This window comes from Cydia fagiglandana, chromosome 3, assembly GCF_963556715.1.
Source record: "Cydia fagiglandana chromosome 3, ilCydFagi1.1, whole genome shotgun sequence".
NCBI lineage: Eukaryota > Metazoa > Arthropoda > Insecta > Lepidoptera > Tortricidae > Cydia > Cydia fagiglandana.
Window position 1 is genome coordinate 8,773,928 of NC_085934.1, and position 61,160 is coordinate 8,835,087.

At 37.3% G+C, this 61,160-nt stretch overlaps 1 protein-coding gene across 1 annotated transcript; it reads left to right on the forward strand.

The window, feature by feature from the left end:
* Positions 1–23,499: 23,499 nt before the first annotated feature.
* LOC134679984 (facilitated trehalose transporter Tret1-like) lies at positions 23,500–59,745 on the forward strand. Its single transcript, XM_063538951.1, has 4 exons — positions 23,500–23,811; positions 52,276–52,416; positions 55,224–55,480; positions 57,778–59,745. The coding sequence occupies exons 1-4, from the start codon at positions 23,766–23,768 to the stop codon at positions 58,744–58,746; spliced, it is 1,413 nt and encodes a 470-aa protein (XP_063395021.1). The 5' UTR covers positions 23,500–23,765; the 3' UTR covers positions 58,747–59,745.
* The last annotated feature ends 1,415 nt before the right edge of the window (positions 59,746–61,160 follow it).

Consider the following 61,160-nt stretch of genomic DNA (forward strand, 5'->3'; position numbering starts at 1 on the left):
CTTATGGCTGAGATGATGATGTTCAAGTGTTAATAGCTAATAAAGGTATGGAAGTTTTTGTTTTTGAAGTATTTACACAAAAATATCCTTCAAGACTTTGTCTTTGCACGATAGAAGTTAATTTAATTCCCACCATTCCTTTCAATATACATTCCGGGAGTGCTTAATCTTAATATCCTTTGCACGCATTCGCTTGGTATCTCCGGATTTACGAGTACGAGTCTTTCATCTCAAAACATCGCGTCGTCACGTGTTTCTTTTACTTCTTTTACTTTAACTACCTAATAAATATTCGATTTGTACAGTCATAAAAATACACGATGATCGCGAGGAATGCTTAATTTTAAGAATCGATTTCCTGTATGTACCATTTCAAGATAGGAATTGACTAGGTACCTGCCTATACAAATAGATGACATACGCACATTACGAGTATTGCCAATTTGCCATACCTATGTAAGATTGTAAGCTGCTTGGAGCGACATCCCAGGGTCAAATAGAATCTTGTCAGAATTTACTACGAAACTAGCCAAACCAATATTTCAAGTTTAAAACATGTAAGTAGGGCTTAAGGGGAAGAAAAGAAAGAATCTGCTTCAACTTTAAAACGATTCACATTTTGATAAGACTCTTAAAAGTCGCTATGTTTTTGTTCTCTTTCAACTTAAAACTCTGTCTAATCTGAATACATCAATCGTCTTGTATTTGTAAGAATAACATGATAGAAGTACTCGTACAGTACAATAATACTAAATAACAAAAGAATACTGACCGAGTGACCGCAATAAAATATTCATCATCGTCATCATCATCATCAGTCATTCGTTCCACTGTTGGTCAAAGTCTCTTCAATATTGTGAATGCAAGTACCTACTATATACATAAATATACAACGACTACACAAACACAACGGATTGGGGACTTCACACACAAATAAAATAGTATTAGATTTGTAATTTTAATATTATAAGTATAGTATATATTCACCCTACGCTATCGCGAAATAAACATGTTCGTAAAGTGAGCTCCTCAAATATAATTAATATTATGCGTTTAAAACAACTATTTAAGACCATTGTTGTGCTGAAAGTGTAGTTTTATATCGTCACTATTAGACTGTTATGGTGTGAACAATAGAAAGTGAACTTTTAACATGCAATCAACGATATAATGTCGTCTGTGTAACAAAACAAAACTGTGTAGAACAACGTCGTAAGCCCACGCAATTTCCTGGCGCTTACGCCCTTCCAGTGGACAACTATTATATGTGTTGGACGGTTACCGAGTGTCACTAGTGTCAGCCTGTTAAACGATATTCGGATATTTACATCGAATTACGAAGTAAAAGGAAACAACTACGGCTAGAAATTAAATGTCCCGATTTGTTTGATATCGTTGGTTAACTCGGCCCAATTAACTTTTCGTGTGCTAAAGACCGTATGCTGTCACGTGAAGGTGTATTGTTGCTTGCCTTATAACTGTGACATTGTGGTTTCGATTCAAATTGCTAAGATCTCGTTTAAATACAGCACAGTAGCAATATAAGTATTTGTTTTTACTACGCAGCCGTTACTGAACTATAAATATGCTTTCTGATGCACGCGAATCTTGGGGATGTTGTGACAATGAAGGCGTAGAAGATACACGGTCTGTCGACTGTGTCAAATGTCAGCTGGCTTATCACATAACCTGCGTGTGGACCGCGGGCTTTGAGCCGGAGTCTGCCACCATAAATGACTGGACGTGCCCGGCATGCATATCTAACGTACCCAAAGCCGCTAGACACGATTCGACTCCTGTTCGAAACGTCACCGTCGTCAGAGGGCGTCTCTTGTTCCCAGAGACGCCCTGAATTCCCCTCCCGCACCCGCCGCGGCCGTCACAGCTGATGATGTACGTACCATTGTCCAAGACCTATTACAGCAAGAACTGAAACGCGCGGTAACGGAAATTAGCAGCACGTTGCGAAATACTATCGCGGATCAATTGAAACCAATAAAAACGGACATCGAGGCACTGAAAAATTCAATGGACTTCATGAGTACCAGGTTCGATGAAATGGAAGTGGAATTAGGTGACACCAACAAAAAGATGATCGAAATTCAAAAGGAACGAGAATGTTTCCAAACTCGCATTGCCTGCCTGGAAACCGAGCTAAAAGATGTCCAATTGAGCTCGCGCACGTCTATGGTGGAAATAAGAAACGTGCCCAACAAAATAAATGAATCCACAACCGAACTCGCACAAGTGGTGACCAAGATTGGCTCAGCACTAGATTTTATTATCCAGCCTGCACAAATTCGGGACGTGTACCGTCTCCCTGCAAAACCTGGCAGCAACAAAACCATCATTGCGGACTTTAACTCGGTGCAAACCAAAGACAGCCTGCTTAGGGCAGTCCGCGCGTACAACAATGGTAAACCAGCTGATGACAAACTAAATGCTAAACTATTGGACACCAATTGTGAGCCTACGCCCATCTACGTCAGTGACTACCTCCCACCAAGCAAGCGAAGATTGTATCTGAAGGCCCGACATTTTAAAAAGACGCACGAGTACGAGTTCTGCTGGACCAGCAATGGCAACATCTTCCTACGCAAAAACAAAGAATCTAAATACATTCAAATTAACTCTGAACAATGTTTAAACGACTTGCATTCTGAGTAGTTCCGGTAAAGACACCACCACTTATCTTCACGCAAAAACTTTTAGTTTAATTACGTAATACTCTTCCAGGAAATCCTGCCGTTTACTTTTTTTTGTACAAAAAAAAAAATTGTTAATATCCCTTGTTTTACCTACCTACTTCCTACTTGTACCTAATACCCAAGTAGCACAGATTTGCTGTATAGCAGCCGCATAATGAAGTAAGAATACGCTTGAAGCTGGAATAAAAAAGCTGCATAAGAGCTGTATAAGCGTCTTTTCAGCTTTTATTACTCTTAAATGGGCACAAATTAGGCAGCCTTAAGTTCACATAGCTACTTAAGAGCGCTGTAGCAGCAATTTAACGGAATTATAAGTGGCAACAGGAGTTATAAGAGGTGTATATTGACTGGGTAAGAGACCACCAGTTACCCTTTATTCAGCTAATATGTCACATGTGCACCCTAATACCGGGAAAGATTGACGTTGGGCTGAATAAAAGATAATTAATAACATACTTTTACACCTCTGCCTTAAAAAGCAGCTATTATTTAGTATAGTCTCACTGACGATGAACGCAGAGGTGAACATATTTATATTGAAGTAAAAACGTTAAGCGCAACGACGCCATAAGTCATTTTGTTAAAGTGTTTAGTTGAATGTTAGTACATGATCTTTTATATATTTACGCGAGAAAGATGTTTGGGAATGCAAGTTTATTGACATTATATATATGCATTATCTAAGAAAATTTCAGTGCGCCACGAAAATAATCAGTATTTATTTAATTTAATGATATAAATAAGCTATGTGTAAAAACTATTTCAGTGGTTTGGGCAGAATTATGAGATAAAAAGTTAATAATACGTTATAGGAAGTACTAAACTAATGATTTAGGTTAAGAACTCATGCACAAAACCTTTTTGTTACCCTTAAAAGTTGGAAAAGTAATTTCAATTTTGTAGGTTATCTACAATAAAATGGCGATCAATGTTAAAAAGCAACGTGAACCATTAAAATTCTAATATGCAGCATAAGACTGTTATATATCTGATAAAGATACTTAAGTGAACCACTATAAAGTCCAAGTCGTTATTTCGATACACTAGTGAACCTCTAAACAGTTATAAGGCATCTTGTGAACGTTTAAACAGCCGCTATGCAGACAGTCTCAATGGTAGTATAATAGGCTGCTTAGCGGTAAACATGTTCAGCGCTAAGCCGTATTATGCGCCACATGTGTTCGATTATACTTCTATTGGTTTCATAATAGTTCACTCGTTCTCCCTTATAATAAGTCAGTGAAATAAAAGCTGCTTAGCGGTAAACATGTTCAGCTATAAGCTGTATTATGCGCCACATGTGTTCCATTTATACGTCTATTGGCTTCATATTAGTTCACTCGTGCTCCCTTAAAGGTCAGCGTAATAAAAGCTGCTTAGCGGTAAACATGTTCAGCGATAAGCTGTATTATGCGCCCCATGTGTTCCATTATACGTCTATTGGCTTCATAATAGTTCATTCGTGCTTCCTTAAAAAGTCAGAATAATAAAAGCTGCTTAGCAGTAAACATGTTCAGCTATAAGCTGTATTATGCGCCACGTATGTTCCATTATACGTCTATTGGCTTCATAATAGTTCACTCGTACTCCCTTAAAAGTCAGCGTAATAAAAGCTGCTTAGCGGTAAACATGTTATGCGACAAGCTGTATTATGTGCCACATGTGTTCCATTATACGTCTATTAGCTTCATAATAGTTCACTTGTGCTCCCTTAATAAGTCAACGTAATAAAAGTCCACAATTACCTCCTTATACAGCACATGGCGTAATTTTATCCACTAAACAGACCTTATAACGGTTAAAGCATTTGATAACCCTTAAAGCTGTATAAAGTCGTAGCAAATATACCTTTATATCACTCTTTGCGTATTAATGGTAGTTTTCAGAGCCGTAATGCAGCGTTTAATCAGCCCTAAGCTATATAAATATCACTGAGATCTATTATACAGCTGTAGGACCACGAGTGTGCTCTTATAAGAGTCTTAATACGCACAGAGCGTTAAATAGAACTAAAAGTGAGTAGTTATAGAGCTATCTGTGCTACTTGGGTAGGCTCTAAGTATTTATTCTTATTCACTTTATTTATTTTCCATCTTAGATTAGGTATTTTTATAATATATTCTTATTATTATTATTTTTTCTTTTGATTTTATCTGTTTTTTATTTTTTGTTTTCTAGCTCTAAATTGTAATTTGCTTGCTGGCACTGCTCTGTAGGTATATACTTTTAGTTACTTAATTGTTTTATTCACATTTCTTGCTAAACTTGTTGTTATATTGGCCACTAATAATACCTATCTAATAAAAATAAACACATCAACACTTCTCACATTTACTCAAAATACATCCTTACAATACATATTATAATATAATATAATATATATAAAAAAAAAACATTAATAATATTGTATTGTACTTATAATCACCTATAGGTACATTTATATACTAAATACAAAAATGACGGATATCGACACTACCGCAACCGAAATAGACGAGTTTAATATCTCGAGCTCCTATGTTTGCAAACCCGACTCCTGCCTCAACCACGTTAAGCTGATACGAAAGCCGCTTAATGTAATTCATATGAATATTCGAAGCATTCATAAAAATATTGATGAATTCAAAGTTTTGCTAAAATTGTTAAAAATAAACTATGACGTGATCATTTTCTCTGAATGTTGGCTAAGTAAGTACTCACTAATTCCACACATCAAAGGATACTCTTCTGTGCATACTATTAACAATTCAAACCAGAACGATGGTGTAGTCATATACACAAAAGAATATTTACAGTGTAAAATCTATGAACCCGTGTTTGTGGACGCGAATTGTCTTGTCTGCACAGTAAACAATAATACGGCCACAATAGCTTTATACCGATCTCCATCCATTAGATGCCTAGATAACTTTTATAATAGTCTAAACAATGTATTATCATCCCTTTCATCTTACAAAAAAATAACGGTAATTGGCGATCTTAACATAGACATAAAACTCACCAATACTGATAGCCGCTCATTCGAATACCTTAATTTTATGGCCTTACATGGACTACTACCTGCCCATTTATATCCTACTAGATATGAAAATTGCTTAGATCATGTATTCCTTAGATCTGATACACCAGCCACAACTATAGTTGTAGAATCTTTTATAACTGACCACACTCCCGTCATGCTCACTATAGAAACAGATGCGCTAAGTCCCAAAGCCAATGACACACGCACTCGAGTTGATCATAATGCAATTCGTCTGGAGATTGACGCAACTGACTTCTCATCTGTTTTAGCAGCAACTGATGCCAATACTGCGACTAACCTACTTCTTGCTATCCTTTGTGCGATTATTAAAAGACACACAAAAATTATCAAAATTCCTAAAAAGAATAGAAACATTAAGCCATGGATAACCCCCGGTCTGCTACGCTGCATCAGAAATAGAGACCATCTACATCAAAAAGCTAGAAAGTCACCAGACAACTTCACTCTTAAAGTCACCTACACCAGATATCGTAATTTTTGTAATAGACTACTTAGAAAACTAAAACTAGAGTATGAACGTAATGAGTTCAGTAAGTGTAAAAATAATCCAAAAGCAACCTGGAACCTCATAAAAACCATTACCCATACAAAACGCCCCTTCTCATCTTCTAATGACGTCATCCATTCTTCAGGCACACCTAGGGAAACAATAAACTCCATGAATAAGTTCTTCGCCAATATTGGCACAACATTGGCCACTAATATTAGATCTAGTGTGCCCCCTTCAACTTTTACGCTTCGACCTACAGTGTCACAATGCAACTCCCTAGTTATACTTGAGGTCAGCGAAAGGGACATCGAAAACATTATTAAAAAACTGCGTAGTGACTGCGCTATTGGTTGGGATGGTGTTTCGGCATTAATGTTGAAAAACTCGCTTTCGTCGCTTACCCCAGCGATTACCCATATCTGTAACACCTCGATTCGAACCGGGACCTTTCCTAATAATTTTAAAAGAGCCATCGTGCACCCTATATATAAAAGTGGCGATCACGCTGACTTTAATAATTATAGACCGATTTCCGTCCTAACTGCTCTGTCTAAGATCTTGGAGAGAATCATGAACACTGCCCTAGTTAACTTCTTGGAATGCTACAATCTCATAGCAGATAATCAGTTTGGCTTCCGGTCAGGAAGGTCAACTGAAGACGCTGTTGCCGAGCTTACAACCTTCTTAACTCATCACCTAGACCAAAAGCGCCGGTGCCTTGGCATTTTTCTCGATCTCTCCAAGGCCTTCGACACAGTCTCGGTTCCTATCCTTTTGCACAAATTAGAACACCTGGGCGTCCGAGGTACCTCCTTGGATATGTTTCACGATTATTTATCACGCCGGACGCAGTCATTAAAACTGAGCTCATACGTAAGTAACGAAGAACCAATTAGTTACGGTGTCCCCCAGGGCAGCATTCTGGGTCCCACGCTCTTTCAGATATATGTGAACGAACTGTGTAAGCTGTCACTTCCAAATTGCAAAATCCTCGCATATGCCGATGACACGGCCTTACTATTTTATGGCTCTGACTGGGCTGAAACAAAAATGCATGCCGAAAAAGGCCTAAAAACTGTAATCCAGTGGCTTAAGAATAACCTTCTCACCCTTAATTTAGATAAAACTAAAGTCATGCCTTTCGTCATTGCTAATTCATCGTTACCCTCTGAACCACTTACAATACAAAGCCACATATGTCAGTCTCCTTCAACTAACTGCCTATGTCCTTCTCTTGCACTGACCTCTAGTATTAAGTATCTTGGAGTTGTCCTTGATCAAAATCTGAATTGGCACACCCATATAAACTCTGTGACATCTCGAGTCAGGAAGCTTATGTACGTCTTTAAGCAACTCCGTCATTCAGCCGACTCCAAAATCCTATTAATGATGGTGTATAAATCGTTGTGCCAAACTCTCCTCACGTATTGTTTACCACTCTGGGGAGCTGCTGGTAAGACAACCATGATAACAATAGAACGTGCACAGAGAGCGGTGCTAAAAGTGGCAACTTCTAAGCCCTTTAGATTCCCTACTACTCAATTATACGCTGAGTGTAGTGTCCTCACAGTTAGACAACTATACGTTCTTCGCGCTATTCTTCGCCGACATCGTCACCTCCCTCTCTGTGCCAAAGTATTAAGCAAGCGAAGTAAGCAAACCTCTTGTCCGGTGGTTCCCCAGCGGACAGTATTTGCTAACCACCAATACATATCAATGAGTGCCCGTCTTTATAATAAAATTAATAAACAATTAAATATTTATCCTCTAAACTCCTATAGATGCAAAACAAAACTTAGTGCCTTTTTACAAACACTAACATATCAGGAAACTGAAAATCTCTTATCGTGCTTGAAATAACCCATAAATAAGAATTGCTCTCCACCTTAAAAATATCATGCTACTTATAATTAAAAACCGCATTACCTAAACTCTCTCTCTGAGAAACACTCTCTCTAACTTCACACCTCCCCATACACACTTCATACACACCTACACACACCATACACACACGAACCTGCGCATGCACTGACTTACTCACAATTACAGACATACACTTATCTTGTATTAGTTGGCTTATTTTCTCTCTTTTTTTTTTTTGTTCCTATGTTACTGTTTTTTTTTAACATTTGCTTAGTTAGCATATTGAGAGCTCACACATAGAAGAGGAGGAATCACTGACTCCCGAGTCACAGGCTTGGACCTAGTTCGGGAGGCAGAGGCTCAACCCCACTACCTAAATGTGTTACAAACCTGACACCTGTTTTATAATGTTAATACATTTAATAATGTAAAAAAGTAATGTTTAAGGTTTACAGCAATAAAGATTTTATTATTTAAAAAAAAAAAAAAAAGTATTTATTTGAAAAATGTGTATAATTCCCAATTAGGTAGGTATTTGCACTATAGCTTAACTGTTCATAAATTGTTTCAAAGTTAAAACCCCGAGTTTGATGTTTGAGCAATCGTTAAATATATCCTACCAAAGTTTACTTACTTACAAAGCTTAGTTTACCAACGTATATGGCATTTTCCTGTTTATATACTGAGTGGGGCCCTCACATAAACGCCTAATGAGCCACTTCTAGTTCCCTCATGTGTAAACCTTACTCTACTTTCACATTCCGGCGAACGCTGTTTACCTGTCTGCCGGTGTTGCCTCGTGAAGGGAGTTAATATCGGCAGAGTGATTTCATGAAGTTCGCGTATTTAGTGTTGATTAAGTTGTATTATGTGCCCAGTTATTTTGAAATCTGCACTAGTTAGATTATAATGTACTGTAAAATCCTACTTTGCTCTAGAATTTGCTCTGAAATTCGATAGTTATTGTATTCCCTCGGACTGCTAATTTCTTGGAATAAATATATATTTTTTTAATTACTTTTAACTGTTATATTGTCGTCTGACACAAGAACCAGCAGGAGGAGCAGGAGGTTTGGCGCAGGAAAATTATGGAAACAGAAATCTAACCAAATCTCTAAGGGATATGATCATTGATCAAGTCACGCAGGATGATAAAATTACGAATCAATTTTATCATTGGCCTAGAAAAAATCTGTCATTTGATCAAACCCCTGAGTCGATTAATGAAATGACGAAATCGTCGAAAAATATCAACTCGTGTCGTCAGTCAGTCGTTGCTTAGGGGTTTGATAAATCCCTGAACCATGGCAGACTTGAGGAAATAAGCTCGAAAAATCAACTCGTTTTACCTATCAATTCACTAGACACGTTTTGTGATATCACTACACCTTACATGTAAAACAAAGTCCCCCGACGCGAATGTCTGTTTGTGTCTATGTAACTATATTCGCGATAAACTTCAAAACTACTGAACAGATTTTCATGCCGTTTTCACCTATGATTCTTGAGGAAGGTTTAGGTGTGTAATTTATTAAGGTTTTATGTAACCAGTGTGAAGCCGGGGCGGGTCGCTAGTACCTATTATGATCAAGTCACTAATGTTACTATTGTCACACTATCGATTTGAATAAATATCTGGGGGCCAATTTTTGAATTTCGATCGCTCGATTTCGTCACTCGAAAATCGGTGGAAAATGGCGAAATGCTAATTTTTTAAACACGAGCGATCGAAATTTGGAATCTATTAGTATTGACCACTCGATTTCGATTCCATTAGTAGAATTTAAATGCCTGGTAGTGGAGATATTATTTAATGAAATACACGAAATCGAGTGGTCGAAATTCAAAAATCGGCCCCCTAAACTGGTTCAGTAAAATGACGAAATGAACAAGATTTAACTTTTAAGTCTAAAATAAGGTAATTGTACCTATAGTAATTTTAAATGAATAATTCAAAATTGTTATTGTATTGTCGTTTTTCTAGGACACAAGCACTTTTGTAACCAGAGGGTAAGGTAATTTGAGTTGTAATTTGTATGTATGTATGTCACTTTATTGCACATAAACAGGTTTACATAAAACGGACAGTAACAAAATAAAAAATAAGTTAAGTGTAAAATATGTAAGTAAACGTCTCTCTTGGTTTACTGAAATGACAAAATAGAATATCGATGTCTACATATGTGAATTGCACACCGAGTACATGGTTTGCATACATCATAAACAGGATACAATCGTCTAAGTTTCATCTGTATTGTTAGTATATTGTTCATTAATACTTTTACTGTGATTATAGCACAAAACGTGTTATTAACTGGGTACTTGGCGTTGATAGCGTATCCTATAAGCTTTTATGGGGAGAAATTTCGTTACGCTTTGCCATGATATCGTATTGTTGGCGTCGTAAATAAATAATGTCGGTATTGTAAAGGGTTTATGAGAGAGCTATAAGAACACACAAAGAGGATTACATGCTGGCTCCGTATTGGCCCAGAGAATCGACAATAGACGAATAAGGTTGTATAAGACTTTACAAGTATATTATTTTTCGAAAAAAGGTAACAACATCACAGTATTTTAGTTTTTCCTCACCGAAAAATAAGCAACAAATCTGAGAACAAAAAAATTGTGTCTGAAATCCCCAATCCTTGAGTTTGTGCTATTACTCGTAATACGGCCTGATTAGAACTTTAACTTACGTCAAACATTAGATCTAGATAGATACGATATGGACCTAAAATTTGATGTATCTTAAACTTCGAATCAGGTCGTTAGTCGTCGTACCTATAGGTAGTAGATGCTTGCATTCTGATCACCCTGTGATGACTATGATCACTCTATGATGACTATGATCACCCTATGATGATGATGATGATGATGATGACGATTTTTTAATTGCGGTCAATATTCTTTTGTTATTTAGTTTTATTTGTCCTGTAGGTATTTTTATCAAGTTATTGTTGTAAATTACAGTTAATGTCAAAGATATGTTTACACCTTTGCACCTTACTCCTTTGTAATAATAATAATGCAAAAAATTGACGTTGACTGGTACAAGATAATTTCAGATTACATAATTATACCTATAGTCGTGACTTTTACGAATCTTTATTAAAATGTTATTCGTTGTTCAAAGTTCAAAGGGGATAGGTAAATTAACTTCTTGTACCTACTAAAGTAAAGCCTGACAAGATTTTATTTGGCTCTGAGATAGAGTGGCTATAAGCAGCTTAGTGTCATTAAGGTACCAGTCATGTCAACCTCGTCCTTCTATTGAGGTAAATGTTTTATTGTATTCAAATACCACCGAATGGCTTTTAACTGAATGGTGAAGATAATTGCTCTAAATACTGATTCCACAATGAAAGAAACGATAAACGGGATTATCTCGCCACTGCACATTAACATAATAATCTGTTACTAAACGATAATGGCGGCTAGATGCAAATTCTTCACGAGGCTACGGAACAGGGATAAATTCTAATGTATCCCGGGCGGGTTGCGGCGCTTTTGCTATCATAGATCGAGCCAGGCGAGTCATCGCTTTAGATTGGGATAACGCGCGTAATACTTAGTGGCCTTGAAATACAACGAAAGTCGGAAATACCTTCCTTTCTTTTTGATAAAAGTTATTAGGTATCAACAAAATATCAGGGTCTAGCAAAGTCCATATTGCACTTTATGATATTCTATTATTATGTTAAAACCTTGTATTTAATACCATGATTGGCATTTAATAAATGATATGATATTCATATGATCAATGCTCCAAAGTCAATGGTTTCAAAAAATCAATCAACGAGGTACGATGTATGATGATGACTACCTACATACTTAAAAAGCAAACATATTATATATTTGGGTTTCCCGCAATAAATAACGTAAAGTACTTACTTAAATGTTACTACTACACACTTGGTATTGAGTGAAATCACCCTAAACCAACACACCAATACGCGGAAAATACGTGTAGGTATTAATATGTGACGTTCCACGGTAAAAGGTACCTTATGGCGGCTGGCACTTACGTCACATAGCGCCGCAATAATATTGGAGCGGCGTTAATAATAGCGTAAGCGCCAACCGCCATAAGGTACCTTTACCCGTGAGACGTCACATATAGCAAATAAATATCCATTCTTGGAAGAATTTTAACAAAGGAAGGTAGGAAGTAATTCAATACACAGTACACACATAGCTTCCTGTACCTACATACTGTACGGCCAAATAGTAAAATCGGAACCCTTCACTTATTCATGATCTGCCCGTTTGTATTTTACAGGTGTTAAACTCTGAAAAAAAAATATATTTCTATATTCCCACGGTTATTTAAATATATAATTTGTAAAATTTTAAATGTTATCATTTAATATCGAAATTAAGTTATAACGAATCGGCTGGGTTCACGACAAAAAAAATGTGTTATAAAGGTATACAAACTAAGTAGTTAGTATTGTAAGGTGGAGTGAGACTCTTCTTTTTCCTCGCGTTATCCCGGCATTTTGCCACGGCTCATGGGAGCCTGGGGTCCGCTTGACAACTAATCCCATGATTTGACGTATGCACTAGTTTTTACGAAAGCGACTGCCATCTGACCTTCCAACCCAGAGGAGAAACTAGGCCTTATTGGGATTAGTCCGGTTTCCTCACGATGTTTTCCTTCAAGGTGGGGTAAGACTTTCACCGGAAAATAACTATAAATATATCAGGACTATTTGGCGAAATGTACAAAACTCACAAATCTAGAAAAACAGGAGATATTGAAAGTTTTTTAGAGCCCCGTGGGCCTACACCTAAAAGATTAAAAAGAAACTCGTTTAAAGCCCAAACAATAGCAATAAAGTAAATTGAAAACACCATTGTTACGCAATAAATTAGTTTGTTGTAACTCGATGCCTCCAATTCCACGACAGGCTCCAAAATTACAGGCTGAGAGCAATTTGCATGGGAAGAAATTGTAGGAATAAATACGAAGGTTCCATTCGAGGTGGACAGGCTGGAGCTCAATGTTCGCTAGGGCTCCCGAGGGAGGCTCCTTGCGGACGTTCAGAAAATGAAACAATTTACTTTTACCTAACTACAGGTACACATTTCGAGAGATGTTAGAGTACAAATAATATGAAATACTTAAATAGATGAAGGTACGTAGATAGGTTAATAAGCTCTTCATCGTTATCATCATCATAACATAACTTCAGAGCTTTCCTCTTGTCAGTGGAGTCAATCCAATCATTTCTTTCTTTTGCCAGTCTTTTGATTTCCTCATACGTAGGAATGGATAAAGATATAAGTTTATCCTTTTTAGATTTCCGTAACCAGAGGCTATTTAAAGGAAATCTATTATTTCGCTTCTCAGCTGTTCGACGATACGTCTGTCTCTCAGTAGACCGTATTTCATAAACCATAGCAGGTAATTATGTATATGTTGGCTTCTTGTCACAATGTCATAAACATAACTACGCATAACAAAGCTACTAACCAACTGACTGAAATCATTGTAGCATCCGCCTCTTATCACTTCATCGGTAAATAAGTAGGTTATCAGTAACGGTGTCGTTTTACTATTCTTTTAATGCTTACTTATAATGCTCATTTGGATGTAGGTTAGTTATTACTATGTAACACATACTTCTAGCGATGCAATATTTGTCCGCAAGCTAAAAACCGTCCTACTAGAAATGGCTTGCTATACCATATACGAGTTCTTCGATGGCCACGGGTCATTTGCTCAAACGCGTACCTACCTACTAAATTAAATATATAGGAATATAATAAAATGTTATATTAATTGTAGTGTAAATAAGATGACTTGTAAATATTTACCAATAAATATCATACTAAGTATATCATATCATATAATACACCGTTCTTGGCACATAAGCGTTTCATGCTGACATTATTTCCCGGATGTTTACCTACTTATTGCGAAGCTATAAGCTACTAGCTGTTGCCCGCGACTTCGTCCGCGTGGACTCTTATCTTGAACATTATTTTACATCTTGAGTAGGTACGAGTACCTATAATTTTCATCGATGCAAACTTTATAATACAAACTTTTAATATCATGTTAATGCCCTTTTACCAAGTTTGAAGTTCCTAGATTGAAAGCTTGAAAAAAATGTTTGATATTCATACAAACTTTCAACCCCTTTTTCACCACCATAAGGGGTGAATTCTCAAAAAAGCTGAAATTAGTTTTCTTGTATTTTAATTCAATACCTTTTTGCAAAGATTCAAGTTCCTAGTTTAAAATAAAATTTGCACCCCAAGACGAACTTTCATCCCCTTGTTAACCCCCTTAGGGGGTGAATTTCCAAATACGTTGCAATTACTTTTTTTTGAAATCAGCTAATACGCCTTTCTAAGAAGTTTCAAAGCATTTGTGATGGATTCAAACTTTCAACCCCTTTTTATCCCTGTTAGGGGATGAATTTTACAAAACGCTGAAATTACTTTTCCTGTCTTCTAATAATATCCCCAAATACAAAGATTCAAGTCCCGCGTTCGAAAAAAAATTTGATATCCATACAAACTTTCAACCCCTTTTTCACCACCTTAGGGGATGAATTTTCAAAAACGCTGAAATTGGTTTTCTTGTCTTTTAATAATATCCTCCAATACAAAGATTCAAGTCCCGCGTTCGAAAAAATGTTTGATATCCATAATTCCATACAAACTTTCAACCCCTTTTTCACCACCTTGGGGGATGAATTTTCAAAAACGCTGAGATTAGTTTTCTTTTATTTTAATTTAATACCTTTTTGCAAAGTTTCAAGTTCCTAGCTTAAAATAAAATATGCACCCCAAGACGAACTTTCATCCCCTTTTTAACCCCCTTAGGGGGTGAATTTCCAAAAAGGTTGCATTACTTTTTTTTTAAATCAGCTAATACGCCTTTCTAAGAAGTATCAAAGCATTTGTGATGGATTCAAACTTTCAACCCCTTTTTATCCCTGTTAGGGGATGAATTTTACAAAACGCTGAAATCACTTTTCCTGTCTTCTAATAATATCTCCAAATACAAAGATTCAAGTCCCGCGTTCGAAAAAAATTTTGATATCCATACAAACTATCAACCCCTTTTTCACCACCTTAGGGGATGAATTTTCAAAAACGCTGAAATTATTTTCTTGTATTTTAATAATCTTTTTACGAAGTTTTAAATTCCTAGCTTCAAAGAAAACTTGAACCCCATACAAACTTTCATCCCCTTTTTAACCCCCTTAGGGGTTGAATTTCTCAAAATCGCTTCTTATCTCTTGTACACTTTATAAATGTAATCTAGTTTTTTTTTTTTATGAATGGGCTTACTCATGGCCACAGACTAGCCGAGGCGTAGACGTGGCCTACGATGGAGCGAGCTCGCCCAGAAGGTGCCTGTTCACTCTTGATTTGAAGGTTGCCGGGTTATAAGAACACGGAAATATAGACGCCGGCAAGGAATTTCATTCCTTGGCAGTGCGCATAAGGAAAGTAGAAGCAAAGCGCTTCGTGCGAATTGGTGGAATATCTACCAAGTAAGGATGGAAACCGGCCGTACGTCTAAAAGTCCGATGGTAGAATGGGGACGGTGGAATAAGCTCGTGTAGCTCTTGGGCACACTCCCCGAAGTGCAACCTGTAGAATACCGACAGGCTGGCGACTTACCGCCGATGGGCCAAAGACTGAAGCTTAGCCGTTAGCTTCTTGTCGCCAATCATCCTCCTGGCTCTGCGCTCCACTGAGTCCAAAGCGGCGAGTTGGTATTTAGCTGAGCCATCCCACAGGTGGCTGCAATACTCCATACACGACCGGACTTGAGCTTTGTAAAGTGTTAGAAGCTGTCCAGGTGTGAAGTATCGCTTCACCTTATTTAGGACGCCCAGCTTTCTGGCCGCAGTTTGTGCTTTAGACTCAATGAAGCTGCCGAAGCTGAGGACTGAACTCAGCTCCATGCCGAGAAGTTCCAGGCTGTCGGCAATAGGTACAGATGCACCCCGGAAAGAAGGAGTCAGGTCGAATGGACTCCGTTTTGCGGAAAATAGACACGTCTGCGTTTTGGAGGCATTGAACGTGACCAGATTGTCATCACCCCACTGGGAAACGAGACTAAGGGTCAAGTTCATTCGCTCAACCATGGCCTCTCTCTGTGAACGTATATCCTCCCTGCTGTCCCCTGCACTAGTCAAATATCTCTCAACAACCGTACTGTCATCTGCATAACCTACAATGCTGGGTTGCAGCATGTCGTTAATGTGGAGCAGGAAAAGGGTTGCGGAGAGAACAGACCCCTGAGGAACACCGGCGTCAATGGCCATGAGGTCTGAAGAGCAGCCATCAATAACTACTCTGATCGACCGTTCACTCAAGAAATCAGATAGCCAGCTACAAAAGTCAGCAGGGATGCCGTATGCAGGAAGCTTGCTAAGGAGACTTGCGTGCCAAACCCTGTCAAAGGCCTTCGAGATGTCCAGTGAAACAGCAAGCGCTTCACCGTTCCTCTCGATGGCCTCGCCGCAGCAGTGCGTGACATACGCTAAAAGATCCCCAGTAGACCGACCTCGGCGAAAGCCATATTGACGGTCACTGAGCAGATCATTTGCTTCGAGGTATGCCAGCAGCTTGCCGTTAAGTACCCTTTCCATGACTTTACAGAGCATGGAGGTAATGGCGATTGGTCGGTAATTGCAGGGATCAGCACGACTACCCTTCTTGGGTACTGGCTGCACGTTTGCAAGCTTCCAGGATTTCGGCACCGTTCTTGTTTGGAGAGAGAGGCGGTACAGGCGTGTCAGTACAGAAGACAACTCAGGCGCACACTGCTTTAGTACACGTGCAGGTATACCGTCTGGTCCACTGGCCTTATTCACGTCAAGATTCTGCAGAGCTCTTTTTGATGAATAGCAATTCTCTGCATAGAGGAACTGCATTGAGGTAGCGTAGGTGGAAGTTTTGAGCCTGCGTCTAGACGTGAATTGCTCGCAAACAGAGAAGCAAACAAGTTTGCTTTCTCTGTCGCGGAGTGGGCCAGTGTCCCATCAGGTTTCTGCAGAGGTGGCAATGTGGGTCGGCAGAAGTTGGATTCGACCGCTTTCGACAGGGACCAGAACCGCTTGCTACCAGGAGGGTAGGAGGCGAGTTTGGCCCCTATTCGACTGACGTGGTCGAATCGAGCCTTTCGAAGCACCCGTTTGCAGGACTTGGCAGCTGAGTTAAAGGCTTTTTTCCTCGCGCGAACCCTCTGTGCTCCAGCTTTGGTATCGCGGGCTAATACCCAAGCCTGGTATGCAGACTGCTATAGTGTACAAATTTCAACTTTCTATCTTTTGTAGTTTCGGCTCTGCGTTGATGAATCAGTCAGTCAGGACACTTGCATTTATATATATAGATAGATTATAAGTTCACTTAAATTACAACTACTTTCTAAATCTCTTTTGTAAAGCGCAGCATAAAAGATGACTCACGCTAGACCGGGCCGTGCTCGGGCCGAAGGGCTGATCGGTGAACACCTGGTGCTTTCCATAGATAACGAGGCACCGGAGGCTGCGGCCGGTCTTAAACCCCTAAAGTTTACTATGAGATGGTTAAGACGAAACAGGAGCTGAGTTTTAAATATTTTAGGTAAATATACCCGTCTCGCTAACGGAAGCGGCCCCTAAAACTAGTGCGATAAGGACAAGGCGAAAAATCCGGCGTAAAAATGTCAAAAATCGAGGTTTCGTACTCCTCTGTTTCCTCCTCCAAAACTTAACCAATCGTAACCAAATTTGGAAATCTAAATGATTATGAAATTATCTGTGTCGGACCGTTTTGCTTTTTTGGCTAATTGATATCAGTTTTGAATACCACGCCTCTCATTGCGGCATAATCAATTAGGCCATTTTGGCCATTTTTAAAGGGCTCTAGAGCCTTAAAAAACAAAAATATCAAAAAAGCAAAACGGTCCGACACAGATATTGACAATATTAATCTGTGTTGAAATAGTACATTGTGTATTAAGGGCGGGAAATAAGAAATTACGAACGAGTGTCAATTTTAAGCCCGACGCGAAGCGAGGGCTTAAAATGTTCACGAGTTCGGAATTTCTTTACCGCCCGTGGCACACACAATGTTTTTCATCACACTTGTAAGGAAAAAAAGGAGAATTAATAAAAACAAACTTCTGTATAAAACACTTTTCCGCCCTAGGGCGAAAATTTCAATTTCCCGCCCGCAAGCCCTACGTGTAAATAAGTGTTTTTCATCACACTTGCTCGGAAAAGATTTTTTCCGCCCTAGGGCGAAAATTTCAATTTCCCGCCCGCAAGCCCTACGTGTAAATACATCTTTTCCGAGCAAGTGTGATGAAAAAAATAATTGCTCTAGCTTCAAAAACCACGGATAAAAAGGAGGAGTACGTTTGTATGGAGGAATGACCACTCTTGTTGGCTCTTAATACCGACTTTTGTAGTTAGTTAAAAATTATTTTTAAAACTACGCTATAATCAGACGACGCTACGGAGCCACGCCGTTACGTCGTCGTCCAAATCTAATGTTTAGTTAATTTCATTTTTATGTGTATTGTTTTTCTTTGTTTTCTTTTACTTTGTAGTTTCACAGTGCCTTGGTTTTATACTGTAATGCTGTGTTACTTATTTGATCAATAAATAAATAATAGTATGCTTGTAACATCTACATAAGTAATAAATAAAACGATTACTTACTTATCCATGTAGGTATGTATTGTATGTACTAATACATATAAGTGCTCGCGGTGTATCTATTAAGTAATAGGTATATGGGACCTATAAAAAAATCTACAATCGTATGTACTCTTAGAGTACATAAGATTTTTACTAAATTTGGGGAAATAAAGAATATACAGGCCGAATTTATGTTGGACGTTAAAATCTTATTGAATCTCGCAAACCTCGTGTTAGATGTATGTCACCCAATAAAACAATGAATGGCCAATTTCGTCGACCCTAAAATTTATGAGTTCGAGGGACAAAATGACAGTTATTTCGTGGATTGGGCAATAAATTGCGAAGAGTTTCTTGCAATAGTACCTTAGTACTGAAATGCCATTGTGATTGAATGTATCTATGCCTATATATCTACTGTGCCTGCTGTGCCTGTGATAACTCACAGAAGATATTGTATATATCTTATAGACCAAGTGATAAATCGGGCATTTTTCATAGTGCCCGGGCATTATGAAAAATTACCAATATGAGATTGCAGATATGTATGTACGTAAATATACATATTCCATGTATTACATTTCTCGCAATTTCGTTTCTTTTTAAGTTATGAAAAAAAATCTGACCGATAGGTAGTTATTTTAGTTTACTCTTCTTTTTTCAGTATATTTTTGTGCTAGTGTTATTGGTATAGTATCTTATTATTATATATTTAAGAGCGCCTGCTACCCTCGCTTTACTGTTATTAGATTTCGTAAATCACGCCTACATGTAGGTTATATTTATGCGAAGTATGAGGTGTCTATATTTGTACCTCTTTGCGGCATCTTATCTCCTAAACAGATTAACAAATTAGTGTGCGATTTATTTTGTTGTCATGTTTCAAAACCCAGCAACAACATTTTTCATTGAACGCTTAGTGGGTATAAATTTATATGACTAAAATTTTAGAACAAAGGAAAGGTTTCATGTTCTACATAAGTACCTATTTATATTATGTAGGTACCTATATGGTACAAGCACGAGATGTTTACGTTCCGCTTATTTACTGGATGTCGGCTTCAGTAATCCTGCATTCATCCGTGAAGCACAAACAATTTGCTTAATTAATACACTTCACGTCATTTACCGAACACTTTTCTACAGTGTAATCAGCAACAAATTAAAGGAGTTAACATCAATCTCCAATGAAACAACGACGTATTGGAATGTTATCTAAAGTAGGTTAGGTACTTTGTATAACCAATGTCACACCGCGCATAGTGCAATGCTATATCATATTGATAATAAATAACGGGTAAATACGGATTCATAAGCGGTCGCTAAATGAAGGTTCTTGTAATGTATGATAATTAGTGAATATTATTATTTTAACTGGTTGTTTCCTCTAATTTGTACTTTTATGTAAGAGTCAATCAGGAAAACCACAGTATAATTTATGATTGTGTAAATCTACTTCAAATATAAAACACTTATTTAGGTTTGAAATCGTAATGTTAAAGCCCTGGATTAACGGTCGTCTCCACACCAGGCAAAGCCTGTATCGTGGTTACCAGTTACCTTAACTTTTTATATATACATATAGTAACAGCACCAGTCATGGGACATTTAAGAGGGAATTTGGAGTATTTGTGATATTTCCCTAATACACGTGAATGGTCTACCGCTTAGCGTATTGAAAGATGAAAGTCCTACCCGTCTTTCATGTTTCAGGCGTGTTGTATCAAAGATATTGCAATGAGTTTCCACATACTTAACAAATTAAAACTATGCTATTTTTCTCCAGTCATGGACACCAAAGCTCCAGTAATGGGCCCCCCAGTAATGGACACTGCTCTATCAGTATAAAATATTGAAATAGGTCATCAGATCTGGTCCATGTTATCATAATATTGCATTATCATCCGATTTGCATATTTAATTACGAATACAAAATTTCAACTCAATCGGAAAACGGGAAAGTGGCTCAAACTCGGCTACCAAGATTTGACCCACACTAAAAAACGATATTAATTTATCCGAAGTCCGAGCATACCTCCTGGTTGACATATTTCGTAACTACATTTTACTTCTGTATTGTTTAAACATGAAATGATGGCATGGCAAGCATCATTATGTAAATTGCCCATTATAGGAGGTATACAGTTTTACAGCTCCTATAATGGGATTGGGCCAAATACCACTATTTTTTTACATCTGTGGAGTCACAACATAGTATGTTGTATACCTTATCTCATGGTAAATGCAATTAACAAAACACATTCTAGTTTTCATCAAGTATTAATTAATTAAAATTTAATAAATTAACTCATCTCTCTTAGCGAAGTTGTTAAGAATTCGTAGTGGTATTTTTTTTCAGTGACACGACAACTTTTGGGTTGACGCCAATTTCTTAAAAAACAACCAAATTTAATAAAAATTCAAACTGAAACAGCTCTAGGACTCTTATTTATGATAATATACAGGCAGTGTTTATAAACTACTTTTAGACACTTATTTTACAGGATTTGTGGTTTTTTGTCCCATTACTGGTTCCACGCCCATCATAGGGTACACTACTATATTGTGGCTCAATTTATTTTACATTTTCACACACAAGAATACCAATTCGTACTCATTAAAAACATCATAAAACTGTTCACGTATAGTTGCCATATGATATATCGGAGCGGCTAAGGCGCTCACAAATATTTTAACACGCCTCTATTGTCAGGGTGTTAGATTCAAGATTGCCTGTTCAAATATTGTGAACACCTTGGCCGCTCTGATATATCTGATGGCGACTGTACCTAAACAAATGCATAAGAAATGAGCGTCGGAAAGTACCTAATCTAAGAACACATTTGCTTGCTGCGAAGGTCTCCCGGTATTTTCCATCCCCACAAACAAACACTTCTTTCAAGAAGCAGATGTTTGATAACGTCATAGTCATAACATGACCTTGATAACAATGAAAATGGATTATACAAACCCACTAAATGTTTTAATGGACATAACAACAAGTAGTTTAACCCAGACGAAGTTCTATAGATCACGGATGGTATACATGACATATGCATACAGGGTGTGGCCTGTAACAGGAGCAATAAACTAAACTGTAGGCTGTATATAATATTCCTCAGACAGACCAACATTTGTTCAGCAACTTTTTAAAATAACTTGTTTTGATTTTTTTAAGTTTATTATACCTAGTTACTTTACTCTTTAATGATCACTATCATCAGTGTAATTGACATTGCATGTCACACTTGTTGCTATATTGAAAATAATATTTCGTATTTTAAGTCGAAAAACGCTCGACATGTTACTACTACGAACTCCTCACGAAAGTTTGTTATTAAAATATTTAATTTGTTTGAAAGTGAGAAAATATAAAGACATCATAATTTTTAAAAGTTGCTGACTAAACGTTTTATCGGTTGACAAGTACAATCCTTGTTTATTTTTTATTTTTTTACTCGTATCTTATTTTTGTTAGTACATCCTTAAAAATAATGTTAGTACTTAAAAGCTAAATTTGACTTTACATTTAAAATTATTTCATTAATTACAGGACAACACACATGATCAGCAATCATCTTTAGGATGCTGTTTGGTCTGTCCCTTGTTCTGCTCAACAGAGACGCTGCTTTTTTGCGCATAATTGGTGCAATTATTATATTATTTGGCTCAGTTGACGATGGCTTAGTTGTAATTTATAATAATAGTGCAATCTTCTTCCAGGTCCAATAAACACACATGAAACTACCAGCAACATAGGTTCTTAATTATAGGTAGATAGCCCAGCTATAAGTTTCATACATGATTACTTATTAAAGAAGAAATAAACTTTGTTTATAGTTTTGGCGGAATTATTAAGTACGCCATTTGTACATTGTTGTATATATTTTGTGCAATAAAGTTTAAATAAATAAATTAACAACTAAATATCTACATTGAACACCTCTATAATTGACGTGACGCCAATAATGAGCCATAAACGACAAATCCTTCAAAATACGAATATATTATCACTTTTTAGACACTGTTCTGTTTCATTAATTTTTGCCTGTTCTAAGAAATGCCGAAATTACTTACCTACTGTCCATGACTGAGGAAAGAACATCGGTTTAATTTGTTAATTACGATGAAACCATTAAAAAACAGCATCTTTAACATGTCAAAAACATAATTAAAGACGTATTCGTCAAATATTTTTAACGCGTAAAATGGTAGAAATTTTACGTGTATCAGAGAAATATCAAATTATATTTAGGTACTCCAATTTGTTTTTAATGTCTCCAGATTGGCCGTTACTATATTAGACGAAAACACATTGTATTTATTGGCTATAGGTATTCAGCATCGACTAGGTACTAAGTCGAGATATTCTTGTTTTTTCAGTGTCTCATCTAATGACTAGCAACCTTCGCGCTTGGCTGACCCCCATTATTACCGCGGTGCTTATCTGTCATAACGTAATGTTAGGTACCTATCATGTAACATTACGCCTACTCGACAACGTAACACAATTCTCTGCACAGTCATCTTTTACCACAACGGCAGATCAAATAACGATAATAAAGCTATTGCTATTGCTTATTAGTGAGGCGTCAAAAACGTGATAATCGTCAAATTTACGGGACGTATTTCGTTGTGTACTAATAAATTTGTCGGCATTTGCGAAGAATGACGTGTACGCACATATGACGTTATCAGACGGCTATGAATGATAGCATATATGCGTACGGGGAGCAGAAGCGTGCCGGTGGCGCCCCGCGGCGGTCGGCGGTCGCCAGTCTTGACAGTATTGTCAACAAAACGGGAGCGTTGTGTGCTCTGACAGCCAGCGCACCAGCATTCACGCCGCCAACGAAACGCGGGCAGCACGTGGCGAGCTAATATTATCGCGACCAGACTGCGCGCGCCGCTCCAGTATCAATACACAAGCCTCTTCGCGCGCATGTCCGATTCCAACAAACAACCATAAATGTTTATTTCAAAATTCCGAGTGAACACCAGCAATGAGCATCAGCCGCAAATGGAGGGAATATGTGGCAGCACTCAGTGGTTAGTTCTTTGATTATTTTTGTTTTCATCGCTTATTTACCGGGCAAGTTTTCAGCTGATACATGAAATGGATATTGTGTTGTTATATCGAACTTTATATTAAAGCCAAGCTGTTTTATTCCCAAAAACGTTGCAATTGCCATAACCCACATGTAAGGAAAACTTTACATTAAATCACATGTGATGAGTGGGTAATTTGCTTGCTTCGACTTTGGACTTACCGGCTCCTTTGGAGTTTCAGAATAAATGAAGCTATATTTAATATCCATACACCTATGAATCCGGTAGGTATACGAAACGTGTAAGTAGTGATTGGCATTCGGCATAACATAGTTAATGATTTCATTGTCAATTCCGTTTGTTGTGACAACAAGTGTACATAGATTTCGTGGCCGCATTTGCATTCCAAGGAAAACAAACCTTAACGTAACCGGCAAAAAGTAGTTTTTTAGTATCTTTATGACATGATTAGATCGTTGTCGCGTCTATAGTTACAGTTACTATTGAAACCCAGCAAAATTCAATATTTCAGAAGGTACCTGATTAATACGATACCTGTACCTACTTGAAAATCAATTTGGCCCATAATAATCGCTAATTAAGCTAACTTGCTATTGCGCTGTATAAGGTATACATGTAGAATGACATGCAAATTCTAGTGTTAAGCTTCGCATTACGTACATGATAAATGTCTATTTATGAATCGGTCATTCATAATTATTGTAAAGTCAAGCCAGTCGTTCCTTGTTACCATGGAGACTGATATGAAGCGTTATTTTTTTAAGCAAAACATGTGAGAAAAGCAAGGTACGTGATGCATGCACTACGGACTGACTGTCATCTTAAAGCTAAAAACCTTGCAGGTCATTAAATAAAGTGTTCTTTCTAATAATAAAAAGTAAAGATTTTTCCTGTTGGAACAATTTATAATCGGTGGTTACAACTACAACATTCCTCAGCCTCCTAAGTAGATACTTATTAGAAGATTTAACAACATGCGTTAACTAACCACATGTCCTACATTGAACCAATCGTGTATTAAATAAGTATTTAGGGGCAAAATGGGCCATTATGATATTGTGCTTATGGTCCAAAATTACTTGACCACGACTGCCGTCAAATGGGCGGTTCACTTATGAATCTTATGATTTCAATTAGTATAACTGCAAGTCAATTGTTTGCTTTCAACAAATCGGTTGCTCTTTCATTATCATTCTAACTGCTATCATAATACTCCTTATCGTATTTTCACACCACAATTTTGCTGATTCTCTTTAACTAGTTTTATTCAGTCTAGATTAACAAGTATAGTACTGACAGTAGTAGTACAGATAAACTAATTTCGATAAGAATATTTCTTATTTTTTTAATAATCTAACTTAATGTAGGTACCGCTCTTCTTAGTCCATACATAATTTTAATCACTAATGACGAATTAACATACCTAATAGGGAACAATAGGTAGAGCCAATTTATCAGAATTGATTGTTGTACTATATTGTTATATTTAATTCAATTAAAATTGCAGTCGAAAAGCATAGCAAATTTAATAAACGATTTGTGTTAAATTTGCGTAGGTATGTATGGTCATAATTTTCTTACATATCAAACCTAACGTAAACATATCATGAATAAGTGATCAATTTTAGAATGCCATGAAATGATCAAATTCTACATAATTGACTGAATTGATTGGTAATTGACGACCGGTCTGGCCTAGTGGGTAGTGACCCTGCCTATGAAGCCGATGGTCCCGGGTCCGAATCCTAGTAAGGGCATTTATTTGTATTATGATAAAGATATTTGTTCCTGAGGCATGGTTGTTTTCTATGTATTTAAATATTTATATATTATATATAGGTATCGTTGTCTGAGTACCCACAACACAAGCCTTCTTGAGCTTACCGTGGGTCTTAGTCAATTTGTGTAAAAATGTCCTATAATATTTATTTATTTATTATGATCTGGCTACGACATACATCTGCACCTATATCATTTTTGTTAATCTAATCCAAAGGATATTCCCCATCCAATTATTTATAATTATCGCTTGATTGCCCTAATTCATGACAAATGTTTGATGAAATAAATAAATGAGCATATAACATCACAATATGTTTTACCAACGCCAAGGATGGGTTTATCAGGTAAAGTATACAATAATTTACATTTCATTCTACATTTTTCTGTTTGACGTTAAGTTTTGTATCTCATTTGACTAGAAGGTAGAAGTTTACGTATTTACTTACATACGTCATCATTTTGTTCTCAGCATATTCATGCTCATAAATATTCTTATAAGACCCCGCATTATTTTGAATCGAATAGTAGATATTGTTGTTGTCAAGAATATATATTGTGTGAGTATATTCTCTAATTTGAGAATCTATTCCTTTAATACATCGTATTTTTAGGGTTATATGTACCTACAAGCTGTGGTGGCCGAGTGGATATGACGTCTGACTTTCAATCCGGAGGTCGCGGGTTCAAATCCTGGCTCGTACCAATGAGTTTTACGGAACTTATGTACGAAATATCATTTGATATTTACCACTAGCTTTTCGGTGAAGGAAAACATCGTGAGGAAACCTGCATACATCTGCGAAGAAATTCAAAGGTGTATGTGAAGGCCCCAATCCGCATTGGGCTAGCGTGGGGACTATAGCCCAAGCCCTCTCGCGCATGAGAGGAGGCCTGTGCTCAGCAGTGGGACGTATATAGGCTGAAATGATGATGTACCTACAATCTACATACCTCTTACATACACCAGTGGGCACGAAATTCTAAAATTCAAACCTATGTACTTACTTCTGTAAAAACAAACTGCATCAGTGTTGCTACTGCATATATTTACTTCCGTCGTAGGCACAATTAGGATTGTTCATTTTTTTTAGACCCCCATTTTTATTTTATTTTCTGAAAATATAGGTTAATTTAAGATACCAATTTGAATGATTTAGTAATTCGTGGCTCGGTTGAATATTTATAATTTATTGAAAATATGAGATACGACTTCTCGTAAATTACATGTCGTCGGCTGATTAGGATAATGCACAAGCAACAACAAGCATTAAAAAAATAGTTGTCATTGTCAATTGATTGTAATGTCACCTGTCGACAATGTCAGTGTCACGTGTTTCTATAAATAGCAATCGTCTGGAATGGAAAACTCGTTTATTTTGAATCATTAATTTCAAAATATCTACGCTATAAATTTGAGTGTGCTACTCTGCAGCGGCGCCACCATAATGAATACCAATGAATTATATGGTGAAATGATGTACCTAAAAAGTACATCATGTACCTATAATGTTTATGGCCGTACCTGTGCTAGGAAACGAAATAATCGGCATTGAAAGTGGCGCCGCTGGGGAGCATACTCCCCAGCGGCGCCACACAGTACTCATAGATAGAAATGATATTAGCTATTTTTTTCTTATGTAAATTGATGTACTAATGCTGTTTATTACGTACCTATTGAAAAAAAGAATTATTTTGAATTGATTTGTGATTTTATTTACATTTTAATTCCGCGTTCCGCCTAAACGGTATGAGTTGTAAGAGAGGCGCGCGGGTGAGCGAGATGGAGATAGAAATTCTTCCCGCGGGACCGCGCTCCCGCGGCCGCTCCGATTTTCAATAATAAATATATGTATTTGTTTATGCTTTCGTTATGTTTCTGTTTCTGTATGATAGAGTCAGACCACAGAAAGTATGCAGCGCTAAATAAAAAGTAACTTTTAGAAATCAGTATGTGCCAACACCATAGAAAATGGATTAAATAGTCTTGATACTTGTGAAATTTCGACCATATTTCGTCATACGTTGTATTTTTTTATAATTAAAAGCTGATGAATAAAATAAAATGTTAGCTTGAGATAAGAATTTTATCTTGTTTCATTGCGATTTTCAGTAGTCGGGTTTTAGTTTTTGAACTTATTTTTATCAATAATATTTTTGTTTTGGCTTTCGTTATGTTTATGTTTCTGTAAAAAGAAAAATAGTTGTTTTACAAGGAGGCAAAGTTGTTGTTTAACCGCTCGTTTTCAAGCTAAAGCATGGTTTCAAAGCATGAGCGATAGTTTAAAAGTCAATTCTGCTAGCAAACATAAGAAAACAACTCAAAATTTGCATTTGATTGCTTTGCCTCACATGTGAATAAAATGCAACTTTGCTATCAGTTTTTGAACAATCAAGAGAGCTTTTACCGGTTGGTGTAGTGAAAATTAAATTACTTAATGCAAATTTTGAGTTGTTAACATATACGTTACGTATTAGGTATAATATGTATTGTCTTCGGTTACCGCGATTGTACGGTTTAACTCTAGAGTTGAACCGTACATAGAAGCTGTCACTCCACCTGAACAAGCTGGGTTCCGAAGTGAAAGAAGCTGCACGGACCAAGTACTGGCCCTTACGACTCATATTGAAGCTGGATACTAAAAAGCCTTGAAGTCCACAGCAGTGTTTATAGACCTGACAGCTGCTTATAATACGGTGTGGAAACAATGTCTAGTTTACAAAATATTATCGGTGATTCCAAGCAATGAGATAGCGGATCTCATAACTGGTATGTTGAGCGAGCGGGAGACGCTAAAAGCAAGAGAAAGAAACGAAATAATGGCTTGCCACAAGGGTTTGTTCTAGCTCCTCAGCTCTTCAATTTATATATCCACGACCTCCCACCTACAGACGCTACAAAATTCATATACGCTGATGACATTGCACTAGTAGCCCAGTGCAAAAATTTCACGTCTGGAGAAACAACCCTTATACCGACGACCTAGAAAGGCTAACAAAATACTTTCAACACTGGCGCCCAATACCCAGTGCAAGCAAGACTGAAGGTATCGTGCTTCCATCTGAGTAACCAAATGGCTACCTATTAACCAACATAGACCGTTGGGAAAAACAAAGGTAAAAAGCTCAAATACAACCAGCACCCAAAATATCTTGGAATTACTCTGGATAGATATTTCACGTACAAGGAACATCTTGTGAAGCTCTCCCAGAAACTATTAACGCGAAATAATATCCTGCATAGGCTATGTGGCACCTCGTGGGAAGCATCTGCCGATTGCCTGCGCACCACTGGTATCGCACTGGTTTAATCAGCAGCGGAATACTGTGCCCCAGTGTAGTCAGAAAGCGCTCACGTGGGCAAGGTGGATACCAAACTGAATGAGACTATGCGATGTATATCAGGAACGGTTAAGTCCACTTCTTCCCATTGGCTACCAATACTATGCCACATAGCACCTCCACGCTTGAGGAGAAAACATGCACTCAGGAAAGAAGCGGAGCAGATCAGTTCCAAACCAGTATTGCCTACCTACAATGAGTTTTTCTACCCACCACCCCTACGCCTAAAGGCCCGAAGTCCTGCGTATGCTGCTGCTCAAACTCTATTTCTTTCTACAGAAATATAAACATAACGAAAGCCAAAACAAAAATATTATTGATAAAAATAAGTTCAAAAACTAAAACCCGACTACTGAAAATCGCAATGAAACAAGATAAAATTCTTATCTCAAGCTAACATTTTATTTTATTTATCAGCTTTTAATTATAAAAGAATACAACGTATGACGAAATATGGTCGAAATTTCACAAGTATCAAGACTATTTAATCCATTTTCTATGGTGTTGGCACATACTGATTTCTAAAAGCTACTTTTTATTTAGCGCTGCATACTTTCTGTGGTCTGACTCTATCATACAGAAAATGTTATTTAATTATATACTTTTAAATATAAAAAAATACATATACATATATTTATTATTGAAAATCGGAGCGGCCGCGGGAGCGCGGTCCCGCGGGAAGAATTTCTATCTCCATCTCGCTCACCCGCGCGCCTCTCTTACAACTCATACCGTTTAGGCGGAACGCGGAATTAAAATGTAAATAAAATCACAAATCAATGCAAAATAATTCTTTTTTTCAATAGGTACGTAATAAACAGCATTAGTACATCAATTTACATAAGAAAAAAATAGCTAATATCATTTCTATCTATGAGTACTGTGTGGCGCCGCTGGGGAGTATGCTCCCCAGCGGCGCCACTTTCAATGCCGATTATTTCGTTTCCTAGCACAGGTACGGCCATAAACATTATAGGTACATGATGTACTTTTTAGGTACATCATTTCACCATATAATTCATTGGTATTCATTATGGTGGCGCCGCTGCAGAGTAGCACACAAATTTGAGAATGCTGATTCCAGAAATCTGCCTAAGTTATATAATATAACTTAGTTTTATTGGAGTATGTATCCATATAGCATCCAACTCCAACCATAACTTGGCTGAAATCAAGGGAGCAAAAATACAAATGTAAGTTACCTACATCATATATATTTTAACTGATTCGATTTGTAAGAAGATTGGATTCATATAATCGTTACAAGCGTCCATTGCTAAAGGTAGCTTAGCACCCAGTGGGTGCTTTCTACCGGCTTGTCACCATTGTTTGGATATTGTACTACATACTTATACTACTATATTAGTAACATGCCAATTTTGCTAATTATATCCTATTATTTCAGGTCATCGTGATTCCTATTTAGATACAGCTGTGAGATATGTAACTGCACTTGGGCTAGGGTTACCAGATGGTCGGGATTTGGCGGGATTCTCCCGATTTTTAGTATGTGTTCCCGATTCCCGACAAAGTGTAAACTGTCCCGAAAAACAGCTTCACGTTATAAAACAATAATTTCAAGTTCCGAACTGTTGTCGAGCGAGCGAGCTGACGTAGTGCCAATAATGTAAAATATCGTTGTTTTTAATACAATTAGGTACTTTAATTTAAATGTATTTTTTTTCCCGACTTAAGTCCCAAAATCCCGAAAAATTGATATTGTTTCCCGATAATAGCGCATTTCGATCTGGCAACCCTAACTTGGGCCCAGAACAAAGTTGAGCATTTTGTATTGAAACGAACGTCATATTAATTATTAATCGTCGTAATACTTTACGACCGTAAATAATGCCTGGGAACAGAGTACAATACAAACCATACACTTCTCTTCTGGATGGTCAACAAGAAGCCATCATTGTCAGATGCTCGTGTAGAACATGATAAACATACATTTAATGTAAAGTTACTATTTTTTTTGGAAACATATAACATATTTCCCAAATTAATAAAAAAGTAGGTAAACAAAAACATGTTTTATTATTCACAACTCTTTATTAAGTCTTGTCCACCATGATTATCAGCAGCTTGAACTGCAACATGTACCTAGAAATTAGAAATTATATATTTTTAAAGCAGTTTCAGGCTGAATTTTGAGTATGGCTATGTATTCTTGTATATTCCTTCTTTCTAGTAGGCACCATCTCGGTTTGCCTTTAGGTACTCTGGCTACATTACCACAGAAAATAAATAGGTACCACGACCCTACCAATAAAGTGAGCTTTTAAATACTTAATTGTAGTAAATTAATATTAATTTTATACTTACATCGACGTGATTCTCACAGCAATACTGTGTGTAACACGTGAAGTAGGTAGGTATTCCAAGTTTAATTCACGGCACCATCTTTCACGTCGTAGGTCTTCGTGGATTCGAACTATTATTTTTGTGAATCATTCCCACACATAGGAACAAGGTTTTTGATATATTATTAAGCAATGAAATCTACTGTTTAGGTATTATTATAAATCAAATTGTAACAAACAGCGCAGCGGTTTAACTGAAAAATTTTGTTATGACAATCGATGACAATGATAACTTTGACAATACGTGAGTGACGGATTTATTTACTATGGTTCGATAACTTTTATTGTGCAATGACTTTACATTCAGCCCAGGAGAAGGTCAAACTAAGGTCATAAGGATATTTGTTGAAATATCTTCAATCCTCAATTATTATATCGCAGCAAATGTCGGAAACTGTTTAAAAACCTTATATCTCGAAATGGTTTTCGAAATAGAACATTTGAAAAATAATTTGGCCAAGTCCGAGATAGCTCGAGGCATTTAGTGTTCCGTACGGCTACCATCAGTTTGGCATTGACATAAACGATATCGTGAACGTAATTTACTTCCTATAGGTATATCTCTTTCGCACTAATATGTCAGTACGAGCGAGATGCATAGAAAGTAAATTACGTTCACGCCCACGGTAGCGTTTATGTCAATGCCAAACTGATGGTAGCCGTACCGCTCGCATCGTTACATTTTACAGAGGTTGTTTGCCTGTTTTTAGGGTACCGTATTCAACTACACACACAGAACAATAGTACAAAGTGTCTAAGTGCGAAGGCCGAAGGCCGAGCTTTAGCAAAATGTCATCGCTTTAGCACAGAGCAATAGTACAAGTGTCTAAATGTGAAGGCCAAAGGCCGACCTCCGCGTAGCCCGAAGGCCCGAAGCGTCCAGGATGTCAGTGCTTTAACACAGAACAATAGTACAAGTGTCTAAATGCGAAAGCCGAAGGCCGAGCTCCGCGTAGGGCCGAAGGCCCGAAGCGTCCAGGATGTTAGTACTTAAACACAGAACAATAGTATAAGTATCTAAATGCGAAGGCCGAAGGCCGAGCTCCGCGTAGGGCCGAAGGCCCGAAGCGTCCAGGCTGTCAGTTCTGTGTTTAACCACTGACATCTTGCAGGCGTCGGGCCTTCGGCCCTACGCGGAGCTCGGCCTCCGGCCTTAGCATTTAGACACTTGTATTAATTACCTGTGTTTAGAACCTTTCGGCCCAATGCGACTTCAGCCTTTGGATTTTGCGACTTAGACACTTGTACTTAAAAATACTTGGAAAAGTTACGGGAGGCGCGCGTCTGTCGGACGCTTCGGATCTTCGAATCGCTCCTTCGGCCTTTGCATTTAGTTAGATTCTTGTACTATTGCTTTGTGTTTGAATACCGAAGTCGAGCATCTCGCGAATGCTTGATGTATTATAATAATTTAGAGTAAGGCCAAGCGCGCACCACGATTTTTTGTCCTGCGATAATTTTGTCGCAGAAATGCAACGTATGTGTTTATATGTTAGTGCGCGCATATGCGACAAAAAAATCGCAGCGATTTTTAAATTCTGATTTGTCACATTTTTCCGCAATTGTTCGCGACGCGATTGTCGCAAAGTGAATTGCAGCATGCGGAGTTGTATGGCCCCGCGCGCACTATGATAATAAAATCGCACCCCGGCCGGACCTCAGTCGTAGGGATTGCAAATCCGAATCTATTTTACAAAATCCGGATTTTCGGATAATTTTCACGCCGAAATCCGAACTTCTGATAAAATCCGGATTTAGGGAATGTTTTCTTGGTACCAGGATTAAATTTTAAAAAACGACTTTCTAATAAGAAATTAGTCTTTTTATTTACTGTAATATGTAGTCTTATGCAGTGGCGTAGCTAGGTGGGGGCGGCGGGGGCGGCCCGACCGACCCGACCGTGAACATCAGTAGCGTCATCTATAAAAAATCGTAAAACTGTGGCAGATTGCACAATCGCCATTAAGGAAATAATATACTCGTACAAGTACAACATGCCCACGAGGAACCCGAGAGATTTTGACAGTGTGTTCCTGAACTTCCAGGAACTTCCTGATCAATATTTAAAGACTAAAATGTCCTATAAACTGTTTTGGAATTCGCCTAGTTTCAGAGTCCCACCAGCCAGCTAAAAAAACACATCTTTTTAATTGTAAAATGTTTTTTTGATGGCGATGTTGTTACTATGGGACCTAGTCCAAATATCCTTATTGATAGAATGTAAAAAAGTGACAAGTACACTTTGCAAAAACTAGGTTTTACAAAAAAAAATTAAATTCTTTTTGAGTGATAGTTTTACAAATAAATAGCATTTATATTTTATCTACAAATACGTACAAATAAATCGAAAAAAGATTTTTTTTCGCGAAATTGACGTAATTCCTTTTAATATATTTTCCTTCTTTTGGCTTCGGAAATGCGTGGTTAAAATCTCTCGGGTTCCTCGTGGGCACCTGGTATGGAGCAATAATATGTTGGCGCCTCGTAGGGCATTTTATTCAGAAAGGTTTTTTTTTATTATGTGATTATTTCTGTAATTGAGAAACCATGTCACTGTTTCTAATTGGGTGACTCTGGACTATTTGAAATTCATTGCGATATGGGATTGTACAGAATCTCTTCCACATCTTGCACTTGGCAATAAAAGATTTTGATTTTTTTTAACATTAATTATTTGTATATCTTTCACGGGACAATGATGACTCGGTCCTTTGGGAGGCGTGCGCGGAGCACAAGCCAACACGTAGATGCCCTTTTAGCCGGGTACTGACTGAGCGAGCAGCCTCGCGAGGCAAATCCTCGGTCAGTCAGGACGTGCCTCGCCCGAGGCAAACGCATGTCCGGCCTCGGCCGAGCGCGCCTCGGCCCGAGCCCAGCGTTGTCGGTTTTTTGTCCATGCTCAAAGGCACCTCAGTAAGTTTGCTGCGCTCACTCAAGACGGTTGTGTTTTGCCTCGCTTGTTCAGCCGCATGTTAGCGCCATGGATAAAGAACAGTGCCTTAAATTGATACAACTATATTTTATTTATTTATTTATTTATACAAGGAATTCCAACAGCTATGAATGATACATTAGACTTTTTAGATAGCATTACACAGCCAATTATAGCAACTCGCAAATAGAAACTGAATATGATACGTTACACAGTACACGCTATAATAACATATATGGTAAATATAGACGTTTATGGGATGCGAAATGTCCCGATTATACTAATAGAGGACTAGAGGGCTTTTCCGCGCGCGGCAGCCTCGTGCAAGAAATCCTACTGACCGAGGCTGCCTCGCGCGGCATTCGTCCGAGGCTGCCTCGCGGGGCTGCTCGCTCAGTCAGTACCTGGCTTTTGTTGCATGAGCCTGCCGCGCGTGGAAAAGCCAAGCCACGGTGACGCCTGAGCCATACATCGAACACTCAGTTTAACGTGAAGTCACACAGACACCGCGCTTCTCATGAGGCTGTTCAAGGCCCAAGGTCAGTGAGTGAGCCAGGCAACCCCCCCTCTACCCGCTTGACGCGTATTTGCAGTAATCAGAACATTTTAACGGTGCAAAAGGCAATTGTATAATAGTTTAACAAAAAATCCGAAAATTCGGATTTGGGTTTAAAAATCTGGATTTAGAAACGGATTGAAAAATTGGCGGATTATCCGGATTTTCGAAGTTCGAATAATCCGGATTGCAATCCCTACTCAGTCGGCATTTCGCTCTCCAAACCCCAACATCTCGGCACCTGCACCTCCAATGGAGTCTCAAAATGAGACGCTAGATGTTGACCATTTAATTATGGAAATAGACGGGGATCACCAGTCATACAGCAATCGCATATTAAAGACACGTTTCATGACAAGCGACTGGTCGACTTTTTCATTTTCATCGCAGTGCGCGCAGTGAATTTTCTGCGATATATTACAGCGCGATTCTAAAATCGTGTCTCAAAAATTTATATCGTGGTGCGCGCTTGGCCTATAATACCTTACTGTAACATAACTCCTTCAATTTGAATTTAGAACTCATTATTATTTTTTATTTGATTTTGTTTCTAGTTCTATGCCATATATATAGACTTTAATATTATTTAGAACTGCTAAAAAACAAGATCGGCTTACTTTAAATATTTCGTCAATTTTACCTTTGTTTCTAAAAAACTGTGATATTTAACTGTCATATAGGTACTATTTATTAATGTCTTCCAAAATTATTTTCTCGTAACAGGACTGAGGGGCTACCGCGTAAACCGAAATTCGCAATTTGCGGGGATCTTTCTCTTTTACTCCAATGAAGGCGTAATTAGAGTGACAGAGAAAAATGCTCGCAATTTGCGAACTTCTATTTTCGCGGTTATAGCCCTGAATCTTGTTGCTCACCGATCCGTTCAAAAATATACATAAGTACTGAATATAATTAATAGATATTATAATTATACAATTAATACAGAAATGTAATGGTACTTAATGAAAAGGAATATTGTGTATATTGTTTCGACGAATCAGATACTCTCAATAAAATCTATACATGAGGCCAAAGCTGTGCATAAATATTAAATGACTTTATTATCTCTATACGCCTTACTAACTCTATGTGTCCTATTGTGGAAAAAAAAACACAACGACAGTCAAGAACGGAATTCTTAATTTGAATTTTTCAGATTTTTGAGATGCTAGTCCATTGCTTGGAAAGCCCGTTCGAAATTGAAACTTATTTGCAATATAATAAGGTCGTATTTTGTAGATCTCTCTCATACTTATAGTAGGCTATTAAGATAAAATTAAATATCCCACAAAAATAAGCAAGCAGAATTAAACTTTATGTCATAAATTTCAATGCCAAAGTTTTAACTAAGGATGTTTCTCGCCTAATATGAATTGACCAGTGTAAGCATCAGTTAGCTAGCCCTAAGCAACCAAAGGTCAAGCTGCAGTTGAAAAACTAATAAAGATAAAGTTAAGCTGATAATTTTCCCGCCGTCTCCATGCTTCTTTAAGTTGGGTATTGACTGGTCAGCTGCCTGTTAGCTATAGTTTTCGCGAAAATCGCCAGGACAGAGGTGAAAAATTTTGTATGAAAACTTGCAACTTTAAATGCATTTTTTGACGAAACTATTGCAGTCTAAAATGAAGTCAAAATCAGTCCATCGACTCAATTTTTTGCAAGCTTTCTAATGGTACCCCACACGATTCTTACAAATGAAAAAAGTTTCAGCCTACCCCTCTCAACCCCCTAAATTTCCCCCTTTAATAAGAAATAAGCAGTTTTGACTTATTCACAATATGAGTGGTGGTAATTGCTATAACTGTTCCAAATTTTAGGTATCTATGTCAAACGGTCTCTGAGAAAAACGTATTTAACTGATTTGCAAGACCGAAGTGATCCCATAAGTGTTCCGTAAACAAAGTTTTGTACGGAACACTAAAAATGAACAATCCTAATTGATATAATACCATAACAATAGTATATTTGTGTACCTGCATAATACTAAAATTATTCACGCATGTAATGTATTATTTATGCTCACTTTTTATTATTTCTCGCTGTTCGAGTAATTAAAATAAATAGGTACAATTTATTTACAACTTGGTAAGTAATATACAAATAATATACGAACTTCAATGATTATATTAAATGTTAAAACTACTTCTATACCTTTCAAATTCATGCAGTTTAATAAATCGTAACGGTTTTTAGGGTTCCGTACCCAAAGGGTAAAACGGCACCCTATTACTAAGACTTCGGTGTCCGTCCGTCCTTCTGTCCGTCTGTCTGTCACCAGGCTGTATCTCACGAACCGTGATAGCTAGACAGTTGAAATTTTCACAGATGATGTATTTCTGTTGCCGCTATAACAACAAATACTAAAAACAGAATAAAATAAAGATTTAAGTGGGGCTCCCATACAGCAAACGTGATTTTTGACCAAAGTTAAGCAACGTCGGGCGTGGTCAGTACTTGGATGGGTGACCGTTTTCTTTTTGCATTTTTTCCGTTTTTTTTTGCTGGTACGGAACCCTTCGTGCGCGAGTCCGACTCGCACTTGCCCGGTTTTTTGTTTTATTGAAGTCGGTTAAAAAAGTCGAATCTTTAAGATTTATTACTCGTACAAAAGAAGAAGACTTTCTTTTAATGATTAATGTACCTAATAGTGCTGACCGTTGACGTATAATATCTAAGAACGGGCTAATTTATTTATTTATTTATTACAATATATTTACACAGCATTACAGTTCGCACCAAAGCGCTGGCAAATTATACATGCAAGTAGCAAAAATAGTACAAAATAGTACTAATGGGGCACTAAAAAATGGTACTAGTTCAGCGGTATTATCTCTGGACCCGTAATTCTGAGTAGGCATTACCTAAAATTTCTGGGAATCCCTGGAACACATGGACTTACGTCAATAAAAAGGCCCAATTTTTGTATAGCGCTCTACTTGATGATTATTACTTAGGTACCTACATACTCGTATCGTCGGGTGACAAGTAAAAGTCACTAACTAACATCATAGAAATTATTGGACAATAAACTGTGTTACAAGTGTAATAAAGTGCATTGTTACTTTAATTTTTTGATAGTACTTAGTGAGTTTTGCTTGTCACCCGACGATATATTTATGACCTCAACGTTGGAAAACCTCTTGTCCTACGCAATGCTGTCTTGTGACATTTGCAACAAGTATGCCCTGAGATAAAAGTAGGTTGCATGAGCTGCGATATTTTAAATATGCACCTACTGGCGACCTTTGATTACAAGTGCACTAACTAGTTAATTACCTGGAGACAGTACACGAAATGTACGTAATTAGTCACAAACAGGCTTAAGGTGAGGTATGCCCGGGGAAAATTTTCAGATTCTGTCAAATTACCCCATTTCACACACAAGCACGCGTCACGCACACTACCTCACTTTACCTGGACAGGTCAGTGACCCATCCTGTTTTTTTTAAGATGCAAATGAGAGTATTTTGAGTTTCGTCTTAACCACTAGCCTCCTTTGAGGAAGAGAAACTCTAAAAAAGTTCCATTGAAAGAAGGAAGACAAAACAATATATTTTATCTTGTTCTCCTTGTCTGTTCATGTCACATGTGACGTACTTAAATGTAAATTAACTAAATAATCGAATTCATTAGATACTCGAACTAAATAAACCGAATAAATACAGAAGTCGTCAAATGAAAAACGTTATTTAGGTACTACTCTAATCAATAGGGCTTTCGATAAGGCACAAATCAATTCAATGACAATTTCATTAAAATCATATGTGTATTCCGATGATGTTATTATTATATAACTTACCTTAGCTTAGCTTCAGTTTGTATATATTTAGTTATACTACCTAGCTACTAAGAAAAAATTGCATGCTTCTTCAAGTGAAATGTAGGGGAGAGCGGGGACAAAAGTAACTGCGGGTGGAAAGTAACTATTGCTCTGTAGGTTTATCTAATAGACAAAATACCACTCCGCTGCTATTAAGTGATAGACAGTGGTGCCCCCTTCACTCAGTCAGCGCATTCAGTCGAAACGGTCGCCACGTGCTATTAGGTTGTGTGAGAGGACGCAACGTGATTTTTCGAATCTAAAGTACGTTTTTTGACTTTTAGTTATTTGATGTTTATGTTGTATTAAAATTCATACATTTTCGGAATATTTGCATATCCCCTAGAGTGGCATTGTCTGGCTCCCAGTCTCTATGGTGGCGGGGAGCCGGGAGACGGACAGTCATAACAAGCCGTTGAATGGCGGCGCCTCAGATTTAACGGTGGCTTGAGGTTGAGTGGCGCGGCCAATTTAGAAAAATATACGTCTAGTGGCGTGGCCTCCATGGGTGGTCATCGCGAATTTGGCGTGTGTTAGAAATATGACCATTTCTTTAAAAATATGTATGAATGATATTAATTATGTATCATTGAATTCAGCATAAAATGGCTTATTTGATTGTATACCAATGAATTTCATTATATTTATTTGAATTATGCTGGACTTGATCAAATCTCATAATACCATTTTTTTTTTCTTTCATGTATAAAAATACGTATAATTAGGAAATAAAACAATTGATTGTAGAAAAAGCAGCCTTTATGACAATTACATTTAACACGATTCACACAGTTTATTTCACTTTTTATCACTGCGTATTCCATTTGTATACCTTTGTAAGGACAATGTTTTTAGCAAATAAATTTCTGGTTTCTAAATGTTCGCGGCTCGAGAGTCGGGTTCCGTAACTCAAAAAGAAAAAACGGAACCCTTATAGGATCACTCGTGCGTCTGTCTATCCGTTTGTCACAGCCAATTTGCTCCAAAACTACTGGACCAATTAAGTTGAAATTTGGTATACATATGGAAGTCTGCTACCCAAAGACGGACATGTAATATAAACAAATGAATTTTAAGTATAGGCGGCTATTTTAAGGGGAATATGAGTAAATTAGAAAACCAAGTTTTGCAAACCATATCGTGTTACATAATAAAAGGGCTTATTTTTAGGATCTATATATTTTTTTTATAATTTTATATGAAACAGTTTAAAAGTTATTTAAGAAAATAGGCAAAAAATTACCGTCCCCCCCTCCCTCTTATCTCCGATAAAATTGGGTCTAAAATTTTGAAAAAAAATACACAACCTTCTACCTCTAGATGACAGGAAAACCTATTAGAAATCTAGAGTCCAGCGTGAGTCGGACTTAAGAAAAAAAACGCGGTTGGGCTGTTTTAGGGACACAGCCGCAATTGTTTACGTGAAACTGAAACGTGGTGCGGACAGCTAGTGCGAAGGTCGATGGCCAAGCTCTGCGTTGGGCCGAAGGCCTGAAGCATCCGAGAGAGCCCATACAACCATTTCCAGTCGCCGTTACGACGCGGTGTAGACACATCTTGTGTCGACACCGTCTGTTTCGGTCACAATTCCAGTCGCAGAGTCGTCGCCGTGTCGACACAGTTACCAGAAATGGGGAAGGGTCGACACATGACACAAAGTGACATAAAGTGTGGTCGCCGTGTGCACACATTGTTTCGAGTTTGCGACTACTTTATGCCAATATCATTCGTTCATTCGTTCATTTTGTTCCTGTCAAATGGAAACTGTCAGATGGAAAAATTGTTAAATAAAAATAAGTGACATTAATACGCCATCTCTAAAACGGATTACAAGACGTAATTATATATTGTTTGCATTTATATTACAATAGGACTAAAATTATAATGGGGAATTAAACTGCTCGAGTGATTTGATAAACTAAGTGTAATATAATCAACGTGCCACCACATTGTTTTAGTTTAGCCGGAAATGAAATTGTTTACTTCTCAGTGCCTGTGTTCATAACCATATTATTTGATGCATTTTTAGTACTTCGATGCGTATACTATACTTAAATAACAGAAATAACGCTTTACATACTACGAAACTTGTTAATTATGATGTATAAATATGGTTTAAGGCTGAGAAATATTGCAGTCACAAAGTAGTCGCAAATGTTTCGACTTTGTGTCGACTCTGTGTAGACACATGACACGCGCTGTCAAAAGTAATAACGAAGTTACTGGATTTGCAAAATGGCTCCTTGTGTTCATTTGTTTTCAGATATTCTCAAAGTGTAAAAATGCCGTGGTCAGAGATGGGACTTAATAGATTAACTGTTTATTCGACTAATTAATGGAATAAAAAAAGTTCATCCTCAAATTTTAATCGCAATTAGTTTAGTCGACCTATAGATAGAAATTGAATTAATCTGAATATTAATCGAATAAATCTCGGTTGGAAGTTGACAGGGGGCCATTTTTGTACGTAAAAATAATAGAATAATAGAAATGTCTTGCATGCAGATGGTAGCCAAACACTTTGTCATAAAAGTCGAGATGGGTGTCGTTTTATACGTTTTAGGGGGCCCCAATTTTGAAAATGATCACCATTTTGGAATCCAAAATGGCGGCCATGCACTATGTCATAAGAGTCGTCATGGATGTCGTTTTATAGGTTTTGGGGGGCGCAGATTTAGAAAATGATGACCATTTTGAAATCCAAAATGGCGGCCATGCACTATGTTAAAAGTCGACATGGATGTCGTTGTATTGGTCATGGTCATCATTTTCGAAATCTGCTCTTCCTAACACCTATAAATCAACATCTATGACGGCTTATATGAAAAAGTGCACGGCAGACATCTTGGAATCCAAAATGGTCATCATTTTCGAATTCTGCACTCCCTAAAACCTATAAATCGACATCCGTGACGACGCAAGTTATCTTTATTTTCAGATCTAACAAATTGCTACAGAATACAAAGGACAAAAAAAGAAGCGAGGAGGTAATGAAACAAGCAAAAATACAGATGATTCCTCGACGCAATTGGATGCTTCTTAAATTGTGTCCAGATTTTTTTGTCATAAAAGTTTTTATTTTTCACATATTACTCTCACAAGTTCCGTGATATTTCGACCTTGTAATTTTTTAAGTAAATGTTTTTGTTTATCTATGAGAATCTCACTAGAATAATATAATCAAGGTATGTTTATATTTGATGATTGAAATAGTAACGCGAAAAAAAAAAAATTTGTGTCTTATATTCCTGCCGAAGACTTTTATTTTTCCTTTTCCTTATACACAAGTTTGGCCAAGTAATAAGAATTTAGGGCTCTCAATTTTATTTTGACTTCTACAACAGTAAAGCTACGAGGCCATGTTTGGTATCGTTTTCGTATAAATTCGCAGTACCAAATTTAGTTATGGTATCACATTGACACCATTCCAAAGTAAAAACATATAAACTTATTAAAATACTTTCTTTTAAACTCCTCTTCACGCTTAAACTGCTGAACAGTTTTAATTTAAATTAAGTACACATATATTTTGAGTCCCGAGACAGGACATAATAAGTTATCTCAAAAATCATCCTTTAAAGGTGTGAAATGAGGTGTAGGGGGAATTCAGAATTGACTTCTTGAAGTTAATACTGTTTAAGTTTAGATTTGAAGTCATGTTTTTTTATCATTTTTAACTAAATCAAAGATGTAGACCATCCCAAATTTCATATAAATCGGTTCAGCGGTTATTGATTTCCCGTACAAATTTCCACGCCACTTTTCACACCTTCAAAAGATGATTTTGGTTATAAGATCTATCCTATGTCCTGTTCCGGGACGCAAACTATTTCTATACCAAATTTCAACGAAATCGGTTCAGCGGTTAAGCGTCAAAAGGAGTTTTAAAAAAACCGGCCAAGTGCGAGTCGGACCCGCGTGTTAAGGGTTCCGTACATTAAGTCCGACTCGCGCTTGACTGCATATTTCTAATAGGTTTTCCTGTCATCTATAGGTAAAGAACTATTTTGTGTATTCAGACGGACAGACATACAGACGCACGAGTGATCCTATAAGTTTTTTGCTTTTGAGGTACGGAACCCTAAAAAGATTTTTTTTAATTTTGTGGAATGGTGTCAATGTGATACCTTAAATGGATTCAGCAACCCAGATTTATACAAAAACGATACCATACACGGCCTAGCACCTTCACTGATGTAGATATATGAAGATAAAATTGAGAGCCCTAAATAAACTTTCAAGAGCGGATATCTCAAAAACTATTCAACATATCGAAAAAATTGACTGAATAAACTTGTAACAAAACTTAAACTTGTGGAAATTAACTTTCATTTTGTATAAATGGCCATGTCGCTAAGATGCATAGTTTCCGAGATATAATCGAAAAACCGGAAAATGGGACCTTCAAACAAAGCCCCCTCTCTTCCTCCCGCTCAAGGGCTACGGCCGGGGACTTTTGATATGTTCACCTCCTAACTTGCCCAAACCAAGTTACAGAGTCAAAAATTGTGTTCCGAGCATTTCCCTCTACAACTTTTTGGAGCATTCGTTGGCTGACCTAAGTAGCTTATTGCATTTCTTTAAAAACTTTTCTGTAAAAGGTTGACGGGTGTTGGGTGTTTATATGGTTTTGGTCAATTATTATCATTTGCATCGCCCATGATGACTTACTAGAATTACTTACGAGCACACGAGACACTAATAGTAGTTTGTCAAACCTTGGTTTTCAAGAGGTATTTTATATTGACATTTGCTGTCACAAATTTGCTGTCAGATTTAGTCGCAAACCGCACGCAAAGTGCACACAAATGTGTCGACACCTTGTTACGGAAAAGTGTACACACGGCGACGACACTTTGTTTCGAAACAATTCTAGACACATTGTGTGGACTCTGTTACGACACATCTGACATTTAGTTACCACTTTGATGATTCTGCGACTGGAATGGTTATATGGGAGGTGCACCTCCACGCAAGGTCGAAGCATGAGCTTTAGGAGGTTAGTGATCAAACAGAACAAATAATTGGTTTAAGTACGAGTAGCTAAGTGAGAAGGCTGAACTGCCGTATATCGCGACCATCGAATTTCGCAAATTGCGGGGATTTTTCTTTTACACCAATGAAACCGTAGGTAATTAGAGTGACAGAGAGAAATGCCAGCAATTTGCGAACTTCGATTGCCGCGGTTATAGCCCTGTTATCTTGAATTAACAGAGATACGCCTAACAATGAAAAAAAATGTAGGCACTATGCTTAACATAATACTTGAACAAAAAAAAATGGGTAACTAACTATCCTAAGATAGCCAGCCGTGTGTGGACGAATTGAATAAATAGTTGAATGTACTTAAGAACTTCGCTTTGCTCGCTCGTTCAAAAATGTGTGCAGTACTGAATCCTTGGGACGCGAGTTCGACTCACACTTGACCGGTTTTTATTTTGATTTGATATGTCATATTATATTAAATTACAGCCCACTGTGTCTTGTTACTTTTGACCCACAACGTGTTACTTTCTGCACGCCAACGGGGTCATTAGTAACAAAAGACGATTTTTTTAAAACAAAATACACAATTATAATGTTAGTCAAGACGTTAATGTACAGAACATGCACTGACGTTATATATGACTACATTAAACTCATCAAAATAATAATGGTTAACCAGAAACTAAGGTCAAAGTACATAGTGTTACGTTTCTCCCCGCTCTACCCTACGCATCCAAAATTACTGTCCACCTATGTTCATCACTATATTTTTTGCAAATAAATATATCGTTATCTTTATCAATAAATAAAGTCCTGGCAGGGTGGAAATTTCATTTTGGCGGATTCTTTCTCTCTGCATCTGACTGTACCTACAGCTATTACGACATTTTTTTGGTAAACTTACGGTTATATGTTCAGACTCTGAATCTCTATAGTTAATATTTAAGATATATGGACATATCGGTATCGGCATATTTAAGATATATGGTCCTTGAACTACGTCCAAAGAGAGGTATGGGAATGGGAACTGAGAATGACATCTCGCTTTGTGTGGTAGGGCACAGCACAGCGGATGTCATTCCAGATCTAGAGCAGAGCTCAACCTTACAGAAATCTGCAGCCAAATAACACTAGCACTAGACCCTACTCATAGTGTCCTTCCTGCCGGTGAGTATGGTTGCCAGTTATCAACGAGGGGTGCGGAGTGTTAGACTCGGCAACGCGCATGGAGTTGCAGGCATCCAAAGGCTACGAAGATTGCTTATCATCAGACGGGCCGTATGCTTGTTTGTCATCGACGAGGTATAAAATTAAATATGCACAGAATATCATTGAACGAAAAACTTTGTTTTATTTTATAGTAAATTAGTATAACACTCGATACATAGGCAATCACAAACCAGGCACCGCAGTGGTTTTGGGCTGTAAGCCTCGTAGGCCAGTATGTATAATGTATATCTCGGCCTCACAAGCCGCAAAAACTCGCTGAGGCTAGACCATAGCCGTTTATTTATTCTTGATTTCATGAAGGTTTGCAGAACAGCACGTAACCGCATTATACATCTATCTTAGACGGACCTCACAGCAACAAAATAGGTGTACCACTGCACGATTTTCAAGTAGTACACGAAATATTTACATAATGTTCCGTATTAATAGGTAATATTTGAAGATCAAAAGTTCTCTAACATAAATACAAGATCACAACATTGTCATCACAGTTCATTGACGTTGACGTACAAAAGTACGTCAAATAGGTATGCAATATTAATACCAGCATAATGAAAATTAATTCCAATCAATAAGTATGAGTCTTCAAACTTTTTTCATTCTAAGCCGGGTTTCAAGGAGCAAATTACTTAAATGATATTGGAATCGTATTGTTTTAAGATAGTTTACTGCGTTTTTCAACCATTATGCCCCAACAAATCAAATCTAAGATGAGACTCGAGCTCCATGTGATGATAATTATTTACCCTGTTTTTTTAAATACTATTTGTCTACTGGTATACTTTTTCGTATATGTATATGACTTAATGTCGAAATAAATGCGAAAACCAACTGTCATTTTAATTAAATTCGCGATACGTGTGCTTTGATCCGAGCCCAGCGGGCATCTGATCAAAGAAGTTGCGTGCACGGAACCGCTGATATCATATTTTCGAACTTATTTAGTGAATGTGAAATTAAAAAAAAAAGTAATCCTGGTAGTCGTTCAAGCATACAATTGCGCGTACATAGAAGCAGTTTTCATATTTCTATCTTTTGTGCACAAATTGTTACGAATCTTTAAAGTCCGTTTTAGACCTATGTTCGTGATCGTTTTCTATCGAGCAAAAGTCAAAAACTTAGGATTCTAATCCCTCCACTCACTAGAAAAAGCCCTCAAGTTTGCTAATTGAATGTATGGCAGCCGTATTGTGATCCAAAAAAGAGCTACGGCTTTTAAAAAACTCCGTTTTCTGAACTCACTGCACCTTAAGGTCACATTTTACCCTTCGCATGAACATATCAACGACGCCATTTGATATAAAAATGTCTACTTAACACAAAAAAAATGTAAACAGGAAACAACCTAGTATTCAGTATTCATTTATTTTCGTAAGGCTCACCATACAAAATTTTCCGGTTTCATTTGAATTTTGTTATACCTACAAGTAAATTGCGATAAATTTTGATTGTTTTAAAAAACAATGAAACATAAGAAATCCTTCTTATGTTTACTTCGGCTCTTTAATTCTTAATAATTATTGAATTATCTAATGTAGCATGGTCAATACATATAATTTACTTCAAATGATTACCGCTAAAAGTGCCGGATTTGGAACCACAAGCTTACTTCTGCGAAGTTCTTTCTAATGCTAAAAAAAACGGACTGTAGGTAGTGTATTAGTCACTTGCGTTACACCGCAAACGCTTATTTCTGACTGCACGTAAGCCTACAATGAGCATTAAGCGTGAGTGGTAATTGACATCAACCAATTTTAATCTGATTTGCCCCGTAGATCTGGTCACTCTTACTTCTGACGCAGCTCAATGGCATGTATCTTGGACATTAATAATGTGTTTAGGATTTTTTATGATTATTTGTAGGTACAAAGGTAGTTACTATTAAATATCTAAATCCGATTTTAACAGTGTAAGAGCCCAAAGAGAATATAATCACTATGTATATACCTACAATGCGCGCATTATTCCTGGCACGCCCACAAAGTCTACAAACATTACAGTTTTCTGTATCACATCCATAAAGGTCAGGCTGTCGAGGTCTTCACGCTCGCACCCTTGCTCAAGTCTTACCTTACATCACATAATTCACATATCGTAATACGAGTAGGTTATTAAATGATCTGTTATTGTGTTGACCCTAGCCTAGACTGCACATATGTAACCTACTTACGCCTGTTCGTTACGACTTTATTTTACCAAGCCAAAATGTATCTAATAACGTCTTCTGCTCGACTGATTTTGTATATAGTACGAATTAAAACTTAATAGGTCAATCAGATCGTTTTTGTAACGTGATATTTTATAAAATCTGTGTATTGAGACCGTATAAAGGCGCGTTTCTGTTTCTACTATGTAATCTAGGTCGCATGTCGTCTACTGCCTTTGCTGAAAGTATAATGCTAGTGCTATCGACTGCCGAAGATTTGTACAGCAAGTAAACCCATCTTTCCGTGTTTAAGTATTTTTTATTGTTAATTAAACTCTGTAGATATTTTTAGTTTTGTTCTGTTTGTAATGTACCTATTTGTAAATTGTGTGTTTTTGCAGCATACAAATAAACGTTTTATCTATCTATCTATCTATCTATCTATCTATCATTTGGTTAACTAGTGTAAACACACCCTAAGCTCGCAATTATGAGATTAATTCTCTGGATTTGCTTTGGTCGTTGTGACATCTGCATATCCTAACGGAACAGATTGATTCGTATGCAAGAGACAATTTCCTATTGTATTTAATAACAATAACTTGCTTTTGTTGTCGTTATTGTACCTATACTGTACATACATTTTTCTTTAAAGCAGCCAATTCTTTTCATTGTTGAAATTATATTCGCGCCTCGCCTAGTTAAAAATTTACATTTTATCAAAGACAGACTATTAGGTATAAAGTTTACAACAACGACTATCTTAATGTTTTCACTAAGTATGCTATTTTTTTGTATGACAAAGGTTTTGGCATATTTCGAAAGCAACAAAGTTTACAGAAACTTAGTAAGATTTTAGTTATAATGGCTCCATATTTTTATTTATTTATAAGTTTATTTATTTGTAAGTTGCACAAAAGAAAAACACAATCGTATACATACAGTCAACAACAGAGCTATGAATACAGGCAAAGTGTAAGAAATATGTATACAGTACTTTATTGCCTGTACATTAAGGTCGTGTATACATATTTTTGGCACTTTGCCTGGATTCATAGCTCTGTTGTTGACTGTACAACATATATGATGTCACTCCTTTAATATTATCATGGATTAGTGGCGGCGTGTCGAACCGGAGTAATTTGGCATGCACTTTCTTTAAGACAAGCTTTACCACTGATAAAGATATAGTCATAATATGTCTTCCCTGGCTCAACAACAACTTGTTGATTGATTTTAATCATACCGACGCCAACATTTCACTGACATCGTTAATAATCAACTCATTATACTCATGCCTAATAACTAAAAGTAATATAACCGTCTTAACATATTTTTAAAACTAAATTAAGTTTGAAAAGTAAAACATGATATTATGTACTTAATGGGCTGATTTATATTTGGTTGTTGGTTAATTTCGTTAGGTTTGGATAACATACATATGGATGGTTTGAATAAATTGATGTGCTCCTCATTGGTGGTTGGTGGAATGGACGAAACCCCATTAAGCATGGGATAATAAAATGTAGGTTCTTTTGTAATTTTCCATTGATTTCCGAAACTACCATACGTTTTCGTAACTAAGCTGCGCTTATTATGTACAACATAGGCAACTCTTTTAAATCCAAAAAAGATCCGGCCATAGTGCACCATAGTGCACGCTGCATCTTAATCATGGTGCTTAAGTACACATAAGTACATTTGCATTTACGAAGACGGAGATGTATAATTAGAATAGTCGTAAGAGAATCGTATATGGTGCGAGTGACTTATCGAGTCGACCGCTTATGACTGAGACGCCAGTTTGAACTTCATTTGTGATATCAATGTAACGATATAAACGATATCAGTCGCCTGTGCGTCTCGCTTGCGCCAATACATGTAGGGATAAGTACGAGCGAAATGCACATGCGATTGATATCACTTAGATACTTATCGTTTTGGTGTCACAATGTTATTTTAATTGGCATCAGAATTGATTTAAATAAACGCAAGAGAGAGATATAGATCTTGAAACTAGGTTCTTGTAATCTATAATAGATTTCCTATTTACACATTGTGGAAAGATATGTCGGGCCCTGGAGAGAAACTACCTTAACTCCTTATGTTGGCTCATTTTACTTAAAGGAGACATTCCTTTATTTTAAAAAGAAACAATACTGCATTCTGCGTTTTAAATATATTCCTTATTTCATTAATATTTTAAATTGTTTATACGACAACGATTTCACTCACTTGAATTTTTAGTCGTTATTGGCGACATGTTTCGGGCCCGTCGGGGGTCCTTCCTCAGGCTCAATTTAAAATATGTCTCACGAAAGTTTAATATCGTTCATTAATATTTTATTCGATTCTGGCATAAAAGAAATTTAAACTTTTCATGAAGCTTTCGTTCTATAGTTTTGTACAAAGCAATAATGAAATAGTTTTGAGCGACATTTTTCTCTATAGTCATTCCGCTTCTCCATGCAAACGTACTCTCCAATTCTCTCTGGATATTAACATTATATACAATGTTTTTCCTCAAGGTAATAAGGAAATATTATATTTATGTATATTATTTAATCTTTCTTCGGGATATTTACTTTAAAAAGTGTGCATATAGTATTTGTAAAATATTTACAAATGTTACATTTCAGGTGTAGGTATAGAGCAGTGACCTAAGGAAATAGTTATTTGTACAACAAGAGATCAAAGTTTGATATTTCTTCGAGTGCTTATTTTGAGTCCCGTGCAAGCGAAAGATTCTATAATAGATTCACGAGCGTAGCGAGTGAATCTAATTTAGAATCTTGAGCGTAGTAAGGGATTCAAAAGCGCACAAGATGTAAATAACTTTGATCTCGTGTAGTACACAAAAATTTTCACCCTAAGCAGTGAGAACATACCTAGAGGGACAGAGATAATAGAACCCAAGTATATCGAACTTGTATTAGACCCCGCATGTTGAAATGACATTTGACTATAAAGGTCACTTGAATGACATTTTGTCTCACTCAGCAAAATGCGATTTTGCTCACTCATTTTGTCTCACTCAGTGAGCAAATGCGATTTTGCTCACTGAGTGAGACAAAATGACTCAGTGAGCAAAATCGCATTTTGCTCACTGTTTTTAAGAAGCAAAGTACCCTTGTTCGAGCTGCTGAGGTGAAAAAAAATATGTAGCATAATTTTATAGAGAAGTTATATCGAACAAGTAAAAAAAATACGAGATAGCGATAACTATTCGAGAAACTCATAGCTGTAGGTGTTGTTTTCAAGTGTTAAGACAACCGATTCCGTTTAACTTGAAGTTGACAGGGGTACTTATTGTTTTATTTGAGAAATACATTGCAGCGGCAAATCAGTCTCAGTGGACAACTTTAAAGCAGTACGCTGACATTTAAATAGGTACTAATCGAAACAAATAAGACTGACATGGCCTAATTTATTAATAAAACAAACCTTATACATAAATAGGCATCATTGACTTTTGAGAAAGCGGGAGATCATATTTATACCGGGTCTTGCTGGCACTACGGAATATTTTAAATCAAAAAGAAATGTATGTATGATTTATTATCAGGAAACCGCCTTACCTGATACTTAGGTATTCAATTAGCTTCGTGCTTAGTTGAAAATTTCATGTAAAACACCCTGAGAGCACTTTAATTTGCGGTGAAATAAGTAATTTAAAGGTAAACTTGACTTACCTATTAGAATTTTTTTAAGGTATTTAAGAAAGAGTGTATACTTATACGAGAAAGAAAATGTAGAAATATTTTATAGAACTTATTTATTATTTTAAAAGTTGTAGGTACTTTATACGATCATAATGTAAGTAATGTGACTGTTGTAAAATCTCCTGTCAGCGGCCACTAAACCAGTTTCCAAACTTCTTGATACTTAATATAGTAACTAATAAAAATATGTAAATAATATTAATAACTGCTAGATCTTCATTCATACAGTTGTCGTGCTGTTTTGATACTTGTATCTGTGCTCATCTGTTTGTTCCTTTGTCAACGTTATCTCGTTTACCTGAGCTCAATGCACTTTACCTGGTTCCCAGAACAAAATGCGATAACAGAAAGAAATATCAAGCGACCCAATTGATGAAAACAATAGATGCACTAATGTGTTTTTAAATAATTGCAGTCATTTATATTATAATTAAGTATACAACTTTTAAACTGAACCGGAAAGTTACGATTACAATTTACAACTAAGTTAAAATATTTTATGTGGTTTGAAATGATGCTGTCTCGGTAAATGGGAAGTATTTCCCAAAATTATTGTTACAGTAGGCGCTTGCTACAAACCTACATTTTTAAAATACATACTTAATTAGTTTGCCTGAGTTTTTGCGTATTAGCCCGGTGGTTATTAAATTTTAAAGTAATAATTCGATTTAATTTTCAAACCAAATGCTAAAGAGGGTGAAAGATCGATCTATCAAGGTTTTATTGTTAGTAAGATTTGCTTTTGAGTGTTTTCAAATATGTAACAAATTCAATATTTATAACACACATTAATTCGTGTGTGAAGTCCCCAATCCGCATTGTGCTAACGTGGCTGCCTCTTGCCGCGTGCTGTAGGACGTAAATATACATATATATGGTTGTGATGATGATAATTATAATCATTGTTTATATTATATAAAGTCTGATTTCAGGAATTTTCGAATGCCTGCAAATTACTAACAATTATACTTAATTTGACAATTTTTTGCCGCCACTGTATTCGTACAAGGCAAAAGGTTATCACTTATCAGGCTCCGTGTTTCGATTAGTTATGGAAATTGCCTGTAAATGGGTTTTTATGACTAAAAATAACATTAAATATACCAATTTAATCGTGGTTAATAATAAAAAGCCGATAAACGTTACTCGCTTGAATTTGACTAACGAAAATCTAATTAATATTGATGTCTGTGTAAGGAGTTGATATCAGGTTGAAATTATAAGATTCATAGACTAGAAATCCTCTAGACCGAGTTTAGAGCAATTATTTCATGCAACCGATGATGCCAAAAATGCGGGGGTGCGCGGGACGAGGTCAGCGAAATCCCGTGCCGTGATTGGTACGTTCAAAGACACGGACGTCACACAAAGACACTTTCGACTAGAACATGGAGTAAAATTACCGTATGCGTGGCAGAGGGGGTAGCGCGACTATGCTAAGTCTGGAGGATGTTTTAGATTAAAGTTTATAGTCCTTTTAGTGTATAACTGTACAGAGAGGCCTAGAACCCAGGTTCTACTATGGTACAAGAAAATCGTCTTTAAATATGTATTAATTGGCTTTCAGCTACTTTGATCACGGCGGCGGCGGGCACGACGGTCGGTTGGACGTCGCCCACGCTGCCAATCCTGATGGCGCACGACTCGCCCATCGAGACCACCGCCGACCAGAGTTCATGGATCGCCTCGCTTATGATCCTCTGTTCAGGTATACCACTTATGACACTGTATAAACACACACACACACACACACACACACACACACACACACACACACACACATGTGTCGTATATTAATCACCTTAAAGATCTTTTGCCATTTCTGACAGCACGATCCGCACAGCGATAGCTACAATGGATACTTCAAGTTATTTATTATGTCATTTTTGTATAAAATAAAGTGTGCATAGTAAGTGTAGCAGTACGCAGTCTCTGAAACTGAACTGTCGTATAAACTGTAAATTGTTAGGGGCTTGTTATTATTATCTCAATTATCTGTTATTTTCTAAGCAAACAAACGATTAACCAGCCCGTAACAATAGGTTGACTGCGTAAAAAGTAAGATGTCTATCTGATAATAAGATTTATGTAAGTATTAAGTACTTATACTTACATATATTATACAACTGTGTACTGTAAATAAAAAATATGCACCAAATAACAAAACTACTACCAGCCAATGACGATCAGTTAAATAACACTTGTACAAAAATAACTTATATTTGAAAAATTAAGGTTTCTAACTTGCAAGCATTCATTCATAATTTGCAAGATAAATAATAAAAATACATACATATATAAATGACATAAATATGTAACTCGTGACGTATGTGTCACGACAATGATATTAGAACAAGAACAAATTTGAGATTCATGTAGGTACTACTACTTAAAATCAATTTCACCACTCACCACTTAATAAAGCAATAAGATCTGCATATATTTTGCAAATAGCCATCAACATATCAACAGCCATTGCCGTGGTTCTAATTAATCGTATCGGACTAGGCATGAAACCAATTAATTTATCTCTCCTATTAAATTTCTACGTCATTTAATTAGAGGTAACCTGTATTATCTCTCGGATAAACCGCATAACCAAATGAAATTTGGCTTTTACGAATAGGTTATGCTAAATACACTCGCAGTGAGCATAAAATGTAGGCACATTTACCTAAGTATCGTTTAATAGAACAGTTATTGATTTATTTGATTATACGTCAAGGAGTTGACGACCTTATCAGCACATTACAAAACTACCTATGCGATAGATAAGTAAATGTTTATTACCCACTTAGATAACTATTAAACACACTATTAGCTGTGGATTATCAAGCGTTAAACATGCCTCTCGGTGGTTTTAATTTCGGATTTGTAGAATCAGTTTATATATTAGAAGGCAATATCGAAGCTAGGAGAGGAAGAGGAAAACCACTAGCAAGCTATACACAACAACTAAAAGCAAAAGCAAATGTCGTGTCTTACAGGGACCTAAAGAACCTGGCCGAGGACCGCAAAAACTGACGCATACTCCACCGACAAGAGCCATGCTCTTAAATTATGATGATGAGAATCAAATTATGACCTTTGGGCCCAGAATGATTACGTCGTGGACACATGTTGATTTCTAGAGCACTATGTAATGAATAGTAAACAGAAAATTCTTTCGGGGCTGAGTTTCTACAAGGGGAATTGGAAATTCCCGATTCTAGTACTGCTGATGTATAGTATATTTTGTATAGAAAACAGGTATACCAGGAACAAAAACCCAGTAGGAAAAATTGTACAATGCGCAATAAGGCAGGTATGGGAAAGGCAGATTTGTTAACCAGAGTCAAAAAGCCATTGCAAAACCCCTGTACATGACTAGTCCACAATTTTTGGTCATATACCTTCCTTATTGCACAATGTTATTTGCGAACCGTTTGCGCTAAAAATGCCGCTCTAGGAATCGGTGCTGCACCGTTTCTTATGAGAAACTGTGTTCTATTTATAAGTGTCACGCTACAGCTCCGACGTAGGTATATTTCCCGAATTAACCATAAAAAATACAAAAGCAGATCAAATACGCTCGCTCAAATAGTTACCGTTATCGACATAGTTGCAACTGACCATTTTTAAGTGGTGACCAACCTTCGTGCGTCAAGATATTAAGGCCCACTTGCACCATCCTACTAACCCGGGGTTAAGCGGTTAAACCGTTAACCTAGTGTCCAATTGTATGGGTAACCATGGCAACTCCAGGTTTAACCGGTTAAACCCGGGTTAGTCAATGGTGCAAGTGGCCCTATGGCCCTAAGGATGTAAGCGCAAGAGTTAAGCTAATACGTTGCTGTTAGCACAGTCAGCGTCGTATAGTAGGTAGCATCCAAAGTATTCAATAATATGGTGTGCCATACAAATAACTATTTGAATACTTTGGATGCGTAGGTAGCATCCATATGTAAGTATATGACACTTACATTTATAGGTGCGAACAGCAATTTTGTTAACACTTAGATATACAGTGTAATAAAGCCCAAATCGAATATTTACATGTAAGTATGCATCTCCAAATCACACAGCGTTGTATAGGAAATGAACAGTTTTACGTTCTTCTTAAATAGTTATAAGTAATAATTAGCTTAGTCATTGATATAACATTAAAGACACAATCATATTGCAAAGCTTGTGCAAAGGTTTGAAGAACTTTTCGAATTAAATTATAATTTTAAATCGAAAAGATTTATTTTGTTGCCTATCTTACACAATAAATTAAATAATACTATACAATAATCTAACACAATATACTAATTTCCTACTAGTTTTTACACTGCCAGTTATTCTTATAGGTAGTATAAACAAACTACCAATTTAAATTTTAACAATGATCAGTACAAAAAGAGGAAGATTTACAACATTCTATAAGCAATGAAACGGTTACCTGCAAGCGCATAGTTTCTTCCTGTTTAGCACCTAATGTTTATTAATACGTAGCACAGGAATAGTGACCTATATTTACTCATCTATTTTCAGCCGCCAGTCCAATACCCGCGTCATACCTGGCCGACAGAATAGGCACGAAGAAGACTCTGCTCCTGGCGGCGGTCCCATACATCATCGGTTGGGTTCTAGTTATGTTCGCGGGCAACATCCCAACGATATACGCCTCGCGCCTCGTCTCAGGCCTGGGCTATGGTATCGCATATACCGCCGCTCCTATGTACTTGGGGGAAATTGCCTCCGATGAAGTAAGAGGCGCTATGGCGACGCTCATCACTGTTATGTCTAAGGTTTGTGCGAGTTGTAACTAAATTATATACGCCTCGCGCCTCGTCTCCGCCCTGGGCTATGGTATCGCATATACCGCCGCTCCTATGTACTTGGGGGAAATTGCCTCCGATGAAGTACGAGGCGCTATGGCGACGCTCATCACTGTTATGTCTAAGGTTTGTGCGAGTTGTAACTAAATTATATACGCCTCGCGCCTCGTCTCCGCCCTGGGCTATGGTATCGCATATACCGCCGCTCCTATGTACTTGGGGGAAATTGCCTCCCATGAAGTAAGAGGCGCTATGGCGACGCTCATCACTGTTATGTCTAAGTAGGGTTTCTGCTCGAGAATTCCCGAGGCGAGAAATCTCGAGTCGAAAAAATTTGTCCTAAGTCGAGACGGGAAAAAATATTCAATGCCTCGAGAACTCGAGAAATAAATCTCTCGTGATAAGTTAAAAAAAAACACGCGTATAACACATGATGTGTCTATAATGTATTTCTTTAGGTAGTTAAATAAATATGAACAATGTTTTTTTTTTACATTTTCAGGTAGGAACCTACTTATTTATTACCAACCAAATAAAAAACTACCTTGATCCGTCCCCTATCGTTATAGCTTTAACCAATTTTCAACTTTTGAACTATCATGATTCATGATATTCATGTACCGTTTTTTTATTGAAAAACGCTTTAAAAAAATTTGTAACGAATTATATAACCATATAATAAGTGTGATAACAAATATTACAAAACTAAATTACAATTTATAAATTAAATCATCCCGATATATTCCTATTTCGGAAATAAAATTACAACAATATTACATAATGCACTATAGCACATAACACATCGCCGCTGGTGCGCACGCCTGCACGTATAGTTTTCTTTTTTGTTGTTGTATTTTTGATTATTAAGTGCAATTTACGGTGACTAAAAATGTACCATATGTTTGATTATTGATCTCACCTACGACTCCTACGAGTCTGATTTGTAAAAAAAAAAAAATTAAACAACATAGTGTTTTTTGGAGCTTTAAAAATTTCTCGAGATACTCGAGAAACTCGAGAAATCTTGGTCGAGAATTCCCGTGCCTCGAGAAATTAAAAAGGTCGAGAAACCAGAAACCCTATGTCTAAGGTTTGTGCGAGTTGTAACTAAATTATATACGCCTCGCGCCTCGTCTCCGCCCTGGGCTATGGTATCGCATATACCGCCGCTCCTATGTACTTGGGGGAAATTGCCTCCGATGAAGTACGAGGCGCTATGGCGACGCTCATCACTGTTATGTCTAAGGTTTGTGCGAGTTGTAACTAAATTATATACGCCTCGCGCCTCGTCTCTGGCCTGGGCTATGGTATCGCATATACCGCCGCTCCTATGTACTTGGGGGAAATTGCCTCCGATGAAGTACGAGGCGCTATGGCGACGCTCATCACTGTTATGTCCAAGGTTTGTGCGAGTTGTAACTAAATTATATACGCCTCGCGCCTCGTCTCCGCCCTGGGCTATGGTATCGCATATACCGCCGCTCCTATGTACTTGGGGGAAATGCCTCCGATGAAGTACGAGGCGCTATGGCGACGCTCATCACTGTTATGTCCAAGGTTTGTGCGAGTTGTAACTAAATTATATACGCCTCGCGCCTCGTCTCCGCCCTGGGCTATGGTATCGCATATACCGCCGCTCCTATGTACTTGGGGGAAATGCCTCCGATGAAGTACGAGGCGCTATGGCGACGCTCATCACTATTATGTCCAAGGTTTGTGCGAGTTGTAACTAAATTATATACGCCTCGCGCCTCGTCTCCGCCCTGGGCTATGGTATCGCATATACCGCCGCTCCTATGTACTTGGGGGAAATTGCCTCCGATGAAGTACGAGGCGCTATGGCGACGCTCGTCACTGTTATGTCTAAGGTTTGTGCGAGTTGTAACTAAATTTGCTGGCCAAAATATTTGATGGCAGATTACTGAGATTACATAAATTAGGTAGATTATTTACACTAAGCGCCACTTGCATCATTCTAACAACCCGGAATTGCCATGGTTACCAGTACAATTTGACACTGGGTTAACGGTTTAACCGCTTAACCCCGGGATAGTGGAATGGTGCAAATGGGCTTAAGTACCTAAGTATAAGTACCTGTCATAATTAAAAACTGAAAACTAGACAATACGATAGTTAAAACCATATTTACTACACCACTGTAAAAGATTCGAAGTAGATAAGACAAATCATCCCTTCAAAAAGACAAAAACAGTGGCCACAGGTTTTTTTATTCACTTTTCTCATCAGTTACAAATTGCATTTTTCAGTTCGGAATCCTGTCACAGTACGCAATTGGGCCGTACGTTTCGATGCTGGGTCTGGCGAGCTTCAACATCGCAATACCAATCCTGTTCGTGGTCACCTTCAGCACCATGCCGGAATCTCCGTACTACTTCTTGAAGCAAGGCCAACCGGACCAGGCCGAGAGGTCGCTCAAGAAGCTCCGAGGGCGACGCTACATGAGAGGGGAATTGGACAGTATGACACATTTGGTGAATGAAAACATGAAAGAGAAAAGTCGGTGGAAAGATTTGTTGATAGTTGGCGGGAATAGAAAAGGGCTAATAATTCTTTACGGTATATACTTCACACAACAGTTCTGTGGCAGTACCGCGATTATTGCCTACGCCCAGCAAATCTTTGGTGCCGCAGACGGTGGCTTGGGGGACAAAGAGTCGTGTATCATATTTGGGACAGTGCAGTTGTTAACATCTGCAATTTCATCGCAGCTAGTCGATAGGTTAGGAAGAAAGCCACTCCTCCTTATTTCGTCGTGCGGTGTTGGCTTGACTAACATTATTGTAGGGGCGTATTTCTTCATTAAGCATGAAAACAGCGACTATGTCGTTAATTTAAAATTCATTCCTATTATTGTGATACCAATATTCATATTTTCTTACACCATAGGTTTAGCTACAGTGCCTTTCGCTATAACATCTGAAATATTTCCTACAAACATTAAATCGAAAGCTACGTGTGCTATACAGATGTTTGTTGCGTTGATGACATTTGCTGTCACCAAGTTGTATCAAGTGGTCGCGGACAACTACGGAAATCATGTAGCATTTTGGGGTTTCGGGGCATTGTCAGTGGCCGGGGTTATATTTATTTTGGTGCTCCTTCCTGAAACTAAAGGCCAATCATTTGCAGCCATTCAAGAAAAGCTTTATACAAGTGATAAAGTTGCTTACGAGAAACGAGACGGCCATGTCGACAGAGTAAGACTTAATATTTAATTAAAGTCAATTTTCTACTTTTTGTGACTAATGGTACTTAGTAAATAGATCAAAATAATAGGTACCTACCATATTTAAAAAAATCATAGTAATTTTAACAACACATAATTATGTTATTTAAAACCGCTTGTCACAAAACCATAAAATTTGCTATACTTTACGATTACCATTTTACGATTTCACTAAAACTTTTATATGATTGACTTACAATGCAACTAACTTTTAGAAGATATGTACACCATAGATAATGAAGTATTTTTAGGTAATTTTAAGTTTATTTTTCAGTATTCGTCCGTTATTCAAACCGTTTTTATTGAATAAAGGTGCTCTCAGCCAGTGTGATATTTAAGATAATATACACGGTATAATGAATAAAACGTATTTTAGGTACAATATATAAATATAAGATGAATAAAATAACAAGTGAGATGAAATAAAATTGTTTATATTTTCATACATGACACACGAGTACAAGGGACATTTCAAAGACAGGGCCGACCTTCATTATTTAAATAATATAAAAAAAAACCATTAAGAAGGTTAAAACGCGCTAATATTCCTCTGATTTCATGTCAAAATAAGTAAATAAAAAAAACTTAACAATGGCATAATTGAATTTATATGTACAGTACAGGTTAATAAAGATAACCTAACGGGTACCCCCCCTAAAGCGGTTAGGCGGCGTAGGTAGGCGCTTTTTATTGCGATGCGAAATTAAGTGCGAATGTCAAAGAGTGCATATTTAATTATTATTTGAACACTCCTGAGTTTTTGTAAGTTCCGATCGGGTACCAGAGTTATGATATAAAGTACCTAAACTTGATGCAAAGTAAAGAAATTGATAACTTTGTTAAAACTACGAAAGAAATATAATAGTTTATTCATCACACATGGTAATCATGTATGTACAACATTATAAGAAATATTAAATTACATAAATTACTAAAAGACATAAATAGGAATATAAAACTAAAACTAACTACAATTAAAATAATTAAAACTAAAAATTAAAAATACCTATCAAAATTTGGTGCCCTCGGGAGGGTGCCCAACACGCAGGCAGCGTTCCCGCGCTGGATTGCGATGGCAATTCGCTGTGCGAGAAAGCTGCCCGCGCGGGGGTCACCCGTTGCCTCCCTCAACCTTTTCCCAAGCTCCTTAAGGAGCATATGTGCGCCTCTGCCCCACGAACCAAGTGTCTCGACGCCAAATGCAACGAATTCGTATTGGGCGCCGAGACAGCTGTACTTGGCTACCTTTAGACGCTCCCGGGTGTCCGCCGCCGCGCCAGCACGCCTGCTGGTCGATGGGACGTAGGACGCCGCTAGCGTGTCAGCGCAAGTGGCGTCCCATACCAACGCACGACCCATCTTCCTGGGAATCAGTGACATCCCGTCAGGGCGCTTACCGTCGTTCCGCACTATTTGGGGCTCCAGAGCGGCGGGAACGCCGGCACTGACGAGCGCCCTTCTCAGGATGTCATTGAGGGCGGAATGGCGAGACAGGCGGCCGGCACCCGAAGAGCAGGCGAGCCCGTGGTGGCCGAGGCTATCCACTTCAGCGCCACATGAAGCACAGTTGTGGTCAGCACAGACAGCAACACCTAGCCGGAGACCAGCGGCTACGCGAAGCGTCTCTGGGTCTATAAAGGTGCCGGTGTTAGGCGAGGGATACGCGTGAAGCCACTGACCTGATTCTGGCCTAGATGAGGCCAGAAGCCTCGCTCGGTCCCTGCCTGTCGCGGTGTCCAGAAGTGTGTTTAAAGAAAGAAATATGTCATCGGATTATTTCAAAACTAGTAGTGTTCTTTTACGTTTTTTATTTTTTTATTGTATAAAAAAAACATGCTCTGGAGCAAAACGGGTTACTTGTTCTGCTATGATACAATTCTACTCTTTTTTACTCAATATTATCGAATGATGAACAATTAAAAGAAAAATAACGGAAATACAGTTTTGATTGATGCTAGTATTGCTTGAGAGATTACTCAGAATTTCCAAAGAAATAACCTTAGTTTGCTACAAACTGATAAAATAGATCTAAGATTATTATTTGAATAAATATAAACCAAACTAGAGTATCAAAATGAACAATGAGATTTATTCAAATTAGCTTGTCAATACAAAAAAAAAAACAATTGAATTATAACGTAAGACTAGCTCAAGCAGTATCAAAATTAGTTTTGTCATTAAATTTTACTCGTTTGTTGTCATTAAGTACCTAGGCTCTTTAGCCTAAGGGGTAGGGCAAAACGGCTTTTTAGCGAGTCTTTATTTTATTTCATAAATAATTATTAGGTACAAATTGACACAGTATATTGGTATTATATTGAAGTTCGATAATTCTTCTATGGAATGGATTGAATGGAAATCCGTTTATAAAATAAAATAAAAACTGAAACTTTTGAGCACTCT

Excerpts from the sequence above, each read along its gene's own strand:
- LOC134679984 (XM_063538951.1), top strand. The coding sequence starts at position 23,766 with ATGAGCATCAGCCGCAAATGGAGGGAATATGTGGCAGCACTCAGTG. Across the intron at positions 52,417-55,223 it reads GCTTATGATCCTCTGTTCAG|CCGCCAGTCCAATACCCGCG; the intron begins GTATACCACTTA and ends ATCTATTTTCAG. Across the intron at positions 55,481-57,777 it reads TCATCACTGTTATGTCTAAG|TTCGGAATCCTGTCACAGTA; the intron begins GTTTGTGCGAGT and ends TGCATTTTTCAG.